A 72,089-nucleotide genomic window follows, 5' to 3' on the forward strand; every position below is an offset into this window, starting at 1 on the left:
GCTATTAGAAAAAGTTGGTTCTTATGAACAGTAATAAGGGGTATTTCTGTCATTTTCAAGAGAGACGAAATTTTATATCTTTTACACCTGTGAAAATATAAAGGAGATTAAGGCCATTTTTGGCATTTCACACTTATTGCATGAAGTAAAAAAAGTACCCAACATCATGTTTGAAATAAACTTTTATCTTCGAGTTATTAAAAATTACCCATAGTATAAAGGTCTCACCTTTTTACAAATATTTATATTTACATTATATAACTATTTCCATAGAAAACCTAACCACTTCTGCCACCGCTCGACAATCTCCTCGCATATTTCTTTCTTAACTTAGTCAGGCCTCCTCCTACTTCCTTCCTTTATGCCATACCTTAAACCCTATAGCCACTCATGCCTGTTGCTTTATCTTCTCTTGGGCTATCGTGACAGAAGAGTTCACTTCCTTACCATTCTCGAGTTCACTTCCTCTAGTTGTTGTCTCACTCTCGACCTCTTGCACAACTCAACTTTAGGTCCCCCTCAATTGAATCTATCTTTTCATCTTCCTGGAGCTTTTTTTCTTTCTCCAACCTAATTCAAGAGGGTAGAGAGATCAGGTTCTATAACATCCTAAATTTTAATTTCAGGAACTAGTTGCTAATTAGGGGTAAATTGATAATTAGGGGATTGATTGTGGTTTGGGTGTTGAGTTAATGTTTTGTGTTGTTTGGGTGTTACATTGATAGAATTAAAAGGTAGAAAGACAATCTGAGGCAAGATGCGTGAGCACAAGTGAGAATTTTCTCACTATGTTAAAGATGATGTGAACAGTTCATGAAAACAGAAGGGAAAAGGTTAGAGATGTGTCTAGAGGAGAAGAGAAGCCATCTCTGCTAGGGCAAGCCATAATTGGAGCTCGAGAGTCTGCTTTGATTAATAACTTGCTAGGTAAATATTGCGCAATCCTAAGCTTCAATTCTACCCCCTTTTCATTAAATTTCATCAGTTGAGAAATCGAATCATGAGATTCTGAGGTGTTGTAATTTAAAAGAAAGGGTTAAAATGGGATATTGAACATAGAACTAAAGTTTTGTGACTTGTATGAAGTTGAATGGTTGAGCTTTGAAGATTTAAGCTCATTTGGCCTAAGAAAGTTGGGTTAAAGGAAGAAATTGATTGAATAAATATGTTAGAAGATTGTTATGTCATTTTAATAGTCTATAGGGCTAATGACTATAAATAATAGATAAGTGAGTTGAAAAATATTCAATTGAACTGTTTTATATGTTAAAGGATTCGGTTGAGCCAAATCAATACTTTTGAGAAGTGTTGAGAATTGAATGAGGAGTACTGTGTTATGTAGATTGAGCACCTGAAGTTACTCATGAGAATCTACATCTCTGGGAGTTTAGTGTGGTTGGTAACCCTTAGTAGTAAGGTTAAAGGTAACTGGAATAACCCTTTTACTTATTTATTTGTGAAATTGTTTGCAAGTATTTTTGATATAACTATATGCATTATGTTATGAACTGATAAGTAGCAGTATTGTGAAAGTATATGCATATGGGTGTTTGAATATTGATTGAAATGAATTTAAAGAGGCATGTGTATTGACATGCTTCACATCTTAGAGATATACCTTAGATTATAGTGGGGGGACACAGCCTTACTTTGAGGAGGTCCAGGAAGTCCTGATGATCTAGAAAGTAGAGGTTGACTTCGCCACGATGGATCTAGGATACTGAAAGATCCACGAGGTTACCTTAAACTAGAGTTAGGGGTCGTGATCTTACTCTGTATAAGGTTAGGAAGTCTTGATGATCTAGAGCATAAAGCGTGACTTCGCCATGACAAACCTAGTAGACTACTCATATGCAAAGAGGATTACCTAGTCTGAGTAGTGGTATGGTAGGCCCTGCTCCTTATGATTGGAAGTCTTAATGTGGCTGTAGAGATTACTCTGCCAGGGGGAACTAAGAATGTATTACATAAGTATAACAAGATTGGTGACAGAGAATTCCTATATATGTATATGATATTGTTTTTACTGATACATATGCTACTTTATTGCTTGTTTATGATTTTTCTTATTAACCAATAATTGAGGTTACCTCTGAGTTATTGGGACGTATGTCTCACTCCGTTACTTTTAAACATAGGTGAAAAGAGCATGAGAAGGATGGGAAAGGAAGCGAGAAAAGAGTAGCTTCATTTGATAGTAATATAACTACCTTTAAGTTGCTAACTAAGATGCATAGATGTATGTAAATATTAGAAAGTGAATTGTGTTGTGAAACTTGCTTATATATATGTATATGATGTTGCATTGTCTGAAGGTGCCCCAGTGAAGAGTATGTGGGTAGGCTTAAATGCAAATCAAGCAAGTATATGTTGTTTTGTAACTTGTTCCACTTGTTTATATGTGAGTTGATGTGATGATTATGTGTTGATTGCGAATTGTGTGGTTATGTGAAAATTTAACATAAATGGTGAGAACTTGACACAAATGGTGAGATGGAGCCCCATTTGAAAGAGTCGAGTACATTTGTAATTTCCGACCAAATGGTGAGGCGAAGCCCCATATGTAAGAGCTGGAGGGTTAAAAGTGGAATAAGTTTAATTGCATTTGTGAATATGTGTTGTATATGTGTATTCCTCATATAAGACCACAATTGTGTAAAGTGGCTTTGAGAGGCCAAAATGGACTATTGATGTGATATTTGATGTGTGTAGTGTCAATTAGGTATATGTGATTATTTTAGACTTAATTCAAGGCCCGAAGTGGTTTAATAGAATAAGAAATGAGAATTAAACATTTAGGATATAAGTTTTTGAAAGAAAAAGTAACTTTTTACACTTGAATGTCTAATTTTAGATCAGACTATCGATTGAGTCCAAACTTATTCCATTAGCTAGTATACATTATAAGTTTCGTGTAGGTGCTTGAATCACTCCAATCGGATGTTGGATGTAAAAATAATACACGCTGGAAATTTGTCATTTTTGCTAATAAATGGCAGCAAAAATTTCAGAATGGTGCGCGATAGCACACGGCGTCTCACACCACGGTGCATGACACAGAGAAATTAAGCATGTAGCTCTGTGCTACATGCCGCAGTGCACGTATTGCACGCTGCGGCACATAGCTCTTTTTCAGGATTGAGAATTTGTAGTATTTTAAGTCTTTTAAACATGTTTACACTTTCACAAGCCCTTTTATTTGATTATATATTTTAAGAAGTTAGGATACCATGATTTGAAAATAAAGAAAAGGCTATTACTTTGATATTTTATTATTTTTGTGTTGGTTGATTGTGTGATGGGAATGGTAATGCCCAGGTTGAGTTGGGACTTTACAAGTTCTTATTCTCTTCCATATTTTCTATACATAGAAGATGGATGACAGTAAGGAGATCTGATGACCATAGTGATGGTGGAGAAGTAACAATAAGTGTAACACTTGTCTTGAGTGTTATTCAAAAATCATACAATTCAAATAAACTAAGTATGGTTAAGGAGTTGATCCTAAAACTAACTTAAGAAAAAAACTATTTAAATCACTAAATAGATACACGATTGTAAAATAAACATTTAAAACCTTTTTTTAATTTTTTTATAGGTTTTACCTATAATGCTCGGAAACAAGCTAGATGAAAGTGGGGTAAAAAGATGCTGTCATGACAGCATTAAATTACTGTCATGATAGCCCTCCTGATCCAACTTTCGGGAGGCTCCATTCTGTCACCCGGTCCCTAATCAAAGTAATTTTAAATCTCACATGTCACATTTAAAGGGTACTATAAGTGTACCAAATTTCAAAAAGATCCAAGGTCGGATTAAAAAATGGACATGTTACAAGTGTGGTCGTTTTTGTTGTCATGACAGCACCTCCGGACTAACTTTTGGAGTGCACCATTTCATTATCCGACCTTTGATCGGAGTGATTCTATAGCCCATATGTCAATTTTAAAGAGTATTATTAGCATACCAAATTTTAAAAAGATCTAATAGACGGATTAAATTTTGTGCATGTTGCGACATCAACAATACTGTTGCTGTCATGATAGCACTTTTGCTTGTCATGACAGCTCCTCCGGACCAAATTTTAGAGTGCATCATTTCTCCGTTTGGTATTTAATCGACATGATTCTAAAGTCCACACAAAGCTTATAAAAGGTTTTACTTGTGATCCAAATTTTAGAAGAATTCAATGGTCAGATTAAAATTTGGACACTCGAATGTAAACGTGCAGTTTTTTAGTAAAAACCATTTTCAAAATTATCCAAATCTCATCTTAATGGTCACAAACCTGTGTGAACACTTTGGACACATCAAATAGGACTAAAAACACCTAATAGAACATTTAAATGATAGAAAAACCCTTTATACTAAAATTTGACCACCCGGGTATCATTTTTCAAAATGGACCCTAAGTCCCCAAAATTCACAAATCAAATAAGAGTGGCCAAAAAATATTCTAAATATCATATATACATATGAATACACATGATAAATATTTTCACTTGGATCAGAGATCTCTGTGGGGCCCACGCACCCACTCTCTCTATCCAAGGTGTATTTTTGCCCATAGCACATCATTTGCAATGCAACCACTTTACATTTGCTTGTGGAATCACATATCTACTAAAATAAATATTTTTTTGTAGTGAAAGCTTGGTCTACTAAATAAATCCATCAAAACCACACACCATAACCAAGTTTCCTAGCCACAAGTCTACAAGTAAACAAAAATTCATACACAAGCTATACAATCCACACATACTCACACACACATATACATAATCACATCCTACTGGCACCCTAGTCCTAAATACATTACAATAGATTTGCTCAAAAGAAAGGAGTTGCAGTTCTTTACAATCCACAAATAACCCCTAGCTCTATTCCTTTCCTCGTCCTCCCCTGGTTCCTTCGCCTGGACTTGAAAATATTGAAAAGAAAAGGGTGAGACAATCACAGTATTATTAATAGAGAAATTTACATTGATTATTACAAAGTAAGCTATAATCGAATAAATGAATAATAAATTCAATGTGGTATATAATTTAGCCATTTAAAATGCATGAATGCATGACATAGGCTGGTATGGCCTTTTATGACTAACAGAATGCCCCTGGTACTCTTTAACTCGCAGGTAAACCTTATACCTACTTGTACCTCCATAGGCACAAAATATAATCTAAGGCATGATCTAATCCACCGAACTACCTATGCCCCTTTGACATGAATCTTGAGTAGTCGAAGCTAACTCCTTCCCAGAGCCAGCCTAACTTACTCTCTATGTGAGAATTACCTTGACCTAAGCACTCAACTTCATACTTTATATGCCGGATTCCCTCCCCTACTGAGAGGTGTCAAATACTCAATGAACTAATCACTTTAGTGTATTGAGCCCACAATACGTAAGGCAACATTGAGTACTGGTAGTGTGCTATAAAATATTACAAGTCTACAACTTCTCATTGGTGAACTCCTATCGAGATCATGCCTTTTACTTTTGCCTACCTTTCCTGACTATTGACCACTTTAACACTCTAAGGTAGTATAACATTTATAAATCTTCCTTAAACAGTTCCTTACCCTATCTAAGGTTTCTTACTTAGTTACACTTCCTTAAGTGAAACTTCTATTCTTTATGATTACAATACATGTAAACAAATCTCGTTTTCATAAAAATATTATTGTTAAATAATTAGAAAACATATTTGCACTATAATTAAAGTAGTATCCCATAACCCCTTATAAAGCAAATTTAATCTTTTAAAACATATAATGCATGATAGTTAGTAATATTTATTCAAAAATAGCTAAAATAAAGTAATAAGAAATATAAATTCTCCTGTTACCTCAACCCTTTAGTACTAAAATGGTTCCTCTTATACAAAATAAGACTTGGCTTGTTCTTTAACTTCCGAACAAATTTTACCAACGATCCCTACAACATATAAGTGATCCACATCACTTATCATGACAAATAGTATTAATGAAGACTATAACTTATACCACATAACTTAGGTCAATGAGTCATAATCCATCCTAATGGTCCATATATTAAACCAACCATTCACATAGTATCACTTAACCACCAAAACCATTTATTAGCCATCACTAGGCTAATTTCTAATTCATATAATTTTTAATCAATTAAAAACCTTTACTTAGTATCACTAACTTTCACCATTAGCCCTTATAATGAAAACCAAACCTTAATTTAAATCTTATTGGGCTCAAATAGCAAAATTATAACTAAATCAATAGATTTAAATCATTGAGGAGCAAAACCCAACCTCTTTGGGTTTGACTTTTACCCTAAAACTTCATTTTTCATCCAATTACCTGCTTAAAATATTAGGACATTATGTAGAAACTTAAAACAACCTCCCAAGGACCCAAGGAAATTAAAGCTTAAAAAAAAAAGCCTTTTGGATCAAATTTCAAAAATTTCCTCTTACAAAAATTGAAGAAAATCAAGAAGGAAGGAAGAGGATTGAAGTAGAAAGTTTACCTATCATGTAGCCAAGCTCACAATAGTTGTAAAGCCTCTTAGATCCAAACCTAACTCCTTCTCTTTCTCCTCTCTTCTTCCTCTCTCTCTCTCTCTCATGCGTTTCTTTTCCTTCTTTCCTTTTTCATTTCTCTTTTTGCATTCATTTTTCCTCTTAAAATTGCTGATCTAACACTTTGAAGAAATTACAAGAAAGGGCTTAACATTTTTTTATTATAGCACAAAAGCTCAGGTTAACTTTGGTAATTTTTTCATAGTTAAAAATAAAATAAAACTAAACTTTTGCCGAGAAAAATTTAAACTCTGAACCTCTATCAAATTATTCTTAATTTAACTTAATTATAGATATTTTATTTTATTTTTAAAATAAATCTGAGTCTTAAAATTTGGGATGTTACAATAAGGATGGCGATGATTATAATGAGGCAGCAACGACAATTAAAACGTGATGGTGATATTGATTCTTTATTTGAGATCATCAATAGCACTTCTCTATATTTAAAGGTGCAATTTTTCTTTGATAATCTATTTTTCTCCTACATTTTTTGGTTCCTTCCTTTCATTCCTCATCTTATTTTGATATATTATTCTCTGTCTTCACATTAAGCTCCATTAAACACAATATTTTGGAAGAGGGTCATAACAGAGATGCATAAAAGGAAGTCTAAGAAGTTGAATGCCTCCTCAAGTCCAACTCTGTCAAGGATTTGACTTCCCTTCCCCCTGCTTGATGATGTCATCTTAGCTTATAGTAATCCCAGTAGTTGCCCTATCTTGAATCTCACCATTGGCGTCTGGTATGTTCAAACTCTTATTCTCAAGCATCCTTTTTTATTTTATTGGTATGTCTCTTCCTTGAATCATGTGACTATAAAGGTGTTACATTTAATGAATTGAAGGGATTTAGATTATGATGTTGAAGATTATTTTTTGAACTGCCGAAGGAAATGTTATTGATGTGATTTTGTCATGTACATTTTTTGGTGTCTTATAAGGTTGTTGCTTTGGTTTGGAAATAGGTGGATGACATTTTAAGTTGTGCATGCTTTAGTTAAAAAATGCTAATTCTCATAAGGTTTCACCTAATTTTGTTGTTCAAAGAAAATCCAACCTTATGAGAACGAAGTGTATCTTAATTATTTATACTGAATATTGATATGTTATTTTTATACCACTTTAGTTTTATCTTTGTTTTCTAATCTTTTTCTAGATATATGAGTATTTTTATACAATAAGTATTTGATCCATGCCTTTAACTATAAGATTGTAATTGGTTTTACTATTAGCAAAACATGTGGGTTTATGTAACATTTTCCCTTTACCATACTATTATATAATTTTGCAAGAAAAAGATTTGTGTTAATATTTCTTGTCATTGAAAAAGGTTGATTACTAACTTATAGGCACCAACACCTTATCCTGTCTCATTGTATGGAAAATGTTACAAGCATTATTAGTGTTAAAAAGATAAATGGCTCTAATTGTAAATGCTCAAAAAAGTAGTTGTGACTTTTAATGCTTCCCTTTAGTTTTGCTTGATCTGTTGCTCTCTACTTTTATTCTTTCTATGCCATCTTTACAGTAAGGAGAGATAATATGCCACCAGAATTGTCATCTTTTTTTGTGATAACTCTCATGTTATGGATTCAAAAAAAAACTATTATCACAAGGCTATATCATTACCCTGTTTGTCCTTGAAAGTCTATTTATATCTATCTGCATATATTATTATGCTTTTGATTTGTCTTAACTAATACTAGCATGCCAACTCTTTCAAAACTCTTAAATACCGACCTATATCCATAGTAGTTTAAGAAATGTTACATTTGTGGACGATAGTAATTTTAAAGCCTATGCATTTCTTTTTTGTTCCATAGAAGATGTGTTTTATGGCTTTATTTTCATGTTTTATTGCATAATACAGATGGCTCCATTGGCATCACCCCTTAAAAAACCCTACTTTACCATTTTTATGTCAACATTGAGATGGGAGATGAAAGAAGATACATAACTTAACAATGTGAATGCAAGCTAGTAGAAGTCAATAGCAGAATAAAGGTCTCTCTCTTTCTTCACTCCCTTCTCTACTTCCTTCCTTATTGTTTCTTCCGAGGCATCTCCTTTATTTCTTTGTTTCTCCTCTTCTTGGTAGTCATTATCCCCTGTCATCGCTTTTAGGAGTCTTCTCCTTTATTACGAAGAGCTTAGTTGTCCATTTATGCAAAAATAGTAACCTATCCATTATAACTTAGCTTTTTGTAGATATCCTTGGAATATCACTGCTCCCTCGTAAAACATTATTATTCCATGAGAAAAGTATTTAAAGGACCTCAAGCTTGGTTGTTATGATATATTGCTTTCATCCTTTTCACTTAGTATGTTTAAGCCTTTTTATATTTAACTTTACCTTCCATGACTTTGTAGGGACAAAAAACTATTTTATGTCTCCAGAGTTTTGTTTATTATCAAAGCAAAGATCAAAATAATAGAACCCTAATCACAATGGCAACCAATTCCCAATGTTCATCTAATCTTGATCTCATTACAAGTATGTAATTGAAATATAAATTGGATGCACAATATTTGTAGTGCCTGATGAAGTTATAGTATGTAACTACGCAAGTATGTAATTGGGTGAATACACAAGGCCTATTATTGGTGCCTCTTATCATCTTTTGTTGGTTTATGTAGACAATGTTGGTTACTTGCAAATTTTAAAATTTGATGAAGTCCTTATAATAAGGACATTGATCAACAAGATCTTTAAATTCTATGATAGTAATTCAAAGAAGAAATTAGTATGGTAAAAATGGGGGTCTTTCAGGGATTTTTTAGCATAGTAAAAATGAAGTTCCTCTTTCTCCTTCGGCTATATTTGATTTATCCCCTTTTTGGCAATGTTAATCTTAAATATTAAGAGATATAACTTTTTAGGCAATAGTTGCTAAAAACATTCACATAAGTAGTTAAGACATTGTAATTAATTTTGGTAGCCTTTTATTTTATAATTTATAATATGATTTTGTTTCACACATATGTTTCTTAACTATTCTAGGGGGTGTTAAATCTTTGGCATTGTCTTTTCATTTTAGTAGAATATAGAAATTTAAAGACGTTAAACTTGGAATTTGCTGATATTAGCACATCACATGTGCATGTTTAGCACACATGAAAGGTGATTAAAAATACTCAAGTAATTCTCTTTTCTCTTTTTCTCTTTGCTTGTGCTTTACTATTAGTCAAACATCTGGAGGACCTGCTAACTATCATACTGTTGTAGGCTGTCAATGGTAAAGTAACAGCTATTTTGTATTCTTTTGCTTTTTGTTTTTGTGATGTTCTTCTACCTTATGTGAAAGCATCTTTCCTCATATTGAGCTTTTTGAGGACTTCTTTTCATAAATCAACATTTTTCCTGGTGGCTTCATCTATTCATATCACACCTATTTATTAATATATAAGCTTTTCAGATTTCTTACTGCAATAACTTTTAGCATGGATAATAATATATAAACTTAATTTCCTCAGCAGGCTACATAGAAATTTTATGTGGACAAATAAATTAATTGCAGGTTTAGATTGATGGAGACTAAGCACTGTGATATAGATTATAGGGTATTATGCTATATTTACCTTTCTTTTGAGTAATTTTAAAACTCTTCCCAATTATATATATATATATCCATCTTAGGAAACTTGTGCTTAACTTATACATAAAAATTCAAAACTTGCTATAAATTGTGCACCTTAGGCTATAATGCATAATTTTTCAATAGATTATCATTATTGTTCTGTAGCAATGCACAATTTTCAAGGTAATTTTAAAGGTATTGTTGTTTCTTTACTTTATGGTTAAGACTTTGTTATATGATATATTAATATAAAAGAATTTTGTTTTCACGTCAGATTTATTTGTACACTCTTTCCTATGTTGGCATAATCTTGCAATATTTTTTGTCCTTTTCTTTATTTGCATTTTTAGGATATTTCAAAAGTTATGGTTAGACCCATTTTTTAGTGTAATGGTTAGAGTCTCAATAAACTTTTTTATTTGTTAATAGAGTTATTTACTTTATGTATATAATATTCTCACTTTGCTAAAGATGGAGTGGTTGTTGGTTTAAAAAAAGGTTGGAGTGACAATTCTGAATTTTAATTTTGCTGCCCTATTTTGTCATATAACTTTGAACTATTGTTTCATTGTCTAAACCCTAGCTTATTGCAAGTTAATATTTTTATTTCCATCATTTTTTCAGATTTAATAGCTTACAAGTAGTTTTGCTTCTTCTTTGAAGAGATTAAGAATTTCAAGAGGACTGTAGTGGAGGTTAGAAGAAGGTAGAAGTGTACTTTCTTGCACTATAAAATAAGACAAGAGTTGAAGATGGCAGGAAGATGTATTGCTTTAATGGTGAAACTTTTGTACATTTTTTTGGGTTGCACTTATGAGCAATCTCTTTTTATCATTTTGGTTTAGACTGTCATATGAATGTATGTATGCACTTATTTAAGCTTGGAATGACTTGCCTTGTTGTGCTCAATGAAAAAATTGTGTAAATCACGTGTTCAAATAAAATGCTAAAATGAAATAGTTCTATAACTTTATCATCCATAAGGTTGGGTATTGCTTGGTGTCACTATGGCTTCTCTTAAATAATTTTTTTATTTGTGTTGTTATTCTAGGAATAAAGTATTGGAAGTTTAATGTCATATTTGATTTCATTTTATCTTACATGATATTTTTATGATTGTCATCACAAATGAATTTACTGTGATTTACAATATTTATATTTATAATGCTTGACATTTATCTACTAATTATTATTGTAATCTTAATCAAATTAGTTTCTTTCTTGATGGTCATCAAATTTATAAGCTGAATATGAAAATAAATAACTTCATATTTGGTTACAGTTTTTCTTAATCTTCTGACACGGGTAGTAAAGTCTTGCCCATGTATCTTGGATGAATAAAGCTTGGATGGATAGTGTCCTTGATTAAATTGAAGAGGTAATTTTGGTGCTTAGAAGGTTAAGGGATGAACCAAGAGTATTCTTAAATATGAAAGTAATATTGTAACATCATGCGTACATGGCCATGGCTATGGCCTTGCCTCCTATAAGTTTTTTATTGTTTTATGTAGATAAGTTTGGTTTTATTGTCTTTTAAATCTTCCTTTTATGTAACTTCTATAAAAAATAAATTTTATTCATAATTTAATATATAAACTATTAATTATAAAAGCTTTATTTACTTTAATCAACTATTATTTCAGTCTATTCTTCTAAGGCATTGCATTAGGAGCCAATGTTAGGGAGATAATAGTAAGTTTGATGACAAGCATAAAAGATAACAAGTTTTTGTGCAAAGCATTCCTTCAACACAAATATAATTTCCTAATAAATTTATACTTGACAATGGCACTCCAGTATATTTTTGTTTGAAAAGGAAAGTGCGATTACATTTAAAAGAAAGCATAATAAAAAATATATTCAATTAATCATATTATAAGCTTTAAAACATGGTGGAAAATTTAGATTAATAATGTCTTCATTACATCCACAATTTGCGTGTTAGTTTTATTAAATAATTGGCATGATTAGTTCATTATGTTTTAAAGTTTTATAAAAATATAAGAAAAGTAATTACACATATTTAGATGAAGTGTAGAGTTGATAATTTTGGCTGAGTTTGATAGACCAACCCAAACCAGCCAAAAAAATTAGGGCCAAGCCCGAATACATTTTTTTAATGTTCGGGCCTATTCAGGTTGCCTAAATAGGCCTAACAAAATTCGAGCCAAGCTTGGCTTGGCCTGAATACTTGTAGAAAATTAAAAGAAAAAGTAAATTGATTAATTCCTTTTTTCAATTAAAATGAAAACTCACAGCACACGCCACATCCACACACAGATGGAGACTAAGACACAAGAGAAAAAGGAAAGATCTAAACGTGAGAGTCAAGATATCTTTGGCCTCCAGCTCGCTTGCAAAATGAAAAAACCCTCAACTCTCATGCCGTTTCCATCCTTAACTCTCACGCCATCAACCGTCACACAACTCGCATGCTGTCGCTTATCTCCCATAACCCCTAGTTTAGTTCTTCCATCTTCGTCTAACTTCTTTAGTTCTTCCGAGCTGTTAGTGCACAGCCCTAGTCAATCTTCATCAATTCTCAATCTCTCTATTCTCTTTCTCACTTCTCATTCTCCTGACGTCGCGACACTCTCCAATCCTTGTCTGAACTTCAAACCGAAGCAATGAAGCTTTGATCTCTAAAGCTCTGTTCTCAAGCTTTGTGGTCTCTATCGTTAACCATATTTGCCTCCAGACTCTCATTCTTCTCTCTAGGTTCAATTTTGTATCTCTAAACTTCAAGAAATAACAAGTGTAGATGTGCATGAAATTCTCTTCTCCTTTTTATACCAATTTTGTGACTTTTATTGCACTAGTGTAAAAGAAATAACAAGTGTGGCTGTTATGAGAATTATCTATAGATATTAGATAATAGGAATTAACATGAAAACTGATGACAAATCTCCTAGAAAAAGATCACAATACTGCAACTCATTAGTGTTAAATATATAGTTGACATCGTTTACAAATCTCCTAGAAAAAGAGCACAATACTGCAACTCATTAGTGTTAAATATATAGTTGACATTATTTATAATCAGATCACTAGAGTCCAAGAACTTTGATATAATTTAATTAAACAATAAAATTCTATGAAAACATATGGCTTACACTTGAAAAGGCAGCATGTGAACTTGCAAAACTTTCCAGTTTGATAGGGAAGTTAATGTTACAAGAGCCTACCATATTCTAAATTTTGAAATCCTGTTACTCTCATATATAGTTTCAGTATAGAATAACATAGCTCCTAATCATCATTTTGCATTTATAAATGGTTTCTTATCTTGTGTCTTCCATTTTTTGGCTTTCTAAATTTAATTGTTTTGTTTATGCCTTTTCAAAAATTCAAGGTCATGTTCTATTGTTTGATTTTAATTTATTGTCTAGTGGCTAATTGATCATATTTAATTGCTTTGTGTGTCTCAATTATATGCAATAAAAAATATCTTATAGTCAAAAGAAACATATTAAAATTGGACGTTCTACTGATAGTGAAAATGTGGGTTTTAGTAGTAGGAAAGTGGATGGTAATTTGCATGTGTAAGGTGGGTAGTGTTACATTTGCATTAGTATCTAAAAAGAATAAAGAAAAATTTATTTGTCTTAGGAAAAGAACAACTTTTGAATAAGAAGGGAAGCTTTCTGTATATAAAAGAGCCAAAACTTGCATGTCTAATGTGTGGAAGTCTTTTTCAAAAGTTATAGTTGGTGGAAAAAAAAAGCTAGATGTAATGGATGTAATAAATATTTAGTTGGGTTTGGAGCTGATGGCACATCTCATCTAGCACGGCTCTACAACTAGTTAAGTATCATGATGTTGGGTTAATGTTGATGGATAAAGATGGAAAATTAAGGTTTAGGAAACTGGATGAAAAGGAGGCATGGAATTCTTTGTTTATGATGAGAATTGAACATGATTTGCTTTATTCCATTGTTGAATATAAATGGTTTAGGCACTATTTTACAGTCTTGAATCCTAGTGTAAAGTGCATTTATAGCAAAACAGCAGTAAGTGATGTCATGAAAATATATTAGGGGCACAAAGAAGCATTAAGATAGAAATTGTTAGACTATTGTAACCTCTGAAAGTTATTTATGTCTGACTGCTCATTTTGTTAATGAAAATTGGATTTTAAATAGTAACATACTTTTTTTTGTCATATGGAACCCCCACATTCCAGGGTAGAATTGGTTAGAAAAGTATATAATTGTTTGGTGGAATAGGGGATTGACAAGAAAGTATTTTCTATCACTTTAGACAATGCCTTTGCAAATGATAATATGCAGGAGAGATTGAAAGAGAGGCTAGCTTTGCAAGATAGTGCAAGCTTGATTTGTAAAGAGAAATTTTTTCATATAAGATATTGTGCCTATATTTCAAACCTAATTGTTCAAAAGGGTTTGAAAGTAACAAGTACTACTTTAAACAAAATTAGGGAAAGCATTAAGTGTATGAGAGGGTTAGAGGCAAGGATGATTGGTTTCAAAAAATATGTTCAAGAGGTTGGTGGGATTGATAGTTTAATGGGCTTGCAAATGGACATGCCCACTAGATGGCATTCAACTGTTTGAAAGTGCATTAAAATATTCCCATGCTTTTACCAACTTATCTTGCCATAATATAAGTTTCGCATCTTTCCCAATACATGAAGAGTGGAGAAGAGGGGAGGAGATGTGCAATTTCTTAAGGCCATTTCATGTTATAACAAGGTTGATGTCTGGGTTATCTTATCCACTTCAAATTTGTATTTCTCTCAAGTATCAAAAATTTGGCTCCCTCACCAACCTTGCCTTTGTAATTTAAATAATAATATTGTTTCATGGATATACATGTTGTATTATGTGATTTTGAATGTTATACCAAATGAAGGAAGATGATGAATTGTTAGTCTCTTGTACGATTCTATGTTTTTGGATTATGGCTTGTGAACTTGGGTGTAAATTTTTTTAGATATAATCTTTTGTTGGTTATCTAGTTATAACATGATAGAGAATCTTATTTGTTTTTCTTCCCCATAGAATGCTATAGGGTTATCCAGTTATAATATGATCGAGCACCATGTGACTTTCTTTCCTTTGATTATTCTTATGCTTTCTTTCTTCTTTGATTTTCTTTCTCTCCCTCTTTTTAAACAAATAGATATATTGCTATATACCATATCTTGTACAAACCATTCACTCTCCAAAACTTACTCTAAGTTTCTATTGATCCAAAAGTTAACTGATATGATCACAGAACAACACCTAAGCTTTCATCACTTGCTTAATCCATCTTTATCATTTATTCATCTAATGTTACTGTAAGATATATAAGTTATAGGTCAGGCTTATCAGTGCAATTACTAAAACCAATATATAATCTATATACTTCTTTATTTCTTAAAAACTGTCAAAGATGAGGGTGCAATATGTAGGGCACAATGTTGCTACAATATATGGTCCACCAAAAAGGTAACCATAGATAGTAGTAGTTGTCTACAATTCTCTTCAACACTGTCCACCATTTTTATGCATCTTCTTGTTATCCTTTCTTGAGTTTTAGTTTGTGACATTGAGCTTGAAAGTAGCCCAAGAGCAAATTTTATTTTTCCTCGATAGGGCAATATGAAGTTGCATATTTGTTGAATTAGGTGCTTAGTCATCATTGTGACTCTATTATGTACTTTCCATTTGCAAGAATTATTTTTTTTTTTCAAAAAATGAGCAACATAGATAGGAGGAATCGGGATTATTCTAATCTCTGTTGGTTCTCTACATGCCTGTTGTGTTGATAAGCACTACATTTATTATTTTAAATATGGAATGTTTAGTTTCTATTTTTTTATTAGATCAAAGAATTATTATTGATTTCTATCCTAGTTAAATATTATTGTAATTTAGAGATGCAAAAATACTGATTATGAAAATTATTGATAAATGATGTTATAAGGGCTATGTAAAACATGCCTCTATTAAAAAAAATCCCAAAATAATATATGATAAGTATTTTAAATAACCTTCATATTTGGCACCCAATATAATAATTGTTATATATTTATATGACAATTATTATTAATAACCGTCATATATTAGAGACCAATATATGATAGTTAAATACTCATCATTTATAGGGTGGTGGGAATAAATTATAGACTTATATATGACAGGTAAGAATTATCATATATAAATAAAAATAACTGTCATTTATTCTTTTTCTATTGTAGTGTCTGATTTTTCACTTACACACATAACTCAATGATAGAATTGTGGGAAGTTGCTTGGGAGGGAAATGGTCGAATGATCTGTCTCTAAAGTTTAATCATATACTCAACTTAAGCATTTCTAAGTTAAATCCTTTATAAGTTAGATTTGTCAAAAAAAAAAAAGCAAGGAACTTTGTTGGTGTTCTTAAATTATTAGCTGGGAATTAAATAAAATAATTAAATTGGTTCCCTTGGGATTTAGTTGTCATTTTTCCTATATGTTGCTCACTTTAGATCATAATATAGGGCATCTTTTAGAAGCCTTGCTTGATCTAAAATATAAGACATTGGATAATTTTTATAATTGTTTTTCGAACTAGATTTTTACTCCATTTATTACTCTTTTTGAAAAAAATTATGGATTAAAAATTTAATTATCATTATCAAAGCACTTATATAGGATATTTAATGAGGGTAAAATTAAAAAGGTGTAAATTTTTTTTAAGAAATTAAAGTTTTAGCTAATATTTTTTTAGATCCATGAATCAATTACCAATAATGCCCTACATTTTATTTTAGAGGGAGCATATACCACATGTGGACATAATAATTCTCCACAAGATTGATCTCTTTTGCCTCCAGTTTCTGCAAAACCACTATTTTGCTAAGATTTACCATTATTAATGTTCAAATGTTTATATTATTAAACAATCGCTGCACAATCCTATAAATATATATATATATATATATTGTTCTCCAAAAACGTCATTTTATGAATATTTTAAGATATGAAATAAGAAAATATAAAAACTCCCAACAACTATACAAACAACTTATAAAACTTCTAATGAGTTCCTTAAATGACCCATTTTAAATTTTGGGAGAATTTTATTTAAGGAGTGCGGATGTGAATTATTTAAAAATCAGACCTAATAAAATTTGAAACTACACTTTATGACCAAATATTTTATTGAAATTTTTTTATAAAAATGACCAAAATGTCCTTCATTTTTTTTATACAGTATTGAGAAGTTAAGTTATAAAATTAACAAGTGTTTATAGAATTAACAAGTGAAATTATGTGACTAACAATTAATGCAGTTTAGTTGAGGGAGTCAATGATTTAACAAGTAAAATTAAGTAATTAACAAGTCTTATTGAAAAATTAACAAGTAAAATTATATAATTAATAAGTAATATAATTCAATTGAAAGAGTCACGAATTTAACAAGTAAAATTAAGTAAAGTTAAGAAAACTTACACGATTAAGTTAGTTGAAGGGTATTTTAGTCATTTCATTTAAAAATTTATTTCAATTTAATCTCTTAGTCCTGTAGTGTAAATTCAAATTTTATTGGGTCTGATCTGTGAATAAGTCATATCCTTAGTCCTTAAATTAAACTCTCCCTTAAATTTCTGATAAGAAACCAAAAACTGCAAACAAATTCGTACTCATTAAAAGCAACCAGCATCAATCCAAAAATTAACATCAATATTTATCTATATACTTCACATTTCAACATGAACACCCAATGGATGAAAATTGGACAATTGTTTATATAACTTTTGCTTTTCTTTTTGCTCCATGACTGGCATTACAAATCAGAAAATATGTAAATAAAACCACAAGCCATATACAAACAATTATATAATACAACATCTGGTGTTAGATCTTCCTCTTGTATATGTTTTTTTTTTTAATACATGGTCATTGGAAACCTGTGCAGGGAGAAAAATTATCCGGTCATATTAGAATACAAGATATTTCTGCATCCACTAGGTGGATCATCACATATTGTTAAGTCAAGATTATCGTTGGATGCTTTTTCTTGTACATGTTGATCCTTAAATTAATCAGTCAATCTTCTACAACGTGTAATGGCGCTACAACCACGACGATAAGGATTGACTATCATCTTACTACGACAATCATAGTATGATTGTCCCCTTAAACTGCATGGGATTGAGTTTGCACTAAGAGCTTCATAGCTAATGTACTTGAGGAAACCCCCAGGTGATGATGGTCTGTTAGGGTTAGGGCTTGATTCAGAGTTATCCATCCTCGTCGTCATATTGTCATCTTCTCCAGAAGAGTTTCCTTCTGCAATATCTAAGCTAAAGTGTTCTTCATAATCTGTTGAAGAAGCCTTAGCCACCATGGCCAAGAACAAAAGCAAGAAAACAAGGCAAGATTTCAAGTCCATTATTATTTTTTCGTTGAACGTTAATGTGTATATGCTTGTGGCTTGATGATACAGTACTGAGGAAGGATTTGGTTATAAGAAGCCGAGGTGGGTCTGTCATTTGTGATTTTCCGAGATTTTCGAATACAAATGGAAGGCTTGCTGTCTTTCTTAACAACGAGTTGATGAATTTAGAATGTAAATTTGTTTTTTATAGTTAGTTGTTAATAGTTTGTTAAGTTTTATTCTCATTCTTTAACTCTGATTTTAGTTTAATCTCGTCACTTTTCATTTTTGTTAGTTTTCATTAATCATTCCTTAACTTGATTTGGTTTTGATTTCCTTAATTTTATCCAAAATTTTAATTTTCATCTCCCTTGATTTTATTTTTGTCGAATATACTATAATTTATTTGATTAAAAACATGCAAACATTCTTTGCTTGATTTTATTTAATTTAATAAAATTTAATTAAATTTTTACTCTTTGCATATTTAAAAATATTCAAAGATCTCAAGTTTTGCCAAAAAGATGGATTTAGTAGGGTTCGAGGAGCCAATATTATAACTGAGTGAGTTTGGATTCGTCGACTGAAAGTGACACAAAAAGTGAAAATATATAGAACCAATGGGAATATCTAATTTTTTGTAGTGAGATTTTTATGATGCTCAATAGTTTTATGAATTGAATTTATTTATTGAAACTGTAAAGTAAAAATCAAGGATAATATTTTCATACTTGCAATAAGGAAAAGAAATATATTGAAATAATGATATCTAATTATTAGAGTTAATCATCTTACCAAAAAATTCATCAAAACTTATGAAACCGGGAATTATATTTACATATTTACAGTTAGAGTTTTTCCAGATATAATAAGTAAATTTTATTTAAAATATTTAAATAGATAATTCAATTTCAAAATCACTTATTTATTATATTTTCATTAAGTTCTTGAAATTAGGAGAAATTCTTTAGACCAGGTATATCAACTTATTTATGATCTATCCAATAGAAATAAAAAATTTAGATGTCATTACATATGAATTGATTTTAACATTAATAGTAGTAGAAAGAGAAAAGGCAAAAAATTTAATATGTATTCTATTATAAAAATAAAATTTAAAACATAAATTTAAAAGAAATATATAATTATACATGCATTAATTTTTTTTGGGTAATATATTTAAGTTTTAGACAACATTTATATCTAAAGAGGGATATTTTAGTCCAATATATATAACTTAAAAATTAACTAATGATTGAATGGATGAAAATGAAAATTTATAAATAGAGAGGGTGTTTTTATTTTATAACTGTTTATAATAGAAGAAGTTCATATAAGTTTTAAAAATATAAGGGAGATATTGATAATTAAGACAAAATAGAGGGAAAGCAAGAGTATTTTACTTTAGTTTGTATCTTTGCGTGATATTTTCCCAATTTACCAATTCCCAAAATTAGATATCCTCATTGATAATTCATCCCATGGCATTTATTTCTTTAACAACAATATAATTCATGCCTTTTTAAGGGTAAAAAAATTTTATACCTTACTTATTAAGATAAATTATGGAAAGAAAAATAACATTTTAGATTATCGAAAGTCAATTTGGAGTTGGACCAAAAAAATACAAATTCATTTTAGGCCAGCATTCCCAACAACAACAATGCCATTGAAGTTAAAAAAAAAAAAACTAACAATTCAAATCTTAAAAATATTATGTCCGATGATACTAAAAATTATAATATTTATCAAAGTAAGATTGTTGTTTTTGTTTTTATTTCCATAACCTATTATAATGTCAACATTAAAGTAAAATATTATAATAAAAATTTTTGCTTTGAGAAATAATCGTCAATATATCAAATATATAGAAATGCAAGAAAAAAAATTTCAAATATAAAAAAGTCTAGCAATTGTAAACATTGCCGTTAATTTGTAAATGTACGGAAGCACTAATTTATTGTTAATTTAATTTGTTGCCTTACCTATTACTCCTTACATTTTTTAATATAAAATACATCTTACGTTAAAAATTATAAAATATTTTTTCATAGATAAAATATTTAAAAATATAAGACTTTTGAATCTTTTAAAATTTAATTGATAATTTTTTTAAAATACCTTTAATTAATAGGTGTTATTAATAAAGTTTTGGTAAACATAAAAATATTAGGGTATAATTTTGTTTAAAATGTCTTATAATATTAAACACTCCTACATTTAAATATATATATATATATATAAAGTATTTCTAGAGAGATAAGATGTTCAAAAACAGTAGGCATTTTGGATTTTTTCAAGGTTCAATTAATAAGATTTTTTTTTTCAAAAATACCTTTAATTAATCGATGTAATTAATAAAATTTTTTAATTAAAAAAGCATATTAAGTACACACAAACATAAAAAGAGTGTATAATTTTAAAGATAATTAATTAATTCATTGGTGCATAATTTAGTTAAGAATATTTTATAATATTAAACTAAAAAGAGTATTGTTTTTAAAAGTTTGTTTCGTTTTTAATACAAAATATTTAATAAATTTTAGTAAAAAATTATAAATTATTCTTGAAGATATCCATATTTCTTATTAATTTATTTGGATGGTATGCTTGAATATATAGAAAATAATAAATTTTAATTAAAGATAATTAGAGAAAGTTTTAATAATTTTTTTGAAGAAACCAAAATTCTTAATTAATTTTAACCACTTTCAGTTAATTATTTTTTTCTTGTCAATTTTTTAAAAATAACGATGATCTCGCTCCGAAAACAATTCAGATTCTCTCTATAATTTGAATGATTGTGAAGATTTTGAGGACTTGTCCCTTTACGCGATTCGAATCTCCAACTAAAGGTTCATTTTCTTCCTTCGAGTTTTAAATAAATTTCTGGTTTTTTCCCGTCTCTGGTTTTGTTTGATTTGTCCAGACGGTCGGTGGTCTTTTGACGATTGTGATTTTCGGTTTTGTTGTTTTTATTTTTTCTTTCTCCATTTCTGGATATCGGTGCTGAAAACACAGTCTTTCTTGTCCATGTTTACTATCCTTTTGTTAATCTTGTCCATTTTGATCATTGTGATTCTCTTTTTGCACAGGATATTGGCAATTCGTGTTTTATCCTTTCTCCGTTATAGTCCTTTACTCTTTTTCTTTTTCTTGGCCAAATCAATTTTCTAAAATGGTTGAAATGAAAGGTTTTAGACAAAGAAAATGCATGCTTGAATTAATCAAGTGGTTGGTCAGGTTGATTGGCCACAGTTTTTTGAAGTGTTGGTTATGGTTCTCTTGTGACTAATGGCTTTGGTGGTTCTGATTCTTGATAGTATGTACCTGTCAATTATACTGTGTATCGATCTTTTTGGATGGATAGTTGATATTTTCATTGGGATGATTTGATACTGATTCCTAAATGTTCAAAAGAAAATTGTATACACAAATTAGTTGGAAGTTGTGGTTTTTCTTGCCCTTCTACTGAAAGTTGTATTACAAATTTGCCAAATATCAGACGTTGGAACTTTTCCTTTTTCTCATATAATAAAGTTTTTTTTTTTTAATTTATCCTAACTTAGTGGATTTTTCATGTAACTTTTTTTCTAGATAGGCTGTCAACACTTTATGATCTCCCTCAGCCTTTAGCCCTTTACTTTCCAAGGGCCTCGATGGTTGGTAACAGTTTTCCTTCATTATTCGGTGCTTGTGTCATTGTGAATCTATAGCATTCTAGGTCTGATTTATGGATTTTATTTATCTACAGTGAATATAAATTATTTAAAATGCTTATAACCTAGAAATTTAGTAAATTGAGCTTGTGTTTTGATCAAGAATGGTTTCAGGATTGCTTTTTCTGGTGGTATCCAAGTCTGTTGGGCTATTTTGACTTATTGTGGTGTCTGTGAACAATTCAAATCATTTCACACTTATTACTTTACATGTAATGATTAATAATTAATTGCCCCACAATGCAGAGGTTGCCTTCACGATATTGTGAACATCTGGATCCGCACGTTGCTTCTCAATTTTTTGAATTATCATGTGGTTTTTTTTTTTTTTTTGCTTTTTTTCCCCCCGTCCATTATCTTCTGCCTAGCAAGTTTGATCTTTTCCCGCCATTGATTTGCATAATGATATTTTCATGAGACATAGGGTTTATTTTAGATTGTGTGATTTGGATTTTGGAATATTGTACACAAGATGAGTACTAGTTCTATTGGGGACCATTCTCCTGGACGTCATCGGCAAGGGGATGCTGTTTTGGACTTGGATCTTAATAGGGATCCACCTGATGTGCATCAGGAGCAGGAGGGACCTTCAATTCTATCAGAATCTCGACGAGTAGTTCAGGCAGATTTTGATGAGGAGGCTGCAGATGATGATGTTATTGAATGTACACGAAGTGCTTTTGATGAGGTATACATTTCCCTTGGATATAGTGCTGATCTGATATTGTCATTCTATATTTGATTTTGGTGGCTAACCTTATTTATGTCATTCTTCTTATTCAATTTAGGCTAGAAATAACTCGAGAAGAAATCGTTGGAGGACTATAGTTGATGTGGATTTAGGTAGCATCTTATTCGTTTACTCTACCTTTTTCTTTGTTTAGAAGCTTCATGAACACTTTTTTTAATATCTTGCAATCGGTGTTGATGATTTTTTTTTTTCTTCAGGTTCTTTCTAACATTTGTTTTTGCTCTTCTTTTCCCATTTTCTTTCGGAACTTTATGATCGTACTGTGTTTTTTAAGTTTGAGTTTGAACTTGGTTTTTTTTTTTTATTTTATTTTATAACTATTTACATAATATGCAGTCTACATAGACTGCGAAGCCATTTTCTCACTGTGCTGTTGCCAATGATGATGCAACATTATCAAAAGAAGAATTTTACCAGTCGGATTTACTTGATAACATTTAGATATAACTCTGCTTGAGTGCTCAAAATGAATTTTGTGTTAATTACAGTTGCTACTTACTTCTGGGTAGATCACCTGCTGATGAATTTATCGCTGAGAATTTTGAATATTCTAGGATGTCGTATTGGTGGTATGGATAAGATCAGGGTCCAAAAATAATATATTTGATCCATGTGATATTTTTTTAAAATGAGGGGAAAATGTTAAGTGTGTTGTCAGCTAAATAGTTTACTCTGTTTTACCTAGTAGTCGCTAAGCTCTCAAAATGTGCTTCACTGTTAAAATGCTCTCTACTACTGTCAAAACTTTAAACACACACACACACACACACACACACACACATGTTTCCTGTGATTGGTGCATGGTGGTTAAAGTCTCTTTCTCATTCATGATAATTGCAGATAATGCAAGTCAGAGGACTGAAATTTCTCCCAACTATCGTAGAAGAGATTCTTTGAACCAAACAGTTCCTAATCTTGAACTAACATTAAACTTGGAAGGCAATAACAATTCTGAGGTATTAGCATGTTGTGAACTAACAGTAAACACTAATCTTGAACCAAACAGTTCTTGTTAGCATGTATTGTTCTTCTTGTTGTTGTGATTGCGGATTGCCAAGTGGTCATGCTTTATCCCGCAATATGTTGGAATCCGAGTGGTAAATGCTTGAAAATACTTCATAGAAACTTGAAGAGAGAAACAAGAACTTCAGTGAAGAAAAAATTTCGTTCCTTACTCAAACCATAATTCTTTGCATTGGCTTGTGATTACTGATCACAACTTCCCAAATATTCACACCACTCAGCACACAAGACGAAGAACAAACCTTTTGAAGGATCTTGAATTTATATCATCTTTCTTGGCTGCATGGCTCATTTGGATGTTTTAGTCTTTTCAAAGGATACTTAATCTGGGAATATTCATTCTGCCAAAGATCTCTCTGATAGAGTTCATGAACTTGAGTCCCTTTACTTATTCCCAAGCCAATTTGTCTTCCTCCTTTACATATGCCAGTTTTGTTTTGGAAGACTAGATTTTTTATTTTTTTTTATTTTATGTGTTTAGTCTTGCAATTCATATTCTTCTCTCAGCAGGTGGTTGTATACTCTTGGTAATTTTATCTAGTAATCTAAAACCCTTTTTGATGGTAAAAATTGGCAGGGGTTCTACGGGCATGCTCAAATAATATTTATTATTTAATATATAAACAATGATTTTTCCTTGTGCAATTCATCATCTTCACATAACTAGATTTTCTTTGTAGTGTCATAAGATACTACATACTTCCTAAGTTTTGAAATTTTTATTTATTTCTTTATTTTAAATAAAAATTTTTTTCCTCAATAATAATATGTAAATTGTCATTGTCAGTCTTTTTTATATCAGATACTGTTGGAATGAGCAAATGCAATAGTTGACTGCCGGTGGTGTCTATGGAATTAAAATTGCTAATCTACTTTAGTTGTTCTATTTTGTAGAGGGAGACACACATAAAGTCACCTGAACCTCCAAAAGAACCTGTCTTTAACTGTCCAATATGTAAGCAACCATTTGTGGAAGAAATGTCTACAAGGTGTGGTCATATATTTTGTAAGAAATGTATTAAAGCTGCTTTAAAAGCAAAACGTGAATGCCCTATATGTGAAGAAAAGATCACTTCAAAAGGGCTTGTAAGGGTGTTTCTACCATCAACTGGTTCTCCTTGAAATTAAATATTGAGTTTTGAAAGATTATTTTTGGTCTTATATTCTCAGCCCAATAGGAAAAATCTCATGTTAAAAGGGTATTTTGATTTCCTACAAAAATTATTTGAGCTTATAAGGGCATTTTTCAAACTTCTAACAATATTGTATTCTCTTTGAAGTATATCATATGACAACTTCAATAATAACAATAAATTTTATCCCGTTAAGGCTATGTGAATTGTACTACAAAACATATCAGATTACATACTTAAAAAATATTTATTCATTGGCACAGAATTTTTTAGTTCGGACCATAAAACCTTGGAAGAGAGATTGGCTAAGGCGAAATTAAAACCACTGTACTACTATTGCCATGCTCTATGCTTCCCTCATTTTGTTTGGATTCTGTTGTATGTATCAGTACATCAAATCTCTCAAGAAAGAGACTATGTGTCACGTCCTAAAAATAAGGCATGACTGGCACGGAATATAAAAACAAAACTCATATTTCGAAAGTCTTAACTTAAGAAATCCTAAGTTCTAAACCATAAATATATCTAATAACAAATCAAACTATTTTTAATATGAATAATAAAAACAAAAAAATTTTAAATATATTTTTTAAAAAAATTCAACATAACCTCTCTTAGAATAAGACTTCAAAATTTTTACACAAAATATTCTTTTAGTAACAAATAGCATTCAATAAGAAGCTTTGCTCTTTCTAGCAAATAAATCAAGCATAACACATATGTAAGGGCTTTAACTATAGTTATGTGGAGCTCTTAGAATAATATTTACAAAACAAAAATTCATATTTAATTTTTTTCATCAAAAGGATGATGGTCAATAACTTCTTCACTTCAAGTCAAAAGATGGCCCTCCATGATCAACTGAAAGTCCAAAGCCATCCACATTATCTGAGACTAAAAATAATTTTTTAATGAATAACGTCCCAATAATAAAATTTAAATGAATAAAAGAAACTCAGACAATTATGTAAAATAATTGAAAAATGAATAAATCAATATAATCTACTAACTTAATCTTGAAAATCATAAGTCATAACCATAAAGTGAGAATGAACTAACATTACTTTTGTCTTTCATGCTTAAGGAAACAAGTAATTTACATTTGAATATAAATGTACACTTATTAACTAAAACCATTGAAATTTTAAATAATCGTTTAAAATTTAAAATCTTGAAGATGACAGTAAATAACCAAATATGGCTTATATCACAAAGACAAACATAGACACACAATCCACAACAGTAAGTAATTGAACATAGCTGAAGCTACACAAACAGAAATGGACACAATTCACGAGGATAATATTAACCAAACGTAGCTTGAAACCATAAAATCAAACGCAGGTCATAACCATGGCGTGCCAAGGGCTAAGCTAATGGAACTGCTATTAATAATAATGTTATGCTTAAAGTCCTCTCAAAATCACTTTTCAAACATGCGAGGAAATAGTCATTTCTAAAATTAAATTTCCATTCTCAAAACCAAACTCACATGAATCATCTCAAACATCAATTCAATACTTATCAAAATAAAATTTTATAAATAATGTCCTTTCTTGCATTTACTTGGTAACCAAAATTTTCAAAACTAATCAAAGTAATTTCATCAATCTTAAAAATATAATTCATAAGAAAAATACATGTACTTGTCATAACTTCAAGAGCTATAGTAATTTAATTAACAAAAGTAATCTATGCTAGAAAATATATTAATAACTATTAATTGTTGCAAATAATATTTAAAATAAATTTGCAAATATATACATTGATTGAGATGTCATACACTTACCTATAGAGCTCCCAAGTGTACCACTTACTTCCAAACAAATCTTTTAGTAACAATGTTTTGTCCTTAAATTTCTATTATTCAAGTAATATCATTGTCATTTCCTCAAACAAGCCTTACCATCCAAACTCTTTAATCCAAAACAACTTAGATAAATAAGAGAAAGAAAACCTTTACATTTATCTTTCTTAATATGGCGTCAAACATCCCAAAAATATCCCAAATGAAAGTCTAAATAGCAATTTGGTTCTTCAATTACTAACACAACTGTCTCTCCCAAAAACCTCTAAATTCTATCTTAACTTTTATTGTAAGGAACAAATGCCTTTCAAGATTATTTAGTCAACGATAATATAAGCATAACATATATTTTTCCCCTTTAAATACAAAATTCCTCTTTTCAAATATTTTATCAAATACCATTTATTTTAAAGAATATTTAGACCATAAGACCAAGTTTTTTTTCCCCATTCAATTCCCTTTCTAAAAGTTGTCCTAAATCAATATTTGAAATAATCAAACTTCCAACTTCTATAAAAAAAGTGCCTTTCAAAAATTTTCTAAACAACAATGATTAAATTATTACACATATTTAGTCATCTTATGTAGAGCTGAAAATAAGGATTAGGCCTGAAAACCCTATTTAAATAAGGGTTCGAGTTTTGAAAATTATTTTTTTTTTAAGAATCGAGCTTGAAAGCCTAACCCTGATAAGTCCTATGCGCGCACGGTTGATAATGGCATAATTTGATTAATATTTATTGTAGGTAATGAAAAAGAAGTTGTAAAGGTAATTAACATTAAATTTTCACCTCTATCTTCAACAAGTGCACTTATATCGAAGGAATCTAATGTTTTACTTGTAAATAATAAGGATGAAGAGAATTTAGATTTTGATTGATGAATGTGTGTGGTTTAAATTTTTAAATATGATGTCTAATTTTTAAAATATTGTGAGAATTTTAATTTTTTTAATTTCAAAATATTTTAATTAATTTATAATATTTAATTTTATTTTAATTATTTTAATTTTTTTGGAACAGAGCTTTCGAGCCTAACCCTGAACCCTTCACATAAGAAGCAAGCTTCCAAAAAAGGTTAAAAATAAAAAATCGAGCTTAAAGACCCAAACCCTTAAAGGCAACTCCCTTGTATTCCCAGCTATAATCATATGCCAACTCCTCCTAACAGGCATTCCAATGAATATCTCACAAGCATCCAGTCTTAATAAATGCCAAGCTTCAATTCTTCCATTCATCCAAATAACTGTTCTCAAAATTCTCCAATATCCATATTTGAATTAGTCTACTTTCCCAAATTTCATTCATATAACACATTCAAATTAAACTCAAATAAAATTCAAGTACACACTTCTTCATCTTGCTTAAAAAACTCATGTGTCAATTTGCTTGAACTTCTCTTTCCCCATTGGAACGTACAAAGTAGCTAAGCTAGGAAAAGCCACAATCTCCATCATTAAACACACACACAAACAGAACAAACAAGGAAAAAGGGAGAGGGTCAGACACACTTGAAGCAAGTTAAGATGATGAATAAGAGACCCAATGGCAGAGGCAAAAGAAGAATGACAGTGGTGCAGGGGAAGAGGGACGGCCTCAATCTGAACCTCTTACAACAACAAACTAACTCCCACAGTAAAACATTGAAGCACCTAGATCATGCTAGCACCAGATGAGGGAGAAGAACAGTGAGCTAAGGGAAGAAAAGAGGAAATTGACAGCATAAAGGCAAGAGGAACTCACGATTCGAGTGATAGATGGAGCTCCCCTATTTACCCACGGTAGTGGCGGCTACAAAGAGGATGAAGAAGGTGAAACAGAAAGAGCAGAAACGAAAGACACATAATGGAGCATAATAAACTCTTTGTAACCTCCCCTTAATTTCTGTAACCTCCTTTTTAATTTGTAAGGTTTAGTTTCACGATTCCAAAACTATAAATAGGACCCTTGTGGCTGTGTAAGGAGGTAGACTTGAAAAGAATAAGAATTGCTTGTTTTCATTCGGTTTCTGTGCCATGTTGGTATCAGAACCAAGTTCAGAGAGCGAGAGAGTGAGTTATAGTTGAAAAAGTACGCCGGAGAGAAGAGAGATTCAGTGGAGGAGTCCCTAACATTTTTGCGTTTTGCAAACCAGGAGTTTTCTCGAAAAAGTAACATCACCATCGTGTTCAGGAGGTCAGAAAATGTGGAACGGGAGGTTCCCCGTCACCGAAAACCAACCCACGCGCCGTCACGTGCCGCAGTCGGAAGTCCACGCGCCTCGCCTCTGATCCACGCCCCGTCACGCGCCATTCGAAGGTTGAAGACGCTAACGTCATATGCCACATCATCTATCTGACCGGTCAACGACAGGTCAGCCCAATAGTACTTTGCCACGTGTCATCGTCACCACATCACTACACCCAGTCAGCCAATTTTTTAGAAATTACATTTTTGCCCTAAATCTTTCAGTAATTCTAGATTTTCCCCTAATTTTTATGAAATTTCATATTGACCCCAAAATTTTTTGAAATTCCATTTTGACCCCTAAACTTTTTAAAATTACACTTTTACCCCTTTATTTTACCTGAATTTCATTTTAACCCCTATATTTTTCATAAATTACAATTTGACCCCCTCATTCTTCTAGAATCTCCATTTTACCCCTAGAATATCCAAAATTCCCATTTTACCCTTAGCCTTTCCAAAAATCCCATTCTACCCCTATATCCTTCAACGTTTCCAGCTGCACCCCAATCTTTCCTATATCCCTAGCCTTGACACCTATCTAAAATGCCTCCAAGATGTAGACATGTGCACGAGGTTGAGATGGAAGAGATGAGATGTAGGATACGAGAGTTGGAAGCCACTGTGAAATTGTAACGAACTCTGTTAAACAACAACAGAGAAAACTTAGAGGGAGATTCGGAAAGCAGCAGTTCATCATCCACTAACAACTGTCGCCGTCCACGACAACAACAATTCTGCCTTAATGATATCAAGGTCGACATTCCTAAATTTGAGGGAAGACTCCAGCCATACAAGTTTGTAGATTGGCTGCAAACTGTTGAACGAGTATTTGAATACAAGGAGATTCCAGATGCGCAAAAAGTCAAAATTATTGCCCTTAAACTCAAGAAACATGCTTTTATTTGGTGGGAAAACCTCAGACAGAAGCAAGAACAAGAGGGAAAGCACAAGATTAAGACCTGGGAGAAAATGAAATGCCAGCTTACCAGGAAATTTTTGCCAGATCATTACCACCAGGATAATTTTAACCAGCTACAAAATCTTCAACAGAGATCTTTATCTATAGAAGAATATACTAGGGAGTTTGAACAACTCATGATGAAGTATGACATTCAAGAGAAGGAGGAGCAAACAAGCCTGGTACCTTGCAGGCTTAAACACAGATATTAGTCGTCCAGTCCAGCTTCAGCAATATTGGACCTTGGATGATGTTATCCGTCTAGCTATGCGTGTTGAGAAGAAGATGCCCAAGAGATCCACTTTCTAACCTTCGTCCTCTAGGGGTTATCTAGAAGGTCATAAGGCAGAATTTCAACAGACCAACTCCTCAAGGAAGCCACAACCTACTGCTATGTGCAAATCACCATCTAATACTGCCAAGGAATTTGGTTCTAAAGTAGTCAAATGCTTTAAATGCCAAGGATTTGGCTACATTGCTGCGAACTGTCCTACTCGAAGGGTTGTCACCATTCAGAAGGATCAGGGTATGAAGCGCTTGAAGAAGATGAGGAGGACATTGAGTTCTATAGCACTATCCCATATATGATGAGGAGGTCAAACCTGCTAATCAAGGAGAAGCATTGGTGCTTAGACAAAGTCTGCATACAACAGTAGTCAAAGAAGAACCTTGGCTATGGCACAACATTTTTCACACTTGTTGCACAGCCCAAGAAAAGTTTGTAATGTCATCATTGACAGTGGAAGTTGTGAAAATATAGTATCTGACTACATGGTGAGAAATTGAAGTTGCCAACACAAGATCATCCGCAACCTTATAAGCTTCATTGGCTCAACAAAGGAAATGAGGTAAAAGTTTCTAAACAATGCCTTGTGACCTTTTCTATTAGGAATCGATATTGTGATGAAGTTTTATGTGATGTTGTTCCCATGGATGCATGTCACCTTCTCTTGGAGAGGCCATAGCAATATGACCGACATGCTATGCACAACGGGTGAGCGAACACTTATTCTTTTACGAAAGATGGTGTCAAGTTCACACTAGCGCCTCTACCATCTAGTGAGATTAGCCAATCTTCAAGGGAATCTAGTGTCTCTAAGCCGTTAGTGTCTTTGATGACTAAAGAGGAATTCAAGGTGTTGAAATCTGAAGCCTAAATGATAAGCTTTATTCTGATACTTGAGGTGAACGACGAGACAGCTAATCCACCTGGAGTCATTTCGCTATTATCAGAATTTCCAGATGTAATATTTGATGATATACTACCAGGATTGCCTCCAATGCAAGACATACATCATGCCATTGACTTCATTCCAGGAGCAGTCATTCCTAATAAGCCTGCTTACAGGTTGAGTCCCCAGGAACATGCCGAAGTCCAACGGCAAGTTAAAGAGTTGTTGAAGAAAGGGTTAGTTCGAGAAAGTGTCAGCCCTTGTGTTGTACTGTTCTTCTAGTACCTAAAAAGGATGAAAGTTGGAGAATGTGCATTGACTATCGAGCTGTCAACAAGATCACTATTAAGTATCAGTTTTCGATCCCTCAACTTGATGATATGCTGGACCAGTTGCATGGTGCCACTACTTTCTCTAAAATTGACCTTCGTAGTGGGTACCATCAAGTCAGAATTCGTCCAGGAGATGAGTGGAAGACTGCTTTCAAGACCAGAGATGGCTTATATGAGTGGAATGTGATGCCTTTTAGGTTAACAAATGCCCCTAGCACATTTATGCGCCTGATGAATTAGGTATTGAGACCCTTCATTAGTAAATTTGTTGTTGTGTACTTTGACGATATTCTTATTTACAGTAAGAATCAAGAGGAATATTTAGATCACTTGCAGCAAGTTTTGCAAGCCTTGCGTGAACAGAAGCTTTATGCAAATCTTAAGAAGTGCACCTTCCTCACCAACGAAGTTGTGTTCTTAGGTTATATCATTACCGTAGAGGGTGTTTGCGTTGATCCAAGCAAAGTTACAGCCATTGATAGCTGGCCAATTCTAAAATCTATCTAGAAGGTTTGAAGCTTCCATGGATTAGCTTCTTTCTACAGGAGGTTCATCCATAATTTTAGTTCAATTGCTGCACCACTTACAGATTACACTAAAAGAGAGAAGTTTCAGTGGATAGAGCAAGCCCAGAAAAGCTTTAAGGAGCTTAAGAAGAAGTTAATTGAAGCTCCAATCCTAGCTCTTCCTAACTTTGACCAAGTGTTTGAAGTTAGTTGTGATGCTTCTAACACCGGTATTGGTGCTGTCTTAAGCCAGGAGGGCCATCCTATTGCCTTTTTTAGTGAGAAGCTTAATGATGCCAAGCTTAGATATTCTACTTATGATAAGGAATTCTATGCCATTGTTCGAGCTCTCTAATATTGGAGTCATTATCTCCTGAATAAAGAGTTCATACTTTTTTTGATCATGAGGCTCTCAAGTATTTGAATTCCCAGCAGAAGATCAATCGCAAACATGCTCGTTGGAATGAACTCTTACAGTCTTATCCATTCCTTATTAAACATTAGGCTAAAACTTTGAACTCTGTAGCTAATGCCCTTAGTCGTTGCCATGTGCTACTTACAACATTACAAACCAAGGTTGTTGGATTTGACCTTGTCAAAGAGTTGTATCAGGATGATCTTGATTTCTAAAGAGTGTGGGAAGCAATTGTAAATAAACCTTTCCACCAATTCTACAGACACAACAGGATTTTATTTCGAGGTAAAACCCTCTGTATTCCACAGGGTTCCTTGAGAGAAGCCATAATTTGGGAAGTATATGATGGTGGATTAGCTGGACATTTTGGACAGGATAAAATAGTTGACTTAGTGAAGGAGAATTTTTATTGGCCTCAACTTGAATGGGATGTCAACATGCATTTACAAAGATACAGAATTTATCACTTGGCTAAATCCAAGGGTCAGAATACTGGATTATACATGCCTCTACCAATTCCAGAAGCACCTTAGGAAGATATAACTATGGATTTTATTCTGGGTTTACCACGGACTCAGAGGCAAAAAGATTCTGTCATAGCAGTTGTGGATCATTTCTAAAAAATGGCCCATTTCATCCCATGCCAAAAGACTAAATATGCTGTTCAAGTAGCAGACTTGTACTTTAAGGAGATTGTACGTCTTCATGGCATTCCTAATCTGACCGTGATGTGAAGTTTCTTAGCTACTTTTGGCAAATGTTATGAAGAAGATGGGAACTAAGCTCCAGTTTAGCAACGCTAGTCATCCCCAGTCAAACTGAAGCTATAAATAGGATTCTTAGTAATCTTCTTCGTAGTTTTGTGGGGAAGAATTTGAAGCAGTAGGATCTTATTCTTGCTCAAGTTGAGTTTGCTTATAATAACTTTGTCAATCAAGCAACTAGAAAGTGTCTGTTTGAAGTTGTTTATAGCACTCGTCCCCTTAGTCCACTAGACTTGAGCCCTTTACTTGATAAGCAGCAATATAGCTTTGATGCTGACTAAAGGGCTAAGGAAATTAAGAAGTTGCATGAGTAAATTCGCGAGCGAATCCAAAATCAAAATTTGAGATACAAGGCTCAACGTGACAAGCATCAAAGATAGTAGACTTTTAAGGTAGGAGACTTAGTTTGGATACATCTACGAAAGGAACATTTTCTAAACAGCCAAATGCCAAGTTGTCCCCAAAAGTTAATGGTCCATTTAAGATAGTGCAAAGGATCAACAACAATGTTTACAAGGTGGAATTACCTGATTCTTATGGTGTATCTGCCACCTTTAATGTCGCTGATCTATTTTCGTATGTTGATGAAGATGATGAATTTAACTCGAGGGCGAGTTCTGGCCAACCCAAGGAGGATAAAACAGAAAGAGCAGAAATAGAAGACACATAATGGAGCATAATAAACTCTTTGTAACCTTCCCTTAATTTCTGTAACCTCCGTTTTAATTTATAAGGTTCAGTTTCATGATTCCAGAACTATAAATAGGACCTGTGGCTGTGTAAGGAGGCAGACTTGAAAAGAATAAGAATTGCTTGTTTTCATTCTTTTTGTGCCAGAAGGTGACGGATGGTTGCAGATCAGAGGCTTGAAAATTTTAAGCCAGAGGCTTTCTCTTGCTTTGCCCCAGTCCAGACACGAGCCAGCTCGGCAAAGGAAGGAGGTCGCGGTGTCAATTGCAAAGAGGACGAAGAGGAAGACTCTGGCACTCACAGTCACCGACGATAGAACGAAAGGAAGGTGGAGGCTGAATGAAGAATGAAGAGCAACTTTCTCCCCCTCCCTCTTCTAAGAAGTCGAGAAAATGGAGAAGAGGAGTTGACTAAAAAATTTGTTTTCTTTTAATCGGTATTATAATAATTTTAACTAAAGCTGAAGCCAAATAAAATCTCCTTCTTTGGACCGACAGGATTCAAACCGAGGATGTGACAATGACTTGCAGGATGCGGGCACACATACCACTAGATCATCGTTCTCTCTCATGGTATTTGTACCAAAACTAATAAAATGCAATCAAAATACCTTAATATAAATTAATTTTACACTATTTTTTTTAGTCATTACACTATGACTATTAATGCCTGGTAACACTAACCATACGAAGTTATAACGCTTCTATAAGCATTGCAACACAACACCCATGGAGATTAATAATTGGAGGAAAGCTCAGCTCGGTTCATCAAATACAGAATGATTTGAAAAGTTGAACATGAGTACTGATAAAAAAAGATTTTAATATAATCGATCAATTATATATTAGGACAAAATATTAGTCGAGGGTTTTTACACTTGTACTTTGTGAACATGCATCACTTGATTTTTATGGTAACAGGGAACACATTGGCAATTTTGAAAGTAGCATTGAATTTACAATCAGCGCCTAAGTAAAGCTACAATGAAGACCGCAAGCAGATGATCATATATGATCTGCAAAAGTTGATCATATATTTGAAGACATGGAGGACGAACATGATAAATAGTTGAAAGGGAATAATTCTAGCTAGTGGCGGAGTTAGGATCCTAAGTCGGGAGGGGCAATGACGGAGTTAGAGTTCTCAGTAAAAGGAAGACATTTTTGTCTCTTCCAAATCAATTATTTCTCTTTTTTCTTTTTTTATTCCCTATTCAGCTTTCAATTGTAGATTCGTAAGTACAATAACTAGTAAAAAATTTATTCAATTTACTCTTGAATTTTGAATTTTCATTATTTATTATTGCTTTTTTTTTCTAACTAGCCCCTGAGTAGTATTCAGGACAAGGAGCAAGTTTATTTAATCATATTAAGTTTTTTAATTTTTAAAAATTAATAAATAATATTAGTATTAAGTATAGTGAAATTGTGGGTTAATATTCATGAGGCTAAGTTAAAAATTTGAATAGATCTTGACTAAAAAAGTAAGATTGAAATGGGTTTAAATTTTAAAATATAAAAATAAAGGGTTGTAAAGTATAATAAGTAAAAGGTGCAAATTGTAAAATATAAAAACCCATACTCCCAAACATGTCATTTTTTTCAAGTGATGCCCCCCTCAATTACATGTGACTCCGCCACTAATTCTAGCAATTCATGTACCAATGGGAAATCTCTGGGGGACCAAGAAGTCATTCTATTGAGGCATTTTTGTAAAGGTGATAATCGGGAGCAGAGCGTTTAATTTGAGCTAAGTTTATTAGGATTAGGTTTAAAATATCCATTTATATAAAATATGTATATATATAGTCAAGCCTGATATTAATACCTCAAACTTTCAGGCCTCAAATACTAAAATTGTTAGATATTATTTTATTTTTATTTTTTTAGCTAATTTAAATTTTTATCCTAAAAAAAATTAAGATTTTCAATTTTTATCTTACTTTAATTTTATTTTATTAATAATAAAAAAGAATTCAAATATTCAACTTAGCCGGTTTGAGTTTGCCTAGATTTTTTCAAACTTATTTAGGTTGCTCGAATGAGTTTAAAGTAAAACAAATTTTGTAAACTTCTAAGCCCTATTCTAAGATTTTTCAGGTATATGCAAATTAGCCCGTCAAGCTGATCCCAAATAACTAGCTTTATCTCTCCATTAATATAAATCAGTACCTTCATATGCTTTTATGTCATAAAATCTTACCTTCTGATGAGTGTTTGTATTGTGCTATTTCTCTACTCATGGTAAAAAAATCCAACTCGGGGCGATGGCATAGCATGAAGCTCAGGATTTTCCTTTTGATTTGAACACCAGCCTCCACCCCTAGCTAGTAGAGCTTGGGAGGAGGTTAGTACTAAAGAAGTTTACTTTATAATAGTTTGTTTTTGTTTGTCGAAGTGCTCATGGATATATAAATCTATATCTATATATATATATATATTACCTATCAGACCATATATATATTATATATTGCATATATACATGTTGGTTTATCAAATAACTATTTGTTTGAGTATATATAAGTGTATAGCCTGCATGTAATATAGACGAAACTGGATTGGCGGAGCTTGGCAAATTGGCATATTTTTAATATTCAGGTTTCTTTGGATTGGCCCAAATATATACTTAAAAAAAATTCAAGCCAACTCACTAGTCATGGCCCAAATAGCATTTTAAATTTTTTAAAAATATATAAAATAGATTAAATATTAATTAATCCTTTAAGTGTTGGCTTGTTTTATACTAAAAAACCATATATTTAAGTACATTATTATAAATATTTTTTAAAAAATAAAAATTTTAATATTGTAATATCTTTATTATTTTTATCTATAAAATATCTTAAAATGTGTTTTAATATTTATTTTAAAAAATTAAGACCCATAAATTTTTAAAAAAGATTGAATTTTATAAATTTCTTTAGTATTTTAAAATTTTTATTTTTATTTTTTATAATAATAAAATAATTAATTTAAATTTTAAAATTTATTCTAGGCATTTATTTTATATTGTTGGAAAATTTATATTTTCAGCTGCAAACAATTATTTAAGATAACTTGCATGCACATATAAATTCTAGGAATTTATTTTACATTGTTGGAAAATTTAGGAGCTTTTGCAAATATAGCCCATGTTATAGGACCAAACCAAGCAAACAGGCCAACATTTATCATATTTTACATTATAGCTAATTTATTATATTTATCAATAATATACTGTGGTATATCAATAATAAATTTTTATAAATTTTTAACTTTTAAATGATAAAAACCTGTATATAAATGATAAAACCCTTGCACATCAATGTGAACATGCCATATTCCCAAATTTTTAATAATTTTGTCTATATTTTTTGAGCACAACATGTCCAATGAGCCAATTTATCTAAAAATTTATTTATTTAACATTATATTAAAACAGATAAATATTACAATACAACAAATTTTTTAATTATTAAAATAGGGTTATTACATTTATAGTGTAAAAGCAAAATGGTCCTAAAATATTTATTTGATTGAGAAATTTATACTCTAGAAAGTAAGTGAAAATAAGAATAAATTGGTGTCTTTTTTCTAGATAAAAGAGTAAATTGGCCCTTAAATTATAAATCCAAGAGTGTCTGAGACTCTAAATTTATTTTTGAAAGAATGTTACCTTTCAACTTTTAAAAATTGTACAATCTAACCCTTACGTTAATAAAAGTTAATACATTAGTTGAAAAGAAAATGATAGAAAAAGACAACAAAAATTACAAAAAATGACCAGTAGAATTTTCTTGGTCCATTTATGTATTTTTTGGGGATCATTGTCCATAATTTTTGAAAATTTTTGATCTATTTTTGTAATTTTTGAGGTCTTTTTTGTTATTTTCTAGTTAATTAATGATCAAAGTTAATTTTTATTAATAGTAGAGATCAGACTGCAACTTTTTCAAATGTTGGAATGAAACATTGCACAAAAAAAGAATTTAGGATCCCACATGCTTCTAAACTTATAGTTTACAGGCCAAATTGCTTTTTTACCTTCTTTTGTTGCCAAATATTTGTGCATTAATAGAATAGTATATGTTAAGATTGATTACTTTAGTATATATTAAATCAATCTAGTAATCCAAGTGAGGAACCTCTAGATAATAAATTATTGTTGTCATCCATTGAATGTATGCTGCTATGCATTAACAAATAGAAGCAACCCCTAATGTGACAAGGGAACAAAATGCCATTACAACACATTTGGTATAGTTATTTTAAGGACATGAATATGAGAATCCACATTCTAAAGAAAATTGAGTAATGGAATTGGAAAGGTTAGTCCAATTATGGAAATTCCAAAATACCTCAACTTTGAATTAGAATTTTTAGGGCTAATTGAATTTTGAAAGGCTAAGACCATCATTTCAAGGTGCATATAATCCAACAGTGGCTGATGAGTAGTTGGAGTAACTAGAAAAGATTTTTGAAGTCTTGAAATGTAAATATGTTCAAAAGGTATCTTTTGCCACCCATATATTAATCGGTAATGCACACAAAGGAACTAAATGATTAATGGAAGCTTATCAAATGGAAACCACTTGGGAGATTGATAACTCTTAATATTTTGGTGTTTTAAAGATTTTTTTATGGATTGAAAGAGTTATTTTATTCCTTTTTCTTAGTTTTAATTTTTTATTTAATAATTTGGTTTAGTATTTAATTTTGTTGTAAATAGTGTTTTTTAATGATATTCTTTTCTTTTTGTGTGTCTTTAGTTGCTTATTTTTGTTTGTGTTATTTTAGATGACTTTGACATGGATTGAATGAAGCACGAAAGGAAATGAAAAGTGGAGAAAATTTATGAAGAGAAAGATGTCATAGCATGTCATCTAATTGCCATGGCAAATTCATGTAGTAGAGCTCTCATGCAAACACTAGAATAAGAACCCCACCATAATAGTGCTGCCATGGCAATTTTCACTATCGAAATGCACAGCTCCATTTTTTAGCTAGATGAAAGAGGAAAGCTAGGGTTTTTCAAGGAATAATTTATTTTTGAAGTCCTCTAAAGGTCTTGAGGTGATTTTGGAGAGCTTGGATTGATTTTGAAACTTGGGAGGAAGAGAACTCATCACCATTCACCTTTTCATTGAGTTTTCCCTTACTTCCCTTCTTTCTCCTATGTGTCCAAATTTGGACCTTTATTTTGCTAATTTGAGATTATATCTAGTTATGTGTGGCTGAACTTTGATACTCTAGAGTGTGATGAACTCATTTGCTTAAATGGTATTTTGATTTACCAATTATGTTGTAATTGATGGATGTTTTATGTTTTAATTCTAGGTTTGCTTTATTTTGCTTAATGATTTGCCACATTAGGTGACATTTTAGGGAAATAAAATGAACTTGTAAAAAGAATTTCTATTTGCAATATTAGAGTTGAATGCCTAGGACTAATTGTAGTTAATTTTCCTTTAAGATAGGAATGAACCTAAGTGGCTAAGTGATTAAAAGAGATTTAACTTTAATTCTCTTAATCTAATTTTGGTAAGGGATATTAGAATTAAGTAGGATTTTGAATAATTAAAAGATATTTAAGATTAATTCAAGTATCCCAACCTTTAAAATTGAAATTAAAATCAATTTAATTGGTAAATTGAGAGCAATGTATTAAATGAGGGAACGAAACTATAGGGTTCTTTCTTTATTAATTGTCTTCTTAGGTTTAGAGAACTTTAAATATGTTTCCTTTTTTACATCTTTATTTTTAATCTAAATCATCTACTGGCTATTTTTTCTTCCTTAACTTAAATGACATTGGAAATTTAATGTCTATTTTTCATTTAATTTGATTCTTAATGGGAACGACCTTAATTTATCATTAGCTACATTTGCGAGCCGTACACTTATGGGGTCCATTGATTTTGGGTGAGGAAAATAGGGGGTTGACTTTGGGGAGTCTCAAAGAGGCTCTTTTATCTTTTAGGGATAGAAGGTACAAGTAGGGTCAATTTTTCTATTTTTCTGTGTTGTTGTTCTCTATGGAAGCCAATTCTTGTGATGGTTGATGATTAGGAGCAGTAATTGAAGGCAAGTAAGTGCTTGAAGAGCTGTAAATTCATCTTTGTGAAGTGCATGTGATGTCTTTTGGTATATGGGTTTGAAAGAATCAATAAACTAGAAAGTAGTATAGAATATGTTAATTTTGATAAATTTTGCTTAGGATATCATATAGAATATAGTATTATGTTAATTTTTATTTAACACCATCCATTTAAAAGTAGGAAAAAAAGGATTGATTTATTTGAATCAATGTTAGGTTATACTACTTACAATTAGCACTTTTTATTGTCATTGTTAAACACGCTTCATGCTTTAGCATATGTGGTGTCTTGCTAAGAGATAAGGGCCTAACACCAGTACTTAACATTTTCTATACTCCAAGCAATACTACAAAAAGCTCATAAATGATGCCTTATATTTGACAGTTATTGTGGGAACTGTCAAATATATAGTGGTGGAATTGCATATTTAATGGTTCCCTCCATGAACTATCAAATATAATAAAATATAATGTCTTAAGTTTGATAGTTGTGAAGGAGAACCATTAAACTTAAAAAATATATTTTTTTGAATAAAAAGTATTTTACATATCTAATAGTTTTAATAAACAACCATCAAAATATTATCTAACAGCTTGATAGTTATAATAAACAACCGTCAATTATGAAAATTTAAAAAGCCCTCGCCTTTTATCTTTTTCATCATACTGTTGATACTTGTAGTCATTCTCCCCACCCATTTTCTTTATGATTTCATCCAACCTACTCCTATTTCAGGCTTTCAACCTTAAAAATAACCTTCCCCCATCATTTATTTGAAATTTTGGCCTTCATTTGGATTCTATCTCATGCGTACTTGCTTTTTTTCAACTCTGCGACTACAAGTAAGTGATTTTTCATTGTTCTTGCATATAGATGTTGTGATTTAGCATTTTTAAACTTCTCATGTTAATTTAAAGCTTCCCATGTGCTCACTTGGCTGTGAATCATGAAATTGCTATTTGGTATCATTGACTTATGTGATTGGAGCATTGTGGGTTGTTTTTACTCAATTTTTGGTGAGTAATTTTACCTATATTGCTTAAAAACTACTTTGTTATTAATGATTTTGATTTTTGATTGTTAGAATTGCATTTTTTGAATTTTATGTTGTGAAAATTGAATTTAAACATGTTGCTGTACTTTTTTATTGATTAATATCTTTTGCAACTTGAATTTTTTGGTATTAAATTCTATCTACATTTGTGTGTTGAAAATATGGATTTATTTGCAATTTATTCTACCTTTTGTAATTTTTGTGTTGAAATTTTATACTTATTACTTGTTATAATGTGAAAGGATTTGAATTAACATATAATGATGCTATTATATTGTGAATTTTGTTGCTATTATGGCTGAGTAAAGTTGAATTAAATTGTATAATGATGAAATTTAGTGTGAAGTGATGGCAAAATGCTCAAGAAAAGTCTCATTTTTAAGTCGTTATACTACCAAATTTTTGTTTAAATGTAAGTAAATTAGATTGAATAGGGATGAAATTAAGTATGGATAGAGGGAACATGCCAGAAAAGTCTCATTTTTTAGTTGTTATGTTGCTAAATTTTTATTTAATACTTGCAATATATATTTAGTTTCCCAAGAAATTAAGCATAGTTGTAAGTATTTATTTTAATTTAGCTTAAAAAGGGAATATGTTGTATGTGGTGGCTCATGACTCATGGATGATTTTAATTAGTTAATATTCCTTGTGTTTGTCACAAGTACTTCCCTAAAATGATTGAGCCATTAATTACATTTTTCAAATTAATTTTTTGATAGATCAAATTATGGGTAAGACATGGTTTCCTGCAAATTGAGTATTAAAGGAATAATTGAATGGGATTAAATAATTTATTAGGTTTATACTCGAGTATGGAGATGACTATAACAATATTGTATGCCTTGGTGTAGGATGTAGTCTCTTAAAGTAAGTTATCAAGAGTAAGTTAGAAGATCATTTAGTGTTTCACATAATTGATCAAACTTACAACTGTTGGTATATGCATGGTGAGGCAAGGAATGTGAATAAAAGTAGTTGTAGTAGTTTTGTGTCACATAACTTCGATACAAATATAGAAGAGGTAAATGATATTGAAGAGATAGCAAATGGGATTGAGGAGGAACTAAAGGACTATTCTAAAATACTTCAGAGATTGAAAAATGATGTAGGGACACCTTTGAGATTCTATTAAGGCTCAAATTTTTGTCACTTTAGACTATTTTTGGAGCATCTAACCTCTCTCGATCATTAAGGAAAGACTTCCTCTCCAATTTACTCATATTTTCTTTAAGACTCATTAATTAGTTTTCCTCTTCTCTCTTAAATCCGAACTTGAGGTTGGAAATATGATATGATTGAGTTGTTGGGATGTTGATTTATGCTTTCAAGAGTTAAATGAAGGTTTTCATTCCTTCTAACGAGGATTTAAATGTTAAAACATTAAAATTTATTTCATTTACGCAAACCTTAAGCTATATAGAAGGGAATTCAATTTTGAGAGAAAATTCTTGGTTAGAGCTTTATATTCTAGCTATGGGTAACTTGGCTAAGCCTTTGGAATAAGAAATTTTTGTTGGATTGAAAGTTTTGCAGATTTTTTTTATTTTTTGGAATTTATGCCTAGATTTTTAAGGGATTTTTGGTTGAATCAAATAGGATGTTATATAACTAAGAAATTGATTTAGTTAGAAACTTTAAATAACAAGGACATTATGTTTAAAACTACATTAGATTTGAAGTTAATTTGATTTATCGTTTTGAACTCAAGATTCTTACTCTAAGAAGGGCTTATTTGGAGATAAATTGAGAAATTTGTTTGAATGGTTGAAATGTGAGGATTGTTTACTATTTGACTATGATTAGGTATTTTTGGTACCTTGAAAGGATGAGGAATGGCCATTATAAAGGTTATGTTCATGACTTTTTACTCTTATTTGGGTTGAGTCTTAATTGTGATATATATGTTATTGTGTGGGTTTTGCAAGCTTTGGATTGGAATCATGAGTGTTTGAGCTTTTTGCTTTTGCATTGTGTTTGTTTAGGTGGTTTAAATGGTTTTGCCTAGCCATTTTATCCTTCTAACTTGAATGGTCAAAATAATTGAGGTTTAATTCTTGTTGTGACATGTACATGCATTATAGTTTTTAAATATTTGTCAAAATTTTTAGAAATAATTATCTATTATACAAACCATGTTTTTGGTATTAAACAGCATAAATATTGATTAAGTACAATTTTATGACACACACACACATGATATATGTTTGAAAAATGATATTTAAAAATATATATTGATGTTAGCACTTTGAAAAAAATATTGGATTTTTATTGTTCTTTTGAATGTGTTTAATATTTAAAAAGTTATAAATTTGAATAAAAGTTTTATGGATTTGAAAAATGGTTTAGAAAATTAATTTGAGCAAGTATGCTTAGTTGCGTATGTATGTTTATATTGATAAAAATGGTTATTATATTGATGGAGGCTAATTGTACAATTATACTGATAAAATGAATGACAAAATAATACTAGTTTTAACCCTAATATAGTATAGGGTTAATCTTAAGTTATCTCTCTAGTAGTTGTCTCAATTCAATAATGAAGCTATCTAAGTGAATAGTTTACCCAAAAATTTAAAGAGATTAGCTACTAAATAATGAACTAAAATTCTTAAATCCTAAATTAATGAGTGAATGTAGTAAATATCCTTTTAATGAACTGGAACTATAGAGTCAAGATAGTAGAAGAATCATTATCTTTCTCAATGTTTATGGCTTTATTGAGTGATTTCTCTCCTTGGTTGTGTGGTAGTTCCTTATAAAGACTATCTTAAGAAACTTGATCTAACTAGTTAAATTCCCTAAGTCATCAACTTAGGTTATTTCGCTAGTTTAATTTTATAGTAACCAAGTGTTTAGGTTAAAAAAATCATAGTGAAACTGTGGCACATCAAGGTTAGAGTGAACCCCAAGCCTATGAAAAGCTCTCTCTATTATCTCAACTTTACCCATAAGACTATGTAAATAATATATCCTACCATATACCCTATCTAATATGGAATGTATATTTGGGAAATGACACATCTCTTATTATATGATTATTGATAGGTCTTTACCTTTTTTTAATAAATGATTGGTTTTAAGTATAGAAAATATGTATGGTATTTTGAATTACTATGTTGGGATTTGAATGTCACTTGTGAATTGATGGATATCTATGATTCTATTACCACATCATAATTGCTAGTCTCTAAAATACCTGTTCATATGGTCAAGAAGGAAAAAGGTGACATATAAAAACCTATTAGTACTCATTTACTATCTGTGGGTCTAGAAGTAGAAAGAGAATAAGCAAAGGTATTCACTAAACCATAGTGGCTAGGCTGTGAAAGGCGGATACAACTCTATAATCTCTTAATAAACTACAATAACCTTAGCCAAGGGTTGCAGAAGGCAAGCGGTTGTAGGGGCTTTCTCTAAATTATAGCTTTCGGTTATGGAAGTAGAGTGTTGGGTAGGTTGATTATTGTATTTATGATAATTATTAAAATGATAAAATATTTTTGAAAATCCTTTTGAGTAGTTGTATTACTGTGAGTATTGGAAATTATAATTTTGAAACTAATTTCAATATATGGTATTTTAAGCATGCACATTCTTATCAAAATATATCATATTATAGTATGCTTGTCTAGGTTAGAATTTTAATTTAGTTACTGAGATATTCATATCCCACCCCTCATTCTAACATTTTTCAAGTGAGAGATTATAGCTTGCTTACTTCGCATGAAGTCAAGACTAGTTTGGCCTAGGTATAAGGCCACTTTTTGTCGGTATTTATATTTATTGTATTTAGCCAAGTGTTTTAGTGTTATGAAAGGGTATGACCCTAAGTGATGCGATGTGAGAGATTGAGGACAAGATGAAGCAATTGTATCCACACTCATTTACTTAAGTATGTTGTTGGTTTGGATTTCAAATTTTGATGACAAAATTCCTAAAAGAAGGAGAGAATTATAATATCTTCAATTCAAATTTGTGAATTTTAAGTGTTAAAATAGGAAAATTGATTAAAAAATTAAGTGATTAATGAATTAATGGTGTTTTTGGATTGCTAATAAGGTTATTAGACCTTTAGATAGAGGTGGAAATGAACTAGGATGGAGTTTGGGTCAATCGGGCTAGTGTGTAAAGCCAAAATTCAAATTGGCTTTACTGTGCCATCTACCGTGGTGAAATATGAGCCGCAACGAACAAGACAAATTTTTGATAAATTTATCAAGTCTTTCCCACCTCCTTCTTCATCCTATATGCATTTTTACTAATTTATGTTATAGTTGGAGATTGTTTTCAATCATGGAAATGTTTTGGCAAAATCCATTAGCTTAGTTTGAGCCTTGGGGAGTTAAAATAAGTTTCTAAGCCTAAATTTGGGTATACTGGGTACCCAAAATTAGGCAAAAATGGGATTTAATTAGAGTTATAATTAATTATTAGTGTTTAATCTAGTAGATTAAATATTTGTTGAGCCCTATTGAGCTAATAGACCCTTGTGGAGTAACCAAATTGTCACAGTAAACCTTTTTGTTACAAAAGAGTTGATGTAATCAGATAATCTAGTCATTTTACTTTTGTATTTGAGTGATTATGAGCTTGCAAAAATATGTATAATATATTATGAAAAATTTGACTTAATTGTGACTTGTTGATGCTTTGAAAAATTTATGTGAAGTGGTATTGATCTAAAGTATTATTCTATATTTAAAATCCTTTTTATGTATATTTATAAATAATTGTGGAATCAGATGCAAATTGAAATGTTAGTAAATGGTATATGATTATTTATGAGAAATTTATGTATGATTGAAATGGTAGCATGATCATTAGGAGATAGGTGTGACTTCACCTTAGAGTTGTCAAGTGATATTGTATGAAATCTATATGGTACCTTAGCATCGTAGAGGCTTTGGTGCTCATTCTTTATTATTTAAAAGTCCTAGTACTATCTTGGAGATAGATTGGACATATGACATCCTAAATATTAGAGAAAGGGGGAATCTGTGGTACAAAATGGGTGAAGGTGTCTTTAGTTGAGGCTGCCTCTCATAAGTAATAAGCTTGGGTTAGTCCAGTAATATGAATTGGGTCCAATCATGTTGTTAGTATACAAATTCAGTCAAAGAAAATAAGGAGGATATAAGGGAAAGAGTGTTGATTATGCATTGTATGAGTTGGTATATAATAATCATGTGTTTGTTATGCATCTGGTAAATGTTTTACTTGCTATTTCACACACTCACATGCTATTCTTTTATACTTAGAATAGATTAGATTATTTGGTTACTGAGTCATCGGTTTACCCCTATGGTTGTATTTTATAAGTGAAGGCTTCAATATGGTTAAAGGGAAGAAAGACACTACTGGGAACTGAGGAGCTTAGATTTGTATAGCTCTTTTCCTTTTGGTATATGGTATAATGAACTATTTATAAATTATGCCAACTTAGAACTATGCATTATTTTGGGTACAGTTGTATGAGAATTTGGTATGTTGGGTGTATTTTGACCTAAGATATTGTGTTGTTTTGTGAGAGGCATAAATACTAGTATAAATGTTATTATTGTGGTATTTATATGTGTTTGGATAGTCATGGAATGTTTATAATAAATTTTGTGCACACCATTTGATTTATGTAAAATCAGAATTTTAACAACTATATTGTGTTTGGAATGTGTGCGAGTTGCATAATTGTTTAATTAGGTTTGTTGTGACCCATTTGAGTTAGTTCAAGTGATTCTAGGATTGGCACTTGGTTGGGGGGTTTTTATGTAACCTCCTCCTATATCTACTTTTTATAAGAGAAGATTAATAGAATCATCACATCAAAACACTGATCAATAATCAAATATTATGTTTGAAAAGCTTTGGCTAAAGAATTATTTTGTAAAATCATCAAAAACCATAACACATTTGAGTAATACACAATGAAAGCAAAATATACACATTCACATCAAACATTACATGCCATAAAAACTATAAAATCAAGTTGAATTATTGGTTGTGCATTGTAGCTTGCAGTACAGTATGCCACGGCATGTGGCACAAAGCTACACGCCCAATTCTTTGTGTTATGCACCGTGGCATGTGAAACCATATGCCATGGTGCACCTATCCAAAATTTTTACTGTCATTTTGATAGCAAAATGATGAATTTTTGATGTGCACCTTTTTTACAGACAACGTCCGATCGGAGTGAATAGTGATCCAAGTGCCCATATAAAGGTCATCTCATAAGCTAGCTAATGAGACAGGTTTGGATATAATCTAATGGTTTGATTAAAAGTTGTATACCCAGGTACAAAATGTCACTTTCTAAAACTTTTACGTACCCAAACACTCAAATTGATCCCTTTCTTTCGTTAGACCACATAAGACCTTAAACTAAGTTCAAAAGGACCTAATACACATAATTAACTATAATATATCACAATTATACATATATATATATATATATATATCAAAATTTGACCCCTCTACGATCAAGTTTTACTTTTCATAATTGTTAACAATTTGCCATCACTTGGCATAACTTAGCCCTTATCTCTACTTATTCACATAATATCACAACTATAATATATTTACTATTCAATCATAGCCCCAAGTTACTCATTTCATTATAATTTCACACATGGGCTTATGATTCACTATTATCACTACATTTTCAACTCATATACATTCAAATCTTTAGCCCCTATTTTATTTCATCATATAAATACACATTTAGGTTAAGATTTCACAAAGTCACTACTTAAAACATACATGCAATCCTATGGCAACTTCATGTACACATATACATAAGTGTTTAGTTTATTACACAAACTCAAAAGGATCTTATAACCACAGCACCATTATGCTAGTCTATACTTTCTTCCTTTGCCTTGATCACTACTCTGTCCTGTAAAAATGTAATTATAGGGGTGAGAAAAAAATCTCAATAATGGAATAACTCACTTCTATTGACTATCACATGCAACTATATAAAAGTAAAGCATAATATACCATTTTATATAATATATCACATCGTTTCAACATTCATATCAATTGTTTCATTTCGTTTACACTTGTTTCACCACTTTTCTCCTCTTTTCCACTAATACAGCATATACTAACTTATATCATCTCATAGCATGATCCCTACCGATTGAACCTCTAAATTACCTCTACACAAAACCATAAGCTCACCTTAAACCAATTTACACTCTCATTAGCCTTAAGCTTACCTTTAGTAGTAGAATCACCCTGTCAAATGTGTTCTATCTCACTTTCAGACTATGGTTTCCTCTAATACACACAATGGATCCAACATCGTATCACACAAACACTGAGGAGTCATAAATCTCTAATACCGCACCTCAATAGGCACTAAGAAGATTTTCTCCAACACCACACCTTGAAAGGCATTAAGGAGGTATAATTCTCCAACAAAGCACCCCGTCGGGCACTAAGGAGAATATGCCATATGGTCTTATTATCACTTCTCCACCTGGGTAAACCCTTACCCCCATAATCATGCTTTTCGAACCACATTGGTTTCAAATCACCATTTTATATACTTTCTCATACATAACATATATATGTGTGTGTGTGTGTGTGTGTGTGTATGCATACCATATGAAATCATATTTTTCCTTATTCATTTCTTTGCTCAAAAGTTATTTTCATGCAACATTCACATAATGCTATAAAACATGCTTAGTAAAGCACTTTTATGCATTACATAGTATACTCACACACAGCTACAATAAATAGTCAAATAAAAAAGTTATTCAATTATTTCAACCCTTCTGTCACTAGAAAGGTTACCCGTGGATGACTTAATAGTACAAGATTCAACCTCAACTTGGTTAAGGTGGTAAAAGTCACAAGATTGAATCTCAAGAGGTTTCAAAAGACTCCCATAAGGGTGGGGTGAGGAATAACCCCTGTACCACTAGGGTGAAAGCTGGCTTGGGCCTTGTGAGATGTAACATCCCAAAAATTTTAAAACTCAAATTTATTTTAAAAAATAAAATAAAATATCTATAATTAAATTAAAATTTAGAATAATTTAATAGAGGTCCAGAGTTTAAATTTTTCTCAGTAAAAGTTTGGTTTTATTTGATTTTTAACTATGAAAAAAATTACCAAAGTTAACCCAAGTTTTTGTGCTATAATAAAAAATGTTGGGCCCTTTCTTGTAATTTTTCTCAAACTTTTAGATCAGCAATTTAAAGAGTAAAAATAGACGCAGAAACACAGAAAAGAAAAAGGAAAGGAAAGGAAACGCGTGAGAGGGAGAGAGAGGAAGAAGAAAGGAGAAAGAGAGGGAGTTAGGCTCGGATCCAGGAGACTTTGCGATCGTTGCGAGCTCGGCTACGTGATAGGTAAACTCCCTACTTAAATCCTCTTCCCTTTCTCTTTGTTTTTCTCAATTTTGGAAAAGAAAATTTCTGAAATTTGATCCAAAATGCTTTATTTTTTGTAAGCTTTTATTAGATCCTAGGGAGGATGTTTTGAGTTTTTATATAGTGATCTAATGTTTTGAGTGGATAATTGGATGAAAAGAGGTGTTTTGGGCACAAATCAAACCCAAAGAGATTGGGTTTTGCTCTTCAATAATTTAAGTCTATTGATTTAGTTATAATTTTACCATTTGAGCCCAATAAGATTTAAATTAAGGTTTATTTTCATTATAAAGGCTAATAGTGAAAGTTGGTGACACTAAGTAAAGGTTTTAAATTGATTAAAAATTATATAAATTGGAAATTAGCCTAGTGATGGCTAATAAATGGTTTTGGTAGTTAAGTGATACTATGTGAATGGTTGGTTTAATATATGAACCATTAGTATGGATTATGACTCATTAACCCAAGTTGTGTGGTATGAGTTATAGTCTTCATTAATGCTATTTGACATGATAAGTGATGTGGATCACTTATATGTTGTAGGAATTGTTGGTGGAATTTGTTCAGAAGTTAAAGAACAAGCTGAGCTCTATTTTGTACAAGAGGAACCCTTTTGGTACTAAAGGGTTGAGGGGTAACAGGAGAATTTATATTTCTTATTACTTTTTTTTAGCTATTTTTGAATAAATATTACTAGCTATCATGTATTACATGTTTTAAAGATTAAATGTGCTTTATAAGGGGTTATGGGGTACTACTTTGATTATAGTGCAAATATGTTTTCTAATTATTTAACAACAATGTTTTTATGGAAACGAGATTTTATTTACATGTATTTTAATCATAAGGAATAGAGGTTGCACTTAAGGAAGTATAACTAAGTAAGGTACCTTAGATAGGCTAAGGAACCGTTTAAGGGAGATTTATAAATGTTTATACTACCTTAGAGTGTTGAAGTAGTCAATACTCGAAAAAGGTAGATACGAATAAAAGGCATGATCTCGTGGGAGTTCACCAATGAGAAGGTGTGGACTTTTGATATTTCATGGCACACTGCTAGTACTCAGTGTTGCCTTACGTATTAGGGGCTCAGTGCACTAAAGTGGTTAGTCTATTGAGTGCTCGACACCTCTCAGTGGGGGAGAGAATTCGATATATGAAGTGTGAGGTTGAGTGCCTAGGCTAAGGTAGCCCTCACATGGAGAGTAAATTAGGCTGGCACTGGGAGGGAGTTAGCTTTGACTGCTCAAGATTCACGTCGAAAGGGGCATAGGTGATTTGATAGATTAGATCATGCCTTAGATTATGTTTTGTGCCTGTGGAGGTACAAGTAGGTATAAGGTTTACCTGCGAGTTAAAAAGTGCCAGGGGGTATTTTGTTGGTCATGAAAGGCCATACCGGCTTAGGTCATGCATTCATGTATTTTAAATGGCTAAATTATATACTATGTTGAATTTATTATTCGCTTATTTGATTATGGCTTACTTTGTAATAATCAATGTAGATTTTTCTGTTACTGAGACTGTGGTTGTCTCACCCCTTTCTTTTCAATATTTTAGGTCCAGGCGAAGGAACAAGTGGAGGACGGGAAAGGAGCAATACTAGGGGTTGTTTGTGAATTGTAAAAAACTGCAACCCCTTTCTTTTGTGCAAATCTATTGTAATGTATTTAAGATTAGGGTGCTAGTAGGATATGATTATGTATATGTGCGTGAGTATGTGTAGATTGTATGGCTTGTGTATGAATTTTTGATTGCTTGTAGACTTGTGGCTAGAAAACTTGGTTATAGTATGTGGTTTTGATGGATTTATTTAGTAGACCAAGTTTCCACTACAAGAAAATATTTATTTTTATACAGATGTGATTCCACAAGCAAATGCAAAGTGGTTGCATTGTAAATGGTGTGTTATGGGCAAACATATACCTTGGATAGAGAGAGTGGGTGCATGGGCCCCACAGAGATCTCTGAGTCAAGTGAAAATATTTAGCGTGTGTATTCACATGTGTATATGATATTTGGAATAGTTTTGGCTACTTTGTATGATTTGTGCATTTTGGAGGTTTAGGGTCCATTTTGGGAAATGGCACCTGAGTGGTCAAATTTTGGTATAAAGGGTTTTTCTACAATTTAAATTTTCTATCAGGTGTTTTTTTCTTATTTGACGTGTTCAAAGTGTTCCCACAAGTTTGTGACCATTAGGATGAGATTTGGACAATTGTGAAATGGTTTTTACCAAAAATCTGCACTTTTGCATCCAGGTGTGCAAATCTTAATCCGACTGTTGGATTTCTCTAAAATTTGGATCACAAGTAAAACCTTTTATAAGCTTCGTGTGAGATTTGGAATCACTCCGATCAGATATCAAATGAAGAAATGGCGCACACTCTAAAATTTGGTTCGGAGGAGCTGTCATAGCAGCAAAGGTGCTGTCATGACAGCAATATATGTTAATGTTGCAACATGCACGAAATTTAATCCGTTCATTGGATCTTTTCAAAATTTGGTATGCTAATAGTACTATTTAAAAGTAACACGTGGGATTTAGAATTGCTCTGATCGGAGGTCGGATGATGAAATGATGCACCCTGAAAATTAGTCCGGAGGTGCTGTCAAGATAGAATTTTAGCTGTTATGACAGCAAAAATAATCAATCTTTTAACATGTCTAATTTTTAATTCGACCGTTGGATTTTTTTGAAATTTGGTATACTTATAGTACCCTTTGAATGTGACGTGTTAACTTTAAAATCACTTTGATTGGAGGTCGAATGACGGAACGGCACCTCCCAAAAGTTGGCCCAAAAGGGCTGTCATGACAGCAATTTAATGCTGTCATGACAGCATTTTTTCATTCCACTTTTGTCTAGCTTGCTTCCGTGCGCTATAAGTAGAACCTATAATTTTTTTAAGGTTTTAAATGATTTATTTTTTAAGTTGGTTAGAGGATTAACTCCTTAACCACACTTAGTTTATTTGAATTATGTGATTTTTGGATAACACTCTGGGTAAGTGTTACATGAGAGATGGAGGCCCAGTCCAAATTAAGCGAGGGGTATCGTAGGTTTAGACTGTTACATTAGAGACTATTGGGTTTGTTTTGAAAGGAAAAAGGATAATTTTATGCTTGACTGTTAGCTTTTAAATGATAAAGGTTTTTGTTGTGAAAGCGATGCTAATAGCTAGGTAACTCAAAAAGCTACGTGTAAACACTTGAATAGCTTGAACTAGACGTCGGTTGGTAAAACTTTATGCTCTAAAAGTTAGTCTTAAAGTACTATCACGACAACAAGGGTACACCATGACACAGGGCATGTGTATTGCAGCGCATTACACAATGAGAAAACTAATCCCTCTATGCCATATGTCATGGCAAATGGTTCATTTTAGGCAAAGTCTAAAATTCCTATTTAATGCTTGAATGTAATGTTACTTGTTTCCATGCTTTTGTTACTTTTTTTTGTATGTTTTAAACTATGGTTTGCATTCACACATATTTTTTTAAAAAGGATTTCTTTAGTTCCCAAACTTTTTAAACTTGATTTTAAACCCTTGTGTTATGATCACTTAATATAAGAAATTAATTAATCTTGATTATCATAATCATATTGTACGATGTGTTCTAGTAATGTCAAGGCATACATTATATAGAACATATCAGTTGGTGTTAGATGAAGCATGAAATCAAAGACATTATGTAATTGGAAAAAAACCAATATAAAAGATCATTTATATTTGACACAAAGCTTGTGAAGGCCTTATGCATCTCATACTATTGAAATTGAACCTTTCTGTAATGTAGGGTAAAATGCATTTTGCACTATTTTAACCTAAGGACAATTAAGTCATCAACACAAAGCCTACTATTAACTAAAGGGAACACTTTTTTTTTTAAAAAAAGGATAATATCATCCATGTCATATTAGTTCTTTTTTCTATTTCACTTTTAGTAAAAGGTACAATTAGATTATCACAAAGGATACATTTTTCATTAGGATTTAAGCCATTCAATTTACTTGGAAAGAATAGCCTATCTAGTATACTTGGAAAGAGCCATTCAATTGAGAGAGAAGAGCCAAGATGAAGTTATTAACCATTAATTTCAATTGTAACTATTCACTCAAATAGGGAAATGAGTCTAGAGCCTGATACTTTTATTGGCTTAATTGGAGAAGTATTAAGGGTGATATTTGTAATAACTCAAAGATTCAAGTTTGATTAAAATTAATAGTAAGGTATTTTAATTATACTATATATATTCTTTTAGAGTAAACTTATAAGGTAAACTTGGTGGCTTGGTGGTAATTGTCATTGGTGTTTACCTCCAGGTCTTTATTTTGAATCCTAGTGCAAAGAGGAGCAATTCTATTTTGTTCCATAATTTCCAAAAATTACCAATATATCCCTTGTAAATAAATATATAATATATATATTTATACACACACACACACACAACTAATATACAGGGGAATAAGCATAATGTGAGTGACCGATATTAGAGAGAACCTTTATCAAAAGCCCTTGCCTCCTTTAATCTCCATTCTCCTTCTTCCTCTTTTGCCTAGTTCGCCGACATAGGTGAGTGTGCCGCCATTATCTGTTGTGATTAGGGTTTGATTTGTGAATTTTTTCCTCTCTCTGCCTCACCAATGATTCCTCATCCTCATCCTTTTAGTGATGCATAGACACCCAAATTTGCTGTCATCTTCTTCGTTCCACCTTTGTGTTGCTGTTAGATGCATGAGGGTCATCTTTTCCTTCTTATTTATATAGCTAGCGTCCTTCTATCTTGCTCCTTATCTGTTTTTTCATTGCTATTTGAGGGAATCTTAGAGTGAAGGTTTTACAAAAGTAGCCTATTTGAAGTAAGTTGTAAGACTTGGGAGTGCACCAGGTAAGTGGATAGTGTCCCAACTAATTTTTCAATAAAAATTTCCTTTACTAAAATATTACATTTTTGTATGCAAATTGTTTTAATAACAACGATGTGGTTATTGAATAATTTATTTATTAAACTTTTTATTTTATAAAATTACTTTTATCAATTTTGAAATGTTAGTTAATCAATAAATACAAGTTTCGACTTTGATTATGAGATTTTATTCTATTAAATATTGAATTGATACAGAGAATGATTCATGAGAGTTTGACTTTAAAAATGAAAACTTTATTTATTATTGATGATTTTCTTGCATATTTGAAATTGGATTTGAAAGGGACTTTATTTAGGACACTAATTGCTAACGACAGTTCCATTTGCCCTTGGCGCGCCATGGTCAATAACTAGCTAGGTTGATTTTCGTGAGATTTATTCTCATGTTTGTTATTCGTAGGTCTCGTACCTGCATTTGATTTTGTGGCTTCATGCCGCGTTTGGTTACTTACCCTCGTGGACTGTGTGTCCACGTTTGTTTCGTGGCTCAGGCTATGTTTGGTTACTTACTGTCGTGGACTATGTCCACATTTGTCTTCGTGGCATAAGCAACGTTTGGTTAGTTACCCTCGTGAATTGTATGTCACATTCGTTAATTGTTCTGATAAGCCTCTATAATTATGAATATGATTATTTAGTAATTTTATCCCCCATTGGTTTTTAATTAATAATTTATTTATAAGTATTTATTTCATTTATGTCGATAACATTTGCTATGATAGTTCAATGGTTTTAGATTTTATTTAAAATTTTATAAAGTCATTTTATTTTGAAGTTTATTGAATTTTTATGAAAATTATTGTGTCTTTAGTTTACATAATTATTTCAAACTTTTATTTTGATTCATGTTCAATAATTTATTGTTAGGACGTTATTCACTGAAAATTATTTTGGTCTCAGATACCTTAGCTGACGTTGATTTTCTGTCAACCTTTGAGGATTTTTAGACATGTTGGGTGGAGAATTGATCAAAATTCCTCTCTTTGATGTAATTATAAATGCCTATGTATTTTATTTTTGAAAAGTATGGTTAGATACTCCACATGGATTATAGTTAAGGTTTTATTTTGATATATATATATATATATATTGTCTGCTGGCTGGAAGGAGCTAAGCTCCTGATTGATACAATGTTTTGGAAAATTATTGTATTATAGAATTTTTGGATGATCTTATTTGTAGAGGAGGTTCTACCAAAATTTCTCCAAAATGTTAAAACTTTTATTATACGATTAATATCAATAGTGTTAAAATTTCAATATATAAAACTGATTATGTTTTAGAAATGAAATGAAATTTGGATGTGTGGCTTATGGGGATGTGTGATGTGGTTCACACCCTGTGCCGGTCACGTTTAAAGTTTCTGGGCATGACAATATTGATTCTCTTGTTCATAATTTTTGGTTTATGAAGTTGTTGGTAATTGAAGCCAATCAATAGGAGGTTTTATTTACTCGACCTTAGAATCAGAGCAAAGCTTTAAAAGTGACACTTGAAATGTAATATATACCTTTGATTTAGATGGTATCTCTAATGTATAAGCAATAACCCCAATTTTCTCCAAAACCTTGTATGGACTAAAATATCTAGGAGCTAGTTTTGGTAAAGTTCTTGTAACTGTAGAAATTTGCCTATAAGACTATAACTTAAAAAAAACCTATTTTCCTATGGAAAATTCTCTATCTAACCAATGACAATCCTCTATTTACTTTATTCTATTAGTTGCCCATTGCAACTATGCTTCTAATTAAACTCATGTCATTTCTTGTCTAGCATTGAAACTTTTATTGAAAATATATCTGAGGTAGATAAGGAGTATTAATAGGTGCTTTTTTACCCTGCTATAACTTATGTGAAATTGTCTTCACTATTGTGTAGAATAAGGTATTATACCACCATTAATTCCTCTTGAGATAACTACTCACTCCATTCCTTGGGTTGTTCCCAACACAAGTACCTCAAATACTAAACACTTATTTAAAATTTTGAATTGGCCATCTATATGAAGATGATAAGCTGAAGATAATTTCTAATTCATACTAATCATCCCAAAAAATTCTTTCCAAAAAATTACCTATAAAAATAAGATCATAATAACTAATAATTTTAAACTAGTGCACCATATAGCTTGTATGCACTATCCATGAAAAGTTAAGCTAGTATTTCAGCTAATTAAGGATGAACAAGGGTGAGAAAATGAGTATACTTACTTATTCTATCTATAATAACCTAAATAGTGTATTTTCCATGGGGTTTTAGGAGTCTCTCAATGAAATCTATAGTGATACTCTCATAAAGTAATCTACTTAGAATTGGAGGAGGTTGTACATGTGTCATATTGCTTATGTAATCTATGATATCATTAACACTAAAACAAGGCTTTAAGATGATAACATATAGCTTGAATTGTAACATCCTAAATTTCTTAATCTAGTGATTAACTGCTAATTAAGTGTAAAGTGGTAGTTAGTGTGGGATTAGAGATTTAGATGATTATGTCATGATTTGACTCATTAAGATGTTGTATGAACAGATACAGGTGAGAGGATTGCATTTTGAGTTGAAGCAAGTGCGTGTGGTGAGAATTTTTCTCACTGTGCCATGCATCACAGCTTGTATTGCATGCACCACGATGTGTGGACCAAAAAATAACCCCTTAAGTCATGAATTTTGGGTGATTTTCAAAAGGGAGAAATTAGAAATGCATGAGAGGAGAAGAGGAGAATGGCTAATGTGTTAGGGCAAGTCATTTCAGGACATTGGAAGGTGTTTTAGATCAATAACTTAGTGGGTAAGCTACGTATAACCCTTACTTTCCATTCTATCCAAATTTCTCTGAATATGAGTTATAGAGAAATTGAATTGGTGAAATTTTAAAGTTTGATTCTTACCCAATGATAATAAAAAATTTGTCGAGAGTTAAATTAGAGATTTGTAACTAATTTAAAGCTGAACGATAGAACTTTGAACCTATAAGCTCAATTTAGCCCTAATTTAAAGAGATTTTAGGGTGGAAATCTTGTTTAACTTAAATGGGATCAATTGAGGTGATGTTAAGTAGTAATCGAGTGGTAATGGACATAAGATAGATAAATGAAAAAGAATATATGGATGAATATAGCGATAAGTAGTAACAATATACTTTTGGTCAAATTGGACTAAATGATTAAATTGTGCCAAATATGTTCATATTGGTATATTGAGTTTGTGAGTTGAGAAAGGAAGCTTTTAATAAGCTATAGTAGTGGTTGAAATCCATGAGCAACCTCTATAGTGATAGAAGGGTTGAGGTAAGTAAACAACTTCTTTTGTTTGACTATTTATTATAACTGTGTGTGAGTATGCTATATAATGCATGAAACAGTTTTCAATCAAGCATGATCTATGGTATCTTATGAATGTTACATGAAATAGCTTTTGATAAAATAAAAGTATTAAAACTGTGATTTCATATGGTACATAAAATAATATATATATATATGTATGTATGTAAGTTATGTGTGAGAAAGTATATAAAGTAGTGAATGAGGAACCTATGAATGGTTCCAAAAACATAATCACAAGGGTGGGAGTTCACCTAAGTAGAGAGGTGGTGATAAGACTATATAGTACATTATCCTTAGTGCCTATGAGGTGTGGTATTGGAGAAGATCTCTTTAGTGCCTATTGAGGTGTAGTGTTGGAAATTTAGACTCCTTAGTGTTTGTGTAATACGATGTTAGAGTCAACGACATTGCATTGTATGTATTAGAGGAAACTATAGTTTGAAAGTGTGATAAAACACCTTTGGCTAGGTGATTCTATCACTAAAGGTGAGCTCAAGGCTAATAAGAGTGTACATTAATTTAAGATGAGCTTATAGTTTTGAGTCAGGGTGGTTAAGAGATTCAGTCAGTAGTGATGATGTTATCTAATGCTATATGTTGTATGTGTGAAAAAGTGGTGAAAAGTGGTAAAAGAAATAAATTGACACTTATGGTTATGAATTGAAATGGAATATGTGATATATTATATTGAATGGTATATTATGCTTTACTATCATATAGTTGCATGTGATAGTCAATAGGAGTGAGTTATTCTGTTACTGAGATTTTTATCTCACCCCCGTGGTTATATTTTAAAGGACAAAGCAGTGGTCAAGGCAAGGAAAAACAATAAGGTTCAGCTTAGGGTTATTGAAGTCGTGTGAACTCGGAGTTCATGTAATGAACTAATCTAGAGTGAATTTTATGTATATGCGTTGCCATAGGGTTGCATGCATGTTTTAAGTAGTGTTTTTGTGAAATCTTAGCCTAATTGTGTATATATGTGGTGAAATAAATTAAGGGCTAAGATTTAGGTATGTATGTGTTGAAAATGTTAGTGAATTTTAAGCTCATGTGAGAAATTATGATGAAATGAGTAATTTAAGGTTAAGATTGAGAAGTGATTATATTATAAATATGGATAAATGTAATTGTGATGAAAAAAAGGTTCAGGTAGGCTATGTTGTGCTAAGTGATGGAAATGTAAAAATTTATAAAATGTAGAAATTAGTCGTTAAGGGGTCAAATTTTAGTATATGTGTGTATATGTGATATGTTGTTATTAATCATGTGTAGTAAGTCATTTTGGACTTGGTTCAAGGCCTTGTGTAGTCTAATGAGAGAAAGGAATTGATTTGAGTGCTTGGATGAGTAAAATTTTTAGAAAAATAAGTTTTTGCACTTGGGTGTTCAAATTTTAATAAATCATTAGATTATGTTCAAACCTATCTCATTAATTGGCTTATGAGATAAGCTTCATGTAGGTGTTTGAATCACTCCGATCGGACATCGTATGTGAAAATGACGTACGTTGAAAGTTTGTCATTTTATTGTGAAAATGATAGTAGAAATTTTAGACTGGTACCTTAATGCATGATGTCTCGCACTATTTTACACATGACATAGAAAGTCACGTACCACATGTCACAACACATGGCCCATTTTCCAACTTGATTTTTGAGGTTTTTAATGCATGCAATGATTGAGATGAATGTATATGATTTATTTTTACTGCGTATTGCTCTAATGCATTATGGTTTTTGATGACTTTGTAAATGAGTCTTGGGCCTAAGATTTTTAAACTAAATATGTGATTTTTGATTGGTATGTTTGGTGTGATGATTTTGTTTAATCTTCTCCTGTATCTGGAGGATATAGGAGGAGGTTACATGAATATTAGAATTGCTTCCTTGAGGACTATCATATAGCTATTCTCAAACTTGTTGTTTGAGACTAGTGTCATTACTAGTTACCTACTTCCTCTTCCTTCTCAATAAATCATTTTCCCTAGTAAAATGACCCCAAACACAATTATGCTATTATATCTTATCCTTCAATGCTGTTATCACAATATCGTTTACTAACTTGCTTGAATTCTTGCCAAAGAGTTTGGCAAACAAATATATATGACCATTTGCATTAATTATCATTTTGGAATCCTAGAAATGAACAAGTCATTGAGTTATCATTTTCCTTCTTATATTGAATCTCATCATCAAATCTAAGTAGCTTAGCTACCTAAAACAACTTAAAGGAAGTTTTCTGTAACATCTAGAATTTCAATTCTAGAAACTAGTAGCTAATCAGGGGTAAATTAATAATTATGAGATTGATTGTGGTTTAAGTGTTGATTTAGTAATTTGTATTATTTAAATGTTGTGTTGATAGGATTAAAGGATAGAAAGACAATCTAAGGCATAACACGTGAGCACAATTGAGTTTGAATTCACCGTCCCACATGTTATGGTGCAGCATCTAGGGATTACTTAAAACTAACGTGATTAGCTTGTGAAATCAAAAGTGAAGAAGCTGGAAATGCATCTAGAGTGGTAGAGGAGCTCAACTCTACTAGGGCAAGCAATATCTAGAGCTTAAAAGTCTGCTTTAATTAATAACTTGCAAGGTAAGTATCATGCAATTTCATGCTTCAATTCTACCCTATTTTTATTGAATTTCATTGATTAAGAAATTTAATCATGAGATTCTAAGGTGTTGTAATCTAAAAGAAAGAGTTAAAATGGTCTATCAAATACAAAACTAAGGTTTATAACTAGTATGAAGTTGAATGGTTGAGCTTTGAGAGTTTAAGCTCAAAATGGCCTCAAAATTCAGGTTGATATTAAGAAATTTGTAAATGAATGTGTTAGAAGGTTATTATAGTTGTTTGAATAGCCTATAGAGATAGTGACTATAAATAATTGACTATTTTATGTGTTAAGGGATTCAGTTTAGTCGAATTAATGCTTGTGAAAAGTATTGAGAATTGACTGAGGGGTATTGTGTTATGTAGATTGAGCACCTGTGAAGTTGCTTGAATCTATGCCTCTAGGGCTTAGTGTGATAGGTAACCCTTAGTAGCAAGGGTTAAAGGTAACTAGAGTAACTCTTTTACTTGTTTGTTTGTAAAATTGTCTACAAATATTTTGATATAACTATATACATTGTGTTGTGAACTAATAGAGTAGCAACATTGTGAAAGTATATGTATGCGGGAGCGTGAGTATTTATTGAAATGAATCTAAAGTGACATATGCATTGACATGCATTGTATCTACGAGATATACCCTAAATTATGGTAGGGAGACATGGCCCTATAGTGAGGAGGTCTAGAAAGCCCTGATAATCTAGAGTGTAAAGCTTGACTCCTCTAAGATGAACTTAGGAGAAGAATCTTGATAATCTAAAGCATAGAGCTTGACTCCACCATGATCGACCACAGATATTAAATAATACATGAGATTATCCTAGATTATGGTAGGGGGTTGTGGGCTCTGTATAAGGCTAAAAAGTGATCTAGAGTGTAGAGTTTAACTCCATCATGACTGACCTAGGAGATGACCCATACACAAAGAGGATTACCTAGTCTGAGTAATGGTATAGTAGGCTTGTTCCTTGTGACTAAAAGTTCTTATCCAAGCGTAGAGATTACACTGCCAGGGGAACCAAGACTGCATTGCATGAGCACAACGAGATTGATGAGAATGAATTCCTATATATGCATATGATATTACTGTCATTAATACATATGTTACTTTATCGCTTGTTTATGATTTTGCTTAATAACTAGTAATTAGGGTTATCTCTAAGTTACTAGGACATATGTCTCACTTTGTTACTTTTAAACATAGGTGAAGAGAGCACGAGAAGGCTAAGAACGGAAATGAGGAAAGAGTAGCCTCAATTTGTAGTGATATGACTACCATTGAATTGAATGAATGTATAATGTGTTGTTAAAGTTTGAGTTGCCAACTAAGATGTATGGGTAAATGTAAATATGAAAAAGTAAATTGTGTTGTAAATCGTGCTTGTGTATATATATGGTGTTACATTATGCCGAGGGTGCCCTAGTAGAGGGCATGTGGGTAGGCCTAAATGTGAAACTAGCAAGTATATGTTGTGTTATAACTTGTTTACTTGTGTATATCTGTGATGATTATGTGTTGAATATGCCCAAGATGTGTAAGGCCTGGAGATTCCACCGAAACAACCTCAGGGTAATGACCTTATTATGGCACGCATGTTGAAAGTAATGCTAGACATTTAGAGAAGTCTAGTTGGTTGTGATGCCCTGAATCGTAATAGGGATCACAAGGAGTTTAGGCCAGAGCAAGAGGTAAGGCCTAAGGCTCTAGAGAGAGTAGAAATTGAGCAATAACTTGAGATACAATTTAGCAGGCCAGTGACCTCCTATGCTTCAAGGAGTAGGCCAGTAACTGGTAGGGAAGATCAGGAGATTCCCATGGACCGAGTCTTGGGGACTTTTCACAGTTGAATCCACTAACCTTCAATAATAGTATGAGAGAGGGGGATGTTGAAAATTGGATATAGAGGATGGAGATTATCTCCAAGGTTACTCTATAATCTTTTGAGTAAAGCAGTGTTGTCCACAGTACAACTGATTGAAGATGCCAAGCATTGGTGGCATTTGGTGAGACCCTTGGGTGGTAATTGGCTTAGGTAGGAGCATTCTAGAGAAAGATTCTTTGATTTACCACTTCCCTATAGCATTCAGAGATGAGAAAGAAGTAGTAGAGTTTATGCTTTTCAGCAAGGAGATATAGATGAGGAGTCATTTATAAGAAAGTTCAACTAGTTTTCAAGTTTGTGACTTATTTGCATGAGAAAGATGACAGTAAATAGAGAGCTAAATAGTTGATTGAGATTTACCCTGAGTACAGAAGGCAGATTGCCTTGTTGGGAGAAGCTACATATAAGGAAACTTGCAACCGGCTTTGTATAGCTACGAAATGGGGTCAGGAGGCAGATGTTGAGAACAGAAGAGGTAGCAAGGGCAGTTTTCCACTCCATTAGGCCGGATTGGATGAATATTTAAGAGAGACAATTTTGGTGCCACTACAGTTTTGGATCCTCGAGTAGGAGGATGTTTGATAAAGGATCACAGCCTTGAGGAGTGATTGGCCCAAGGTAGGAGATTTAATAAGACTAGAGATTCTAGAGCTCTACAGCAGCTGAGTTAGATTGCTACTACTCTTATACCTCATGTAAGCCACTATGTGCTCATTTATGTGTGCGATTGCAGGTAGAGTCATCCTGAACGGTATTAGGCATGCTACATTTATGATGGCATGTGCCATTTTATAAATGATTCCTCTAAGAATCGAGAGGGAGTTTTGAAGTAGTGATCGGTAGTACCAAGATGAGTGTACACTATTTCTGGGGAGAAGGCTTATACAGTATCGAAGTTGATTATAGGTATAATTTTCATCTGCAAGTAAAAAGTTGAGGCTCTATTTGATTCGAGAGCTAGTCATTCGTTTGTGTTGCTTGGTTATATAGAAAAGTTAAATTTACTTTTACATGAGTTACCTTATATGGTTAAAGTATCTACGGCCCCTAGATTACTGGATAAGACCAGTAAAGTGTGTAAAAAAATTAAGTTGTGCTTTGAGGGCAGGACTTTTATGATAGATCTAATCTTAATTCCTATGTAAGGATTAGATGTGACCATTAGGATGGACTGATTGGTAGAGAATAATGCTTCCTTAGATTATGATAGAAGATAGTACTACTACCAGTTCATGTGACGCCAATTGTGATTTCTACAATAACTACCAATCAACCAAGACTATTGTCAATTGTGCAAGTTGAAAGGTTAGTTTCTTGAGGCTATTAGGCCTATGCAGTTTTCTTTACAATGGAAGGCAGTGGCAATAGTAATATTGATGAGATTTAAGTTGTGAATGAGTTTCCAAAAGTGTTTTTGGATGAAGTATCAAGTTTGCAACCAAAATGAGAAGTGGAATTCTCTATTGATTTGGAACCTAGTACTGAGCCTATATCTAAAGCTCTATATAAGATGGCTCCTTCTGAATTAGTGGAACTTAAGAAGTAGCTAGAAGAGTTGTTAGACAAGGGCTTGATATGCCTTAGTGTGTCACCATGGGGTTCGCAATCCTATTTATGAAAAAGAAGGATGGCAGCTTGTGATATGTATCGACTATAAGTAATTGAACAAGGTAACAGTAAAGAACAAGTACCCACTTTTAAGGATAGATGACTTGCTTGATCAACTAGTGAGAGCTTTGGTATTTTCTAAGATTGATTTATGATTGGGTACCATTAGTTAAGAGTGAATGTAGAGGATGTGCCTTAGAAAAGCTGTTGGCACTTGATACGGTCACTTTGAATTCTTGGTGATGCCGTTTGGGTTGATGAATATGCCTGCAGTTTTCATAGACTATATGAATTGTATATTCTATCCTTCATAGATTAGTTTGTTGTTATGTTCCTGGACAATATATGGATATATTCTAAGGATGAGGAAGAGCAGGCGAGGCATTTGAGAATCGTGCTAAGAATTCTGAGAGATAACCACTTGCATGCCAAGTTAAGCAAATGTGAATTCTAGTTATGGGAGGTAAGATTTCTCAGACACATGGTGTCAACGGAGGGTATTTCAGTAGATCTTCACAAAGTAGACGCAGTGTTGCAATGGAGCTGCCCAAGTTCAGTAACTGAGGTATGAAGTTTTTTAGGTTTGGCAGACTATTATCGGAAGATTCATTCAAAATTTTTACACATTTCTATTCCTTTGACTCATTTAATGAGCAAGGATCAGCCTTTCATTAGGATGATCAGTATGAATCTATTTTTGTGAAAGCTTAAAGAGAAGTTAACCTCAGTATCAGTGTTGATAATTCATGATCCATAGTTACCTTATGACATGGATACAGATGCTTCTTTGAAAGGTCTGGGGTGTATGTTGATGTAAGAAGATCAAGTAGTGGCATATGTATCTAGACAAACTATGGCCTCACGAGGAGAGTTATCTGACACATGACTTAGAGTTAGCAGTTGTTGTAATGTTTGCTCTCAAGATTTAGTGACATTATCTCTATAGAATAGAGTTTAATGTGTGTAGTGATGACAAGAGTTTAAAGTATCTTGTAGATTAGAAGAGCTTAATATGAGGCAAAGGTGATGGATGAAATTCCTGAAGGATTTCAACTTTCAATTCAAGTACTATCTAAGGAAAACCAATGTCGTGGCTGATGCTTTGAGTCAAAAATCTCTTCATGTGGCTGGATTGGTGGTTTAAAAATACCAATTATTATTGTCTTTACTAGAAGTGTAGCTTGAGGCATCAGATTATACTTTAAATGAAGTTTATTCAATGACAATTTTCAATGAGTTTTATAAAGAAATATGGGAAGCTTAGTTGTAAGACAAGTTTTTGTTAAGTATACGAGAGGATACGAGAAGTAGAAGGTAATACTACCTGTTTTGGTTCAGTGATGACGGGTTCATCCTATATAAAGATCAAATCTATATACCTGTGAATGAGGAGATTAAAAGGAGATTGTTGAAGAAGCTCACCGGAGTAGATATACGATACATCCTGGTGTGACCAACATATACCATGATATGAAAAAGCATTGGTGGTGGCAAGGTATAAAGCCAAGATGTCACTGAGTTTGTGATTCAGTGTCTCATGTGTCAAAAAGTAAAGATCAACCATAGAGACCAGCTTATAACACTACAAACCTGTAGAAATTCCCTAATTGAAATGGGATAGCATTTAATCGACTTTGTGTCTGGTCTACCAAGGACTCAGGTAGGATATGACTCTGTATGGTTTATTATAGATCGTGTAATAAAGTCATCACATTTCTTACCAGTTCAACTACCACGATGTGGAAAAGTACACTGAAGTTTATGTGAGCGAGAAGTGGTAAGACTGCATGAAGTACTCAAGGATATAGTATTAGATAGAGACCCTCAATTTACTTTAAGGTTTTGGGGAGTATTGCAGAAAGCAATAGGTATCGAGTTGAGGTTTAGGACCTCTTATCATCCACAAACTAATGGACAAACCGAGTGCACATATAGATTTGGATGAATGTTATGATCATGTACCCTTGAATGGAAAGGTAGCTAGGACAGCCATTTACCTTTGGCTGAGTTCACCTACAACAATAGCTTTCGCTCAAGTATTCAGATGGCATCATATGAGGCATTGTATGGGAAAAGGTGCAGATCGCCCTTATCTGAGTTGAATTGAGTGAAAGATGTGTAATTGGTCCTGATATTGTGAATCAAACCACCACAAGAAATCAGTGTATTCAACAAAAACTTCTTACTACCTAAAATATCATAAGAGTTATGATAATAAGCAGCATCGACCATTAGAATTTAAAGTGGGAGATCATATTTTTAAAGTAGGAGATCATATGTTTCTTCGAGTTTCTCCTTTAATTAGTATTGGGAGATCCATACTAGATAAAAACTAATACCTCATTTTATGGGACCATACTAAATTATGATTAGAATAGGTCCTATAGCATACATGGTTTTCTATACCTCCGACTTTCTCTAGAATATATAATATGTTTTATATGTCACAGTTGAAGAAGTATCAACTGGATCTATCACATATGATTGAGCCAGAAGTAGAGCTTCAAGAGAATTTAACTTACCTAACTGAACCAGAACAAATACTGGATATCAAAGAGAAGCAATTGCAAAACAAGACTATCCGATTAATTAAGGTGTTTTAGCAAAGAATGGCTCCTAGTGACATGACATGGAAGATAGAGGAGAGTATGAGGAGGCAATACCCTCACTTGTTCACATAATGTGACTTTAGGCTTATGTTTGAATTTTTAGGAAAAAAATTCCTTTAAAGGAGTAGAGAATTGTAACATTAGGAATTTCAATCCTAAGAACTAGTTGCTAATCATAGGTAAATTAGTAATTAGGGTATTGATTGTAGTTTGGGAATTGAGTTAGTGATTTGTATTATTTGGATGTTGTGTTGATAGGATTGAAGGGTAGAAAGACAATCCGGAGCATAATATGTGAGCACAAGTGAAATTGAACTCACTGTGCCACGCGTCGTAGTGGAAGCTGCATGTGCCACAACACATCATCCAAGGATCACTTAAAGCTAATATGATTAGCTCATGAAATCAAAAGTGAAGAAGCTGGAAACGCATCTGAAGGGGTGGAGCGGCTTAGCTCTGCTAAGGCAAGCAATATCTTGAGCTCAGGATTCTGCTTCGATTAATAACTTGCTGGGTAAGTATCTCACAATCCCAAGCTTTAATTCCACCCCACTTTTATTGAATTTCATCAGTTGAGCAATTAAATCATAAGATTTTAAAGTGTTGTAATCTAAAAGAAAGGGTTAAAACGAGCTATTGAATATAAAACTAAGGTTTTGTGACTAGTATGGAGTTAAATAGTTGAGCTTTGAGAGTTTAAGCTCAAAATTGTCTAAAAGTTAGGTTAAAATTGAGAAATTGGGTTAATGAATGTGTTAAGAGGTTATTATGGTTGTTTAAGTAGCATATGGGCCAAATTAATGCTTGTGAAAAGTATTAAGAATTGACAGAAGGATACTGTGTTATGTAGATTCAGCACTTGTGAAATTTCTTGTGAAAATCTATGCCCCTAGGAGTTTAGTGTGGTTGGTAACTCTTAGTAGCAAGGGTTAAAAGTAATTGAAGTAACCCTTTTACTTGTTTATTTGTAAAATTATCTACAAGTATTTTGATATAATTATGTATATTGTGTTATAAACTAATAGAATAGTATCATTGTAAAAGTTTATGAATGCGGGTGTATGATTATTTATTAAAATGAATTTGAAGTGACACGTGCATTGACGTATATTGCATCTATGAGATATACCTTGGACTATAGTAGGGGGATGTGGCCCTACCATGAAGAGGTCCAAGAAATCCTGATGATCCAGAGCATAGAGCTTGACTGTACTAAGACAAACCTAGGAGAAGAATCTTGATGATCTAGAGAATAGAGCTTAACTCTGCTATGACGAACTTAGGAGACTACCGATACATAAAGAGGATTACTTGGTTTGAGCAGTAGTATGGTAGGCCCTGTTCCTTATGATTAGAAGTCCTAGTTTGAGCATAAAGATTAATCTGCTAGGGGGAATGAGGAATGCATTATATAAGCATGATGAGATTGATGAGAATGAATTCTTGTATATGCATATGATATTACTTTTATTAATACACATGCTACTTTATCGCTTATTTATAATTTTGCTTACTAACTAGTAATTGGGGTTATCTCTGAGTTACTAGGACGTTTGTCTCACTCTGTTACTTTTAAACATAGGTGAAGAGAGCACAAGAAGGCCGGGAAAGGAAGCGAGGAAAGAGAACCTCGATTGATAATGGTATCACTATCATTGAGTTAAATGAATGTATAATGTGTTGTTAAAGTTTGAGTTGCTAGTTAGGATGCATAGGTAAATGTGAATATGAGAAAGTGAATTATGTTGTAAATTTTGCTTGTATATATATGGTGTTACATTATACTGAGGGTGCCCCAGTAGAAGGTATGTGGGTAGGCCTAAAACTAGCAAGTATATGTTGTGTTATAACTTATTCCACTTGTGTATATATGTAATCATTATGTGTTAATTGTGAATTGTGTTGTTATGTGAGAACTTCACACAAATGGTAAGAACTTGATGCAAATGGTGAGGTTAGAGCTTCATTTGGAAGAGTCAAGTACATTTGTGATTCCTAACCATATGGTGAGGTAAAGCCCCATATGTGAGAGTCGCAGGGTTGAAAGTGAAACAAGTCTATTGTATTTGTGAATATGTATTGTATATGTGTATTCATCATATAAAACCACAATATCCATAAATTCCCTCTCCTAAATGGAGATTCTAATGTCATAAGGCTAATCCCTAATTGAAAAATGCAATTGGCTGTTTCTGTTACATCAATATAGCCCTACATTTTATAGCATATGTGTACCTTAACTACAAACTATAGAAAAATCTAGAGGTGTTAAAACTAATGTTGAAGCTAAAACTTGAGATTTTGAAACACTACAGTAGCTACACATATCCACACGAAGTCATTTCTTTGAAATAGGAGAGTCAAAGTCTTCAATAGAACTCCATAACCTTTGATAAAGAGCTTATAGTAACTAACTAGTCCTAAAAATGCCCTTAATTGCTTCACAATCTTTGGTTCTAGCCAATTTAAGACTACTTGAATCTTCCTAGTGTCTATACAAACTTGTCTTCCATTGATTAAATAGCCCAAATATTTTATTTCAATGATAACAAACAAACACATGCTTTTTGTTACAAAATAGTAATTTTCCCTTAGAATTGATAACACCTTCTTCAAGTACTACATATAATCATCAATATTAGAGATATAAATTAAAATATCATAAAAGAAAACTAAAACAAACCTCCTTAAATGTAGTCTAAAGATGTTGTTCATGACTCGTTGAAATGTGTTAAGGGCATTGGTTAAGTGAAATGGCATAATCAACCATTCATTATTTACTACAAGTCTTAAAGTCTATTTTATAGATTCCTTTAGGCATCCTTTTGATTTGATGATAACCAATTATCAAACAAAGCTTGGTAAACCATTTAGCTATGCTCAATTCATCAAATAAGTCATCAATTAATGGAATATGATATTGATTTTTTACAATTTTCTTGTTTAATTCCTTATAGCCAATATTTATTCTCCAAATGCCATCCTTTGGCTTGACTAGAATTGTAGGTATTGAAAATTGCAAAGAACTATCTTGAATAATCCCTATTTGCAATAATTCACCCACTAGGCTTTCAAATACATCCTTTTGAACTTAGGGATACCATAAAGCTTCAAATTGAAATGGTTTGTATCCTTTTAAAGTGAAAGGAGATGATCATGACCTTTTATAAATGGTGGAATTCCTTTAAGGTCTTTAAAAAGGTTTGCAAACTCCTTTAAATTGCTGTAAATAGCTTTAGCTAGATTCTCATAGGTTTGAACAAAGAAGCACTACAATCCTTCTTTTCTGTCAAAAGTTGTAGCAAAATATTATTGTGATAAATGAACCATCATTAACATGTTTGGAGTACTAGCTTGAAATTTGTATAAATGACCTTCACACTAAAAGAACATTATGAGAGTCTTATAATTCTAAAAAGCATTCTTGATGATTTTAACCCACTTCAACCCCAATACCATATCATAAGTATGTAAATGTAATATTCTAAAATCAAATGTGAAATCCAGCCCTTGCATATGCCATCTAAAGCTCTTTCACACACCATAAACCTTTAAATTTTTCCTTTAGCCACTTCTACCTTTGATTCACTTGTCCTATCAAGTTGCCAACCTAACATTTTGGCTAATTCCAAGTCTAAAAGTCATGTGTTCTCCCATTATCAATTAGAATTTGTAACTATCTTTTGCTACAATGCTTTACTACTCTCATTATTGCAGATGCTGTCTCAACTCCCTCAATTGCATATATTATCATTAACAATAACATCTTCATCTACTTCTTCAATCTTCTTCTTGATCTTCTTAAAGTTTAATGAGTTGTAGCTACATTTCTACCTTGAAGGCATATATGGTCCCTTGAAAACTTCTTATAAAACATTAAAAAATATGCTTTTTAAGGTAAAAATGGTATTTTTAGATAGTATAGCATTCAACTTTTCCTTAGCTTATGACCAACTACTTGTGAGAATACTTTTATATGGTGTTTGTGCATTTTGGTATAATAATTGAGTATTGTTTTCTACAACTACCGCATACCATTGTTCTTGATAAATGTTTTCTTTTTAGCTTAAATTAATAATGTAATTTCTTACATACATGATAAGCTTTATTATTTCTTGCATTGTTAATGGTTTAAAGAGGTGTACTAGGCTTGCATAATCTTCTTGCAAGCCTTCAATATAGGCTTTCACCAAATATACTCTTGTTTATGATGAAGATTACATGAAATAAAGTGAATGCATCATTGTATGTATATATGTATGCATGCATTTGCCAATGATCCTTGTAAACTTAAATGTATCAAATCACCCATAAGAGCCTTATAGGAAGGCTTGAATTTGTCTTTAATAGCTTCAATGTATTGGGCCTAGTTGGGGTCCTCTTCTTCCCATAATTTTTTGAACACTGTATGCCATTAAAAGGCTTTATCATCAAGATAGATATTGGGCTTCTTGATTTTCAACTCTTCTAGTGTGCCATCAAGCTCAAAATACCATTCATATCATAATATCTAGCCAAGAACATTTAAGCATGAAAATTTTAGGAATTCCACCTTTTTAAATTGGTTGGACTTCTTGTATTCATTTGTGACATTTCTTCATGATTATGATAATGATGGTGACCATTTCTACATTTTCAACCCCTTATGTTCATGATTATTAGAGCCTTCTTTGCCCTCTCTCATTAACATTTGAAGCTAGTTTGGTAAATAATAACCCTAGCACCTAGTCATTGATATTATCTGTTATTGTGAGCTATTATTTGATTCTATCCAATATTTCATCCACCATTTGTTGCATCCTCAAGCTTGTTTCAAGCACCATAAACTTATGGAATCAACATGTTTTTAATGAATAGCCTAGCTCTCATGCAACTAATGGATCTTTGTAATTTGAAAAGAAAGAGAAGGAGAGGAAAATAGAGAGAAGAGAGATTTAGAGAGAGACAAGAGAGAATAGATAGTGACAAGATAATGTCTTAGTAATATATATATATATAATTCTGATGTCATGTTCTGATCACATGTAATTATAGCCCCTCATTCCAATATTTTCTTATCTAACAAATAATATTAGCCTTAACTAACTGCAATAGCTATTTTAATAATTACCTATAACTAACATTTCAAAATTACAAATACACAACAATGTGCACATGTAATTATTGGCATTATTTAATTTTGGTTTAAATATGTGAACATATAATTGGTTTGATAAAATATTGACTACTAAAATAGCCAATATGGGTTGGGAATATCAATAACGTTAGTTGGAAAAACTAAGAATTAAATGTAGGAATAAGTTGTTTCCTAGTGTGTAAATTATGGACATCCTCATGTTCTTTTAATCTCAAATTTAGACTAGTTCATTCAAATATCAGTTGTGAATTGAGACTAACCCACTTGTAAATTTTAAGGTTAATTATTTCATGAATTTATAGATAGGAACTCAAACTTATGATTAATCAGTTTCAAAAAGTAGGATAGTCACTTGTGATTATAAGAATGGTTGTAATAACATGATTACTATAAGCTTATTACAATAAAAATCTATATAGTCACTAAGATAAACTTACTAGTAAACACCT

At 32.0% G+C, this 72,089-nt stretch overlaps 2 protein-coding genes across 2 annotated transcripts; one reads left to right on the forward strand and one right to left on the reverse strand.

Moving 5' to 3' along the window:
• Window positions 1–18,171: 18,171 nt before the first annotated feature.
• On the reverse strand, window positions 18,172–18,480 carry LOC129286521 (protein RALF-like 4). The gene has a single exon (XM_054922475.1). It carries the CDS (start codon window positions 18,478–18,480, stop codon window positions 18,172–18,174), a length of 309 nt encoding a protein of 102 aa, XP_054778450.1.
• A 2,979-nt stretch (window positions 18,481–21,459) lies between these two features.
• LOC129286522 (E3 ubiquitin-protein ligase BRE1-like) lies at window positions 21,460–25,125 on the forward strand. Its single transcript, XM_054922477.1, has 5 exons — window positions 21,460–22,172; window positions 22,702–22,917; window positions 23,018–23,072; window positions 23,821–23,936; window positions 24,898–25,125. Exons 1-5 carry the CDS (start codon window positions 22,170–22,172, stop codon window positions 25,123–25,125), a joined length of 618 nt encoding a protein of 205 aa, XP_054778452.1. The 5' UTR covers window positions 21,460–22,169.
• Window positions 25,126–72,089: the final 46,964 nt, after the last annotated feature.

This window comes from Prosopis cineraria, unplaced genomic scaffold, assembly GCF_029017545.1.
Source record: "Prosopis cineraria cultivar Desert tree isolate PC_DT_omini unplaced genomic scaffold, ASM2901754v1 PC11, whole genome shotgun sequence".
Lineage (NCBI taxonomy): Eukaryota > Viridiplantae > Streptophyta > Magnoliopsida > Fabales > Fabaceae > Prosopis > Prosopis cineraria.

Bases quoted from the DNA above. Each gene is read 5' to 3' on its own strand.
- LOC129286522 (XM_054922477.1), top strand. The intron at 22,918-23,017 runs GTATACATTTCC...TATTCAATTTAG, and splicing joins CACGAAGTGCTTTTGATGAG to GCTAGAAATAACTCGAGAAG. The intron at 23,937-24,897 runs GTATTAGCATGT...TCTATTTTGTAG, and splicing joins AAGGCAATAACAATTCTGAG to AGGGAGACACACATAAAGTC.
- LOC129286521 (XM_054922475.1), bottom strand. From the start codon at position 18,480: ATGGTGGCTAAGGCTTCTTCAACAGATTATGAAGAACACTTTAGCTTA.